At 35.9% G+C, this 60,948-nt stretch overlaps 1 protein-coding gene across 9 annotated transcripts; it reads right to left on the bottom strand.

Moving 5' to 3' along the window:
* Nucleotides 1-687: 687 nt before the first annotated feature.
* Nucleotides 688-44,758, bottom strand: LOC142339295 (uncharacterized). 9 transcript variants are annotated; one of them, XM_075389222.1, is made up of 11 exons: nt 44,556-44,758; nt 43,954-44,079; nt 38,226-38,706; nt 28,747-28,990; nt 24,931-25,005; nt 21,789-21,836; nt 20,152-21,706; nt 17,841-17,889; nt 11,379-11,560; nt 5,802-5,980; nt 688-1,186 (listed from the first exon to the last, which is right to left on the bottom strand). In XM_075389222.1, the coding sequence occupies exons 4-11, from the start codon at nt 28,933-28,935 to the stop codon at nt 968-970; spliced, it is 2,496 nt and encodes an 831-aa protein (XP_075245337.1). In that variant the 5' UTR covers nt 28,936-28,990; nt 38,226-38,706; nt 43,954-44,079; nt 44,556-44,758; the 3' UTR covers nt 688-967. The 9 variants fall into 9 exon arrangements, with proteins under 9 accessions (XP_075245337.1, XP_075245340.1, XP_075245339.1 ...); XM_075389225.1 differs by having other exon boundaries at nt 38,226-38,314; nt 44,539-44,758; XM_075389224.1 differs by having other exon boundaries at nt 38,226-38,581; nt 44,539-44,758.
* Nucleotides 44,759-60,948: the final 16,190 nt, after the last annotated feature.

The following is a 60,948-nucleotide window of genomic DNA, read 5'->3' on the forward strand; positions in this document are numbered from 1 at the left end:
TTCAAGTTTTATCACTTTCAATTGCGACATATTGTGATAAAGAGCCTATTCTCCAAATTTTTATAAGTCAAATACATTATATACCTCAGATGCAAAAAGACCCCATCATCATCGTCTTGAGCTATAAGAGAACTCACGTTGCACCAAAGATCATCATGCATAACAGAACTGAACGTTTCTTGTGAACCCAGAACGGTTTCTGCTGAGCCAGAGCATTTGAAAGACCATATATTTCAATTGAAATCCTTATAAGCTGATGCAGAAGGGAAACTGTTTTTCTCATTATTTTCAGAAGTGCATTACAGTTAGTTTTCTTTTATTGATAATAACCTAAACCGTTGTGACCTAACGTAACCGTTGTAAAGTTAGAAAATTGGAAAAAAGTGGATCAGCGGCCACTTTGATATCAAACCTACACAAAACGTTCCCTTAACTTGTTGCAACTTGATGAATTGATTGGATATACAACATTTCTGACACTTTTTCTTGTATTTCGGTTCATTTGTCGTTTTCCTGGTGAGATGAATAAAGAATCCAGCTTTTCTTGGCCTCATATTAGCCCTTTGCAATAGTTCGTGGCCATGTAGGGTGCCTTAACCTCTGTGGTGGTCCTGTATAAGGTGTTCGCTGCATACAATTTTGAAAGATAATTTTCTCAACTCGCAACTGTCAGGATGATTCGAGTAATGGAAAAAAATCAAATATAGACTCAAGAATATTGACGGAGTTACAGCATACAATGACATAAATAGATTAAATATCTCACAGTCAAAATAAATAGGTGTTTTTTATTTAAAAAATAGTCGGTTATTTTTGAGAACGCAGTTCATATTAAATTTGAATTCTACTGTAGAAACGTATCTCTCCATAGCATAGGCATTGTTGTTTTTAAAATAGCAATCAAGTTCAACATAGTATCTTGTCTCATATTATGGAAACACATTCGTAACACGCTCTTCATCAGAGATTAAACAGGTTCAGTATCGGCTGTGTTCTCTGTCACAATGCTGGCAGCGTCATTCACCAATCCCGCTCTAGCCAAAAAACTTTTTCCCAATTCTGCTATCACTCGATCTATCAGAGAACTTCTGATCTCGAACCTCATGTGGAGACTCTTTGACTCCGCACTTTTAGTGGACTTGAGGCCAATATGAAGACGCGCTTTATTCTGAAGATCTTCAAGAGCCTAAACATAATGATCGGTATAAATTTTAAAAATTAAAAAGTCTTCCGTACCGAACTCCAAGTCTTAATCAGAGCTGGAAAAGACTAAGCCAACTCTAATTTGATAAATGGGTACTAGAAAAGTCCAAAAACAAGTCAACAAGACTTGTTCAACACTTGGAAGTTGAGTCCCGAGTCAAAACAAGCTTTTCGAAAGTTTTCGAGCACAGTTTTGACCAATTTACCGGCGTATTATGAATAGACATTGAGTGCATACCAAACAGTAAATAAGCAGTCCGGGGTCTATGTGGCCAAGATTGATTGAGCCAATTTGAGGGTATACTTCTGCGCCGTTTTCAGCCATTTTGGGCCGTTTTTGCTGCATATTGTCAAATTTTATCAATTTTCACGCTCTTGAAATGTCAGTTACTACACGATGAAAAATCTTAAGAACTGGTAACACCGTTACGGTGCCCGTACTGCCCCGGGGACCAATTATTCAAAGTGCACTCAGCGATCCAATATATGTTGTCCGGTTTTTTTCTTGACGTTTTCCCAACTTTTTTGACGTTTCCTGACTACTTTTGGCATTTTAGAAACTTTCTTGACTGCCAAGACTTGGAATTAAGAATTTCCAGGTCTTGGTTGAGACTTGCACAAGACTGACAAGTCTAGAATGTGTTATGATCATAGTTCTGAACCAGTACGGATACCTAGATTTGCCATCAGACTTGCCCCGTACTGATATTGATTTGGCATTAAGCGCGGGTACGAATACATTTATTAAATTCTTTTGTGCTTGAAAATTGAGACACGATTTCTTGAGGCTCTAAAAAATTATCTTAAGGAGGTGCGAATCCAAATATGCGATGCAAAAAGGTACAACATAATAAAAAGTATTATATTTTCTTGTTAATGTCAGTGATAACATTATAAAGCGGTTGTATTCATTCAAATCGATTTTAAGTTGACCAAATTTAGCATAGTTTCTGCCCAAAATTGATTGCGAAAAAACGATCCAAACATAATTACCCCGAAAAACAAACGCATATATTACAAGTCCAATTCAACAAAAAGAAAAGAGAAATACACCTTCTGAACTAAGCCCAGTATTGTTGATACTGACCATTTGTCTTTCTTCACCTGCTAGATAAACTAAGGGTTCAACCCAAGACTACACATCCTTTTGCAAGACTGTCTTCGAGAACCTTGCAAGATCTTGTACGATAACCATTTATCTGGCAAAAATCTTAAAGTCAACCATTCATCCTGCAAGTATGAAAAAATTGGAACCTGATCAAGCAGTATCAGCATGGGACGAGAAAGCTGTTCCCGATAAGTAATTTAATTATGGCAAAAATTTAGAACCAACAAAAATTTTTTTTGTACCAACAAAACCATAAAATTTGTACTTTCTGCGCAAAATAAAAGAACGAAATAATTTAGAAGAAAGTTTAATTGTTGATTTGCGAAGCACGAATTAGGACATCTTAAAAACAAGTTAAACGAATGATAGTAACAAATAATAATAATAATAACAAATAGAACTTTTTTCATATTTGTAGAACTTAACATAACGGCGAACGCAAAGGAAGCCGAAGTGAAATTAAGCCGACAGAAAAGCAAGCCGAAAGTTATGTAATAGTTATGTAATCTATCAGAAATAAAACATTGTTAGCCGTTACAATCAATACTGCGCGTAGTATTATAGTTCATAATGTATTCGGATTTTTTCTGCTAGCGCCCCCCGCTTAGTTAGGCACCCTCCATTTATAAATGTGTAAACAATTGTTAAAGCTAAGCAATCTTATACGTGAACAAATATGAGCAATATGCATTTACTAAAAGCTAGCACAGCTATGGTTTGAAAGTATTACGTATTCAACAAAAATTTGTTGCATATAACGTATGTATCAATAAAAACTTCTGTATTAGAAGATTTTTGGTGTTATCGGCTACAATAAGGGTTGATCTTTAAAAACTTTTCAAGGAAATTCATGTAAACGTGCCTTCAATCTACCTAGACACTGATGTTTCAATTAAATGCAAATATCCTGCTTACAATTCGCGAAAACTTAGATTTTGGGATGTGCAAATTTAACGGCTATATAGGCCTGCGGGCGCTAGCAGAAAAGATCCATGTATTCCAATGCACCAAAGAAACAAAAATACGTCAATTTTTAGACATCTTGTGGGTACGGGCCTCAGCGGACCGCTGTCCATGGCCATGCCTCTCATCCGCTGTGGGATGTAATCCGTAAACCTCGGGCCGGTTATCGCGGCGAAGCCAAAATAACGGTGACAGTTTGGCGATAATAAAAGAAGCCGATATGCCGCTATAAATTAGCCGAGTGCTAATAAAGAAGACAACGAAGCAAACAAACAGGAGATACCGTTATTATAAACTGTACCTCGCGCAATAACTGAAACACACTATAAATTGAAAAAAGCAGTTAGCTGTCTGGATTGCAACGGTCAACAATTTGTTATTTCTGAACGATTACATAACTATTTACGTAACATTGAGTTTACTTGTATGTCGGCGAACGTTCATTACGACGCAGAGGTATTCCCCAAAATTTCCACCTTAGTAAAATTGGCTCGAAAACTAGATACATACAATGAACGAAATTAGGAGACATCCTTTGTATCTTACTATTCGCAAAATGGTTTCCGCCAATTCTGCGAAATAAAAGAACATTCGGAACGAAAAGTAGGTTACAATTGTTGAGGCACGTTTCCACTCAATTTAGGTATCTATTATTCGCGCGCATTTTGAGCATGCAATGAGCACTTTAATAAAGGTTTAATTGAAGCATTCAAAGCTTTAAAGTACTTTAAATACATGCAACCACAAAAACTGATTTTTTCCGGGAAATCCCTCGAACATCAAAGTCTGTGTATCTCAATGTGGGACTGGCCGATTTTAATAAGTAGTAATAAATAGTACTAATAATTAGCAATAAGTAGTAATAAAGTACTATAAGTAGTATTAAAGTAGTAATAAAGTACTACTAGTAGTAATAAGTTAGGCTTAATTAAATAAGTAGTAATTAAGTTAGGTTTAAATGCGGATTATATGCGAAATCGAGCTACATTGCGTGCGAAAAATCGATATATAAATGGAGCAGATGCGTGATACAAGCCGTGCGAAAAATAAATTATAACGTCTGTACTTGTATTTCGCGGCTAGGATTAGGACACTTTTGCGAACACGGGTTGCTAATTTCCCTTCCATTTTGCCAGTTTCTGCTAAAGTAACTATTTTCCGCAATATTGTTCCAATTTCAATGTATTAATATAGTAAAAACGAACACGAGATATACGCATCGGGCATATCAGCCCGTGACGATTTGGGTATACCTCTGCGTCGTAATGTTTACTTCGGCTTGATTTGCGTTCACCTGACAATTTATGCTTAATTAACAGAAATTAGGTTGTTCTGTAAATAAAAAATATCCAGTGGTTTTGTTTCAAAACCTTTAATAAAACGCACGCAATTTTGTCTCGGGAAAATTCTGCGAAGGAATATGCACGATAATCATTTGCCTTTTAAGATCTCTCAATATAGCCATTTGTTCTCGAATAGGACGCGGATATAGTCGAAGTGTTGCTTAGTAACAAAGATAAAGGTATCAAAAAAGTGATAGGTTTGATTTTTTAATCACTCAATGTTAGCTATAATTGCAACTGGTCACTTTAAATTAGAGTGAAAAAAGGAGTTACGTTGAAGAAATCATATTTTGATGAGGCAAAGCCATGTCCCACGACAATTTCAATATAATAAATCACTCAATCGCTTTAGAATTAAATTGATAACAAATAATGAAATATCACCTCTCAAATATTCGATTGCGTTTGGTTGAAAAATTTCCAGTCTAAATTTATATTGAAATTCAGATGAAAAAGTATTTGATTCTTATTTTTTTTTAAAATTCAGTTCTCTCAAAAGTCGACAATCTATATTAGTCAGAGCACTGCAGTGAAGCGGTGTCCACGGCCATGCTCTTAAATCTCTTTAAAAATTAATTTTGGTGCAAGCGCGAATTACAGAGCATGTACTGTTGACTGATATGTACAATGAATTCATGATCAAATGTAAAAATTAAAGTACAATTGATCTCATCCTAAAAGTACCTAAATCCTACTATTTACAGTAAATCATCAAGTTATTGTGGTAAAACCCACGAAGCACACTTGACAAACAAATTAATCTCTTAACTGCTTGATTAAATGAAAAGTCAAATCTCGCAAACTAAACAACAAAAAATATTGAACACATCACAAAAGGCACGCAAAGTTGCTTTCATTTCCCCAAAAATTGTACAAACAGAGCTTTCTCACTTTGAAGTAGGTACTGATAAAGACTCGTGCCCTAACATCATATGCTTTTTCCATTTATTTTACTGTCCAAATCAGTACTGGAAAATCAGTCCTGAACTCGAGAGCAAAATTTTAAAGATTGGACGATATTATCAACCTCGGTATGCAAAGAAAAAATGGTTGGCGAGACACAATGTGAATCCCAATTGATCAACATTGACTCTCATCCAACGATTTAAAATATTGAAAAAGTCCCAAACTTTTTTTTCAAAAAAAGCGGTGTTGAGTATGCATAATTTGTGGAAAATGCTAACTTTTTCGCTGGGATTTCGTTTGAGTTCTCTCAAACCTTCCAGAGATCTGATGAATGTCTGCATAAGGTCAAACACAAGAACATCTTCTGGTTCATCATACTTCTTGAGAGGACTATGCACTTGGTCGAATGGTGCCTTGTAGCACATCGGCAGCACCGCTAACCGACTGGGATCCGTTTCTGAAATGAACAAGCTGATTATGTAACAGAAGACTTTGATTTCCCTTTAGAACAAACCCTTGAACAAAGCTATGCTTTTAGAAATATGTATTCCGCTCTTGCCTTCCTTCGCTTTGCTTGAAACTGTACAAGTTTTTTAGGGGCTGCAAGTCATTATTTGGTACATGAATGCGGTTTTGCTCCTTCAGTTTGCGGTTTTCAACTTTCCACTAAATCGATTTCAGCTCATTTTTCCAAAACCGCCACTACTCAGGAAATTCTTCCCCTGTAAACGGGAATTTACTTTGAAAAAGTTATTGTTATTGTTCCGACCCCTTGTGAGGGGGCACTATTTACTCAACTGGGTTTTTTTTGTTCAGACAAATTTGACCGATCGATATATTCATCGTACAGAGTTGTGAGTGGTATCATTAAAAAGCCCGTCCAGCGTAGAATATATAATTAAAAAAATCTTTGTGAATTTTTGTTTCTAGAGCGAGTTGTCGTGGTTTAAATTTTTGAGAATATTAGACAGATTTGCGATATTTTTATTTGCATTTTCAGGAATTTTTGCATAAAATTTTGTCAATTTTGCTAAAAAATGTCAAAAAAATGTTAACAATAGTACTGTTCGATTTAATTTTGAAGAAAAAAACATATTTTTGACTTCTTTGATTTATTCTTTTGGCTAAAAATTTGGCCAAAAAGTTCAAAATTCAGCCTTTTTCATCAAAAATTGCCCGAAATAAGCTTCTTTAATGAACTTTGATTAAATTTACCAGAAATGCACGCCCAAAAACAACTAAAATAATCTTTGCAAACTACAAAGGGAGCTAGTCCTACCTCCACTTCCATCGAAAGTATTCTGGAATTAAAATTTTATATTTTTTACTCACTTTACTCTATGATTATGAAAAACGCAGTATTTATTTTTGATCTTTTAACTTACAAATTACCCAGAGATATAACAGTCGAAACAATTGAGTGTTCTTAATGGACAAACAGCAATGACAAAGTTGGTTTTGGTCCAATCCTGGACTGTTACAATCGAAAAAAAATCCGTTTGTGCTCAGTCGGTCTCTTCATAAACAAAAAGTCGATCTTTTTTATCTTAATTAAAGAAAGAACAATTTAGATCAAAGCTCAGTATTCATAGGTCCATTTGACTGATAAGGCATCTCCCAATTAAAGTATCTAGTTTCTTTATTCGAAAGAGTTCGTTCGTTTTGACTTTTAAAAAAGTTTGATTTTAAAAAAAAACAATGGCTTATTGAACTTTGCCACCATTTTTCTCTTAATTTGATCAACTTGTAGCTTTGTGTCAGCAAAAAAAGAACGTTTCTTCTTCCTCTTCTTTCTACTGAACTAAAATTTCATACTTTTGCCACATTAGGGGTTGGTTTTCTGTCTTTGATACTACTAGATTTCACATTTTTTTTCTATTTTTAGGCATTGGCCCATTTTTCACTATTTTTTCCTGGTTTTGTCACATTTTCAAATTATTCAAACTTCACATATTATTCAAACTTCACAAACTTCACACATCCAAACTTCACATATCACACAATGGAACAAATGAAAACCTTAAAAGGCATGGATTATGGTTTAAACGGCTTCGACACCACTTTCTCAGAGAATTTATTTGATTTTTTTTTTAAAGTTTGTCTTTAACTGTCGTTTTTACTTTGTCTTCTAATTATTATGAAATTTCCTATAGTTTGACAAGTCGCATTGATTTTTTCTGGAGGAATAAAAGAGCCTATTTTCTGATTTGATTAGATTACTGACGGCTTTCATGATTTTGAAAACAAATGTTTTCGAAAATAAAAAAGCATTTTTTAACTTTTGTTCTTTTTGTCTACTTTTTACATAGTTGCTTTTAATATCGGTCGCATATGACATTATTGTCGGCCAGAGGAGGTGCAACTGAACAAAAAAGTCTAACGTTTTTAAAGATTTCACTATGAAATTACAGGTTTCGACACAGGTTTTTTTGCAAAAAAGGTAACTAATTCTTGAATTTTGTTTAAAATTGACAATCTTTTTGTCGACGTAAGAAATAATCTGAAAAATCACAGGTCTTCAGCGCTTCCTTTGGATAAATAAACGAATATTTTCTTTTATTTCAGTTTGTAGCTAATGGCTTTCATGCATTTGAAATTAATTGTTTTCGAAAAACACGAAAGTATCAATTAATATTGCCTTTTATCTCTTTTTTTTGTCTACTTGTTACCTAATCTCATTTTGTACAGAGCACATACCACATTATTGGCGTTTCAGTAAGGCTCAACTGAACATATTTTTATAGGCAAAATAAGCCTTTACGGCTTCGACAGCGTTTTCTCGCAAGGTTCAATTGAATTTTCGTTTGTTGTCTCTATTTGTTTTTCTTTCTGTAACCGCATAAAAAACGAATGAAGAAAGTCTTATTGCCCTCATATAGGAGCGTATAGGATCATGATTATGTTGGATGTTTTCAATTGCTATCTATTGGTTTTCATTACTTTGAAACTCATTATTTTTAAAAATTTAAGCCGACTTTTTAGCTTTTCTTTTTTCTGTTCTTTTCTGTCTAATTGTTACCGAGCCTTTTTTATGGAGTGGTCCCATATCTTTTCTAGTGAAGTACAAGTTGTTTTGTTTAGTTTCAGTTTTATCTTACGTTACTTTGACCTTGCCAATAAGTTTTTTTTTTAAATGGACAAAAATTTTTGGATGTAATTATTGTTTGTTGTTATTGTTCTTTGATTTTGTTGTTCGTCTTGACTTGCTTTCTTAATAATTGCTGATTCCATCAATCTAATGCGGCATTTTTTACTTCCTGAGTTGTCTGCGTTGGAGGTGATCTTTTTGTTCATACACATTTTTTTTTGAAAAGAACTAGAATTTTTGGGGGTTTTTCTATCTGTTCCTCATTTGGTAGACGTTTATGCCAAAAATGCGGATGAGCTGGGTCAGAACTTTATGTGCAAATGCACATTACCGAGCCTCCTTGTTATTGTCATATAGTTAGTTGTAGTTACTTGTGATATCAGTTATTATAAAGTTAGGCAAGAAAAAACAGATTTTAAAATCGTTAATAATACCTCAAAAATAGTGAAACTACTTGAATTTGTCTCGGTCTCCTAGTATTTTGCGGAATATTTTAAAAAAAGATTAAACTTCCTCATTAGTTAGTTAATTATCACAAAATCTAACGCTAATTGGTTCAAGTCAAAATTATTTCAGAATCAAGGATTGAAGGCAAATCCAGTGAAACTGCTAAACTGTCGTTATCAATCATTCCATAATCTAATTGGTTCAATCTTACAATTACTCACCTGAAGCTTCAGATTTTTGAAATTACATGAAATATGAAAAGGATTTCTAAAGCGTTGCTGAAACCCAAGATTTCTTTAGTACTCTTTCTGAAGTAGTCCTTAATGAAAACTTTAAAAACGACCTATAATTGGCTTAGATAAAAAATGAATTGGGTTTGTTATAACAAAAAGCAATTATGTAAAAAACATTTTAAAAAAACAGGTTTATCTGAGAAAAGAAACCGTGTATTTTTCTTGAGAAGCATTCACTTTACAATCATTGATAGGCTCACTTCGAACTTGCTGCTCATAAATGGACTTGAATATGTTGTCATTTGTCTCAGTCAATTTCTGAGAAAACAAAAATAAGCAAATGGTTATAGCGCTGATCCATTAACCTTCAATCAGACATTGCAAACTCTAAAACATAGCCAGAAAAACAGACTCCGGAAACAAAATTAATATTCAATTTTCCTAAAAACTGAAGGAAACTTAAATAACTTTAAACATCAAACTTAAATATTCAAAACAATAATCTAACATTCCCTTAAGGACTGCAAATTTACATTATCTTTACAAAAAGACGTACAATTGAAATTTCACGGAGAAAAAGCCGACGCTTGAATTACTAATTAGCATTGCAAAATAGTGCTGATTATAGCGCTGATCCATTGACCTTCAATCATACAAACTTTGTCCTCAATTGAATATTAAGTAAAACAGTGTAAGAGTCATTTTTTGAGAGAGGTCAGTCCCAAAAATTCAATTTGGGGTCCCCTGATTTTAATTGAAACGCGCAAACAGAAAAAAGCTGAAGACCCCAAAAAAGAACCAACGAACCCTACTTTCGGAAAAAATCTCCTTGCACTTGAAAAAGCTAACTATTATTTTTGAAATTAAGAACTGATAATATCGATCACAAAAAGAATTGCAACTTTAATCAAAAAGAGGAAACAAACCATTTTAATTATAAGTTGTCATTCACTACCGTTGGCTGATTATAGGTCTAATCAATTGAGCCTCTATTATACCGCCAATACCAATTCAGCGAAGCCTGTCTTTTAAATTCCACCAACTCATATCTTACACCCCCGAAATAAAACCCCGTAAATCTAATTAATAAAATAAGTAATACTGGATCAGTACTAAAATGAGTGTACATATGAAATACGGGTAGTCAAATATTATGATGGAGTCATAATTTCAGTTTGTTTGACAATAATCTCACAACGGGGAAATTATTTTAGGCACATTTTTGAATTGAAATCTGGCAGTAGTTAGATTTTACTCAAATACAGACAAAATTTTTTTGAAAATGATTTTAGTGAAAATTTTTATTGAAATTCGGTAAAACAACGCCTAATTTTCAAAAACCTCGAGCAATCACATAACGGAAAAATGAGAAAACGCATTCTCAATTAGACTAATCAAATAAAGATAAATCGAACCCTCGTGGTGAACTCCTTAAAGCTAGATTTAGTGGTCATCGCTTTTAAACTTTTAAAAAAAATCATGTATCCTGCACTTTTAAGGCCTTATCTAATTGCTTTCGGCATTTACTGTATTCTATTTCGTTGAACCGAACAATAACAATAATAAACAATTGCATTAAAAACTTCAGGACTCAAAAAACCTGCTACAAACATTCGTTGATAGCAAAAACTTAATTTCTAAAATCTTTGTTTTCAACCAATCATGGTTGGTTTTATCACTTTTGTTCGGATCAAGAAAGAAATTTCTCTCACTGCCTTTTAGGACCAAATCTTGAGGAATTACTCCAGTCCTCGTGTCTCGCTTTTCGCCTTCAGTGGTTCATGTCCCATAGAAACAGATGAAATTATTTTGTGCTCCCCATTCATTGACATCAAGTAACTTTATTTTACCGATTGTGTGACACTTTTTAAAAAAGAAAAATTTGCCTCTAAGTGAGTGGGGAGAGATAGTTTCTAACGTTTGATAGGAAATTTTCTTTCGTGATATCAAAAACGCACAATTTTCTGTCAATCATACATACAGCGCTGATCTCTCACGAGCACTGCGATGAGACAGTTTGAAGAATGGCTTTTAATGAGTTTCTTGGTTTTATAGAAAAAGGTGATAATAGATTAACAAAAAATAACCTTTACTATATCCTCTGCATCGTCGACGACAGTAGAGACGGAAGCAAAGTGACTCGAAGAACGGATGCTCAAATATAGTTGAGGCCGTATCTGGGTCAGGAAGACACTCCTCCCACCAGAAAACCAAAGCACCAGTCTCAAATGTCTGCATGATCTTGTGAATGTTAATGTTTCTATCATTCCTAGAATATAGCAACCCCATTGGCACCGCAACTGTCTACTTTCACCAAGATATAATGATCATTATCTATAGCTGATCTTTTACATCCTTAGATCATATAATGGTCACGCCCTCGAATGTTTTGAATGATCAATGACAAAAATTACCCATTATATTTATTTGGCCAGTGAAAGCCAAAATTATGATAGATGGGGAGTGGTCGGTCGGGAAATTTAAAACACTGTAACGCCAGCATTAATAAATTAACCCTTGACGTATCCCTAATACTAGATGCTAAATTCTAACGTGCATGGCCATGTCCCAGCGGCCCGTGGGACGTGATATGAATTTATTACAATCGAGCATGAGATTAGTTTGACCAAAAAACTGTGTGTTCTTTTTCGGTATAACACGGTTGCTGAGTATATTTATGAGCGCTGGTGAAAACGGTGGGCGTGTCAAAATATAGTCTTTTCAGTTTAGTCAATCAAAGATAAGAAATCTCTAGTTCTTGTTTCTGCTTTATAAAGCGCTGAAGAAGTCACTCACCATAATTTCCACGTATTAAGATGCGATGTGTAAGTAACTCAAAATAAGCATAGAAATTGTACCAAGTAGCCCCAACCGAAACGAAATAAAAATGTATTTTTGTGCGTGCCAATCCATTGTGCGGTTGTGACAGTTTCATATTAGGTCAAACGGGCCGCTGAGGCACGGATATGGCGCAGGAGGCATGGCCAAAAGCATGAACTTTCTTTCAAAACATTCGACTACGTTAAGTGTCTCCTAAATGAGCGCATAGCATCACGGTGCTGGCAATCTCTAATCAAATCAGATTGGGTTAAAAGTCTATTTTTGACACATCTTACACGTCATCGTATTTATGTCAATGCTTACGGTGCTAAAACAATCGGTTGAAAGCGAAAAATGGGACAGTAGATCGATACTAAATTATTGAAATAACGTTTTGGCCTATCAGATTTAAGCGCTCATTTATTATATAGCGTATAACGTTTTCTGTTGTGATAATTTGCTCGGTTGCGATAGACTCATATGTCGTCTAACGGGCCGCTAAGGCATGGCCATGGCTCGCAGGGAGTGGCCAGAGGCATAAAATTGTGAACTGGAAATTTTATGCCAGTTCACAATTAACACCTAATTTTAGCTAATGAGAATAAAGATTAATTTTCAAATTATAGTCCCAATTTTTCTGTTTTCAATCTATTGTCCTTTCGATCTATTGTCCAGTCACCAAAGTTTACATCCTATTGAAAATCATGCAAAATTTGTTGAGTATATTATGTAGTAATAAGCCAAGGATAAAACAGTATTAAGACTTTCTTAATTCTGATTATCCAGCAATCAATTTTCTTTATCTTGAAACGTCTGCAACTTTTACCAGCGCTACCATGTTAATTATTCTTGCAAAATATTTTTGTAAGTGCTATATAACCTTGTTCCTAAGATTTAGTCCTAGATTTGTTCCTGAATACAGGGAAAAAATTTAAACTCCGCAATTTGTGCAAAGCTTAAATTTCTGGAAATTTCAGAGAGAGAAACAGAGTTTAAGGGAGAATTGCAATAACTTTCTGTTTGATCAGACCTTACCTCTTTAGTGTTGAACCACCAAAAAAAAACAGACAGAAATATTTTTTATCAGATTTAATTTGAGCTACCTGTCAAAAAATTAACAAATTAATCTCACGCAGCTTGACTCAATTCAAAAAATCCGGAGCAAAATAAAGGTCGAGCGAACATTAAAGACAATTTGAACACATTTGAGGACCACATTTCGGCGCAATGTCATGATTCTACAACTTCTATGTAATAAGTGCATGCACACCACAAACGTACATCTATCATATGCTTCAAAAGAGCAAAGTAGCTCCTATGGTAAAGATAAACTAATGGTTAAAAAGACGAACAATAGAAGCTCGAACAACGCAAGCTCGGTTTCCTCTTCAATTTATTCTTTTTACCAGTTGTAGAGATCTGCCTTGCCCGAAACAATTCCCAACCCAGGGAGCGAACTTCGCGAACTTTTAGATGCCTGCAAATAATTGTGTGTTACTCAGAGAGATGTCATGAGTCAGTGCTGACCCCTCCATTTCGAAATGTAGTGGACTTGGTGCGCCTCATTTGTTTGTTTGCTAGATTTACAACCTCTTCGGAAGCAAACGTTCGAAAACCACTCAACAATTGATATGATTTGGATATGCAAGTTTTTTTTGTTTGTTGATCTGTTAAGTGGCGTCGTAAAGATCACGTTCAAATGATTAAAATTTCTTGTTACCTAGGTACTACGAAGAAGGTGCATCATGCAATTGGAGAAAAATTTATTGAACATAAATTAATGGGAAGCAAAACTTTTCAAATTGAGTTGATCGATCAACGTTTTGACATAGGCGGTGCAACACGCCGTCGACAAATTGTGACGAATATTTAAAAGTTTTAATGCTGTCAATGACACTCACAAACAAGATTGACTGGCTGTTGATGTTGCTTTCTCTTTGTCCTGAATATCCGCAAAACAAGATGATGAAAAATTATGTTACTGATGAGGCAGAAAAACTCACTGAAGGGTATCCTGAAAAGCCGTTAGCATTTGATGGAAGATTTAATTTTTCAGATTAAACATGCTTAACTTCTATAGCCAACGAATTACTATGGCATGAGTCGATTTTAATGAGCATATCCAAGCTAACGCGAGATGGTGCGTAATTTGGAACTTTTGTCACAAAAGAAACTCCCTGAAACAAGATTTAAAGAACACTACGTCGTAGTATTCGCGGTTAACAGCAGAGTAGTTTCCCTGTTCCTTCTGCAAAAACTGCTAGCATAATCCATTAATTTCTCCCTGATTTTTTTGTTTTTGCCAGCACCGCTCCAATATCCGTAAGTGACGCAGCCGTGCAATGGACAGCTTTCATTCGGAAAACATTAGATGGAGTGCGCATTTCCGGTAGAAACCAACAAGCGACGTGAGGGCTGTTAACTGACGGATTGGTAGGAGGAAGGTTTTTCTCAAAGGCATCTCTCTCGGAACGGTCAGTAGCAGCAGAGCTAATGCTGGTAAAATTTATGTAGGGCTCTAGCAAAAACCACTGCCTCGTACGAATTACGTACTCTGCTTCAAAAAAGATATACACTTAATCAGATTGTAGAATAGGCTTACCAAGAGCTTCACTACCGTATGGAATAAGGAAACAATCAGCTACAGAGCAAAGCGCCATTTCGGTTGTTTTTTTAATTTTTCTGATACAAGTGGGCTAGTGGGATCAAAACTTTCAACACTGCGTTGTCCAGATCTAGAAGCCCTCCCTAAAATCAATTTCGCTTATTAGGTCAAAGCCAACAGACGAAACGCATAAATTCCGACAAATTTGGAATTTTAAATAAAATGGGCCGACTTTTAATGAACGGCATGGAAGCGAGTATATACCATTAAAATTGAGTGTCGTGGAGTTTCTGGCAGAGGCTTGGATATCAGATGCTTCCAGAGTAAACGATTGGCTCAAATTGCTGCGCGTTTCGAAAAGAATCGTAGCCCGCAAGAGGGGCAAAAAGAGCTTAAAGATTATTATTTTGCAAAGAAGCGACTGTATGCCAAATATACGTTCCGTTTGTGCCTTGGGTTACTAAAAATGGCGAACAAAAATCACTTACAGGAAGTCTGGGATTCTGAAAATTACGCCGTTGATGCTGACAAGATATAGTTCCAGCACATTTGCAAAATTTTTCAGCATGATCTCTTTTGCAACCATAGCAGATGATTGATCAAGTGAATCTGACTTTCCTATCGTTGTTTACTGACAAAAATTTCTGTCTTGTGGATTCATGAACGGTGGTCGGGCAGATAACTTTTGCCTTTCCCTAACTTTAGGAGTGGCTAGGCGGTTTGCGTCTGAGGAACGCAGACATTTTAAACAGTGAACTGGCTTTGCAGCGCGATATTTTGTTATATGAGCGAGAGTGCAACTGATTGTTCATTTTCTCCGCCATTCGTTTGTTGACAGTTCGGAAAAGAGCCTCAAAAAAATTAAAAGCAGCCAAAGGGTTAGCGGTCTCATATGTTTGAGCTTCAAGGCAGAAAAATTGCGTCGAAATGTAGAAACCAAGATCTGAAGTAATGTCGGCAGGCTTGTTTTTAGATAATTCAAGCCAAACCTGAATATTATAAACCTCAATTAGCAGTTAAAGCACGCTGTGAACTCTGATTGCTTTCGTATCTTGTGGGTAGGTAGGCATCACTTGCTAAATATTTTAACACGGCTAAAACCAGACTCTTTTTTTGGATTCACTTTGCAGTGTTTTAGAAAGCGAAGAGCCACGAAACTCAGGTGCTTCCTGATATTGATGTAAACTAATTTATAAGTCAATAAGTTTTTTCAGTAGCGTCCTCGAACGACTACCAGATTTCAATGGCACGGCCTCGAAACGCCAAGGAATTATTGTGCCCCTTTTATGAACGTTAATTTGTTGGCGGCACCAACTACTTGCGGAGTGTCATCGGTATTTTAAGCAATTTAAAGCAAATTTTGAGCTCGAGAGTTCAAATTGGGTTATCTAGGCGTGGATATAACCGGTACTTGTACCACTTAAATGCTCTGATAGAAGTTTCGTTTCAAGAGATGCGTCAGTCATCACTATTCTTCACAGCAAAAACTGCTGGTATAAAAACTTAGACTTTCAACTCAGACGGGTGAGTCAGATAGCGTTTGTCACTATGTGAGAAACCTGAAAAAAGCTGTCTGGACTCTATGGATCTCTCCAACTTTTCAAGGATTTTAGTCGGCCTGTCCTGGGCCGAATACCGTTTATACATTTAAATATGTAAACATTAGTTATCTGCCGAGCAGGCCAGAAACAGAGATTTAAATAAATTGTTGCTACATCCTTAATCAAGTTTTGAAATTTGTAGAATTTGAAAACCTTAAAAAATACAGAAAGAACCCGTTAACAACACATCGGACTATAGTGTTTTAGAAGGAGTACAATTGCCGGATTCAAAAATTGGGTTGTTTTCGGCTTCTGTTTTATAAAAACTTTCTATCGGATATGATCTTGCATCTCTGGCTTTGCTCCATTCCAGAAACAGATAAAATTACCTGAGTAACATTTAAATTAAATTAATTGTCGAAAAAACAGCAAAAAAATCAATAAAACAGCTTGACTTAATTCAGACATCGCAGAAAAAAATTATGATTGAGCAAATATTGGAAACAATTTGGCCAACGCTGCTATCAGCATCGCATCCCTGAGTTATTATGTCATGATTATACACATTCTATGTGATAAATGGATAAATGCCAAAAAGTACTCCCATCATAGGCATTAAAGTAGCAAAATAGCTATTCTGCTATTGAGATAAACTAAAAGTTAAAAGATGAATAGCCAATTATGAAACAACTATAATCAAACGTTGACCGCAAGGTCTTCTAGGGAATGGGGTGTTACATACTCAACTTTGTTTTAAACATCCATAAATATTTTGCGTTTCTAAGGAAAAAACCTCAAATATTTGTTACAAAACCTCAAAATAAGAAAAATTGATTACAAAGCTGTCAATAGAGACTTTTACAAATTTAATTGGCTCACAATTAAATCACTTGAAAATAAGTAGTGATTAGTAATGAAATTGATGAATTGGTACCTAAACGTTGTCCTACTTCACGAACGGTAATACATGGGAAGCGATTAATAACATAAGCAGGCTCAAAATCGCGTTATAATAAAAAAAAAGAGAACTTCCAAATAATGTAGTGAACCAATCCTGTTTTTTTTTCTATTGTGATAGATAGATACCAAGTCCTACGGGCTGCTGAGTATGGCCCTGCCCAACTATGCAAGGCCAAACAGTGTATACTTTCTGGTCTAAACAGGCTCTATTGACGGGGAACGAATTGAGCGCAAAAGAAGTGCTAAATTTCTCGGCCGATGAGATCTGCTGACATTTTTCGTTATGACAAAATCCGCTTGCATCTTACTGAGAGAACATTTATATTTAGGAAAATTTTACAGCAAAAAACACCTGATCATAAAAACTTTCTAAGGCTTTTGGGATTTAAATTTTTCAAAGCTGTAAATATGCTGTTTGGCCATTTTAAGTCTTGTGACCGTTTCTTTGAGAATCAATCAGCAATTTTACTGTTTAATGGATTTTATCTAATTTTTATACGCATTTTTACTGGCATATTTAAAGTCGAGCCTCAATTTTGCATGTTTCTCTGTGAGATGTTGGTTATAAAATTGGCCTCTGATTGCCGTGTTATTATTTGAGTGTTAAAAAATGGAATACTAACCACCAGTCATCAATGTCCAGAAACACTGGCTGCAGTGGTTGTCCCATGCCTGAAACAGTCCACATATACTGGAAAGAAGCACAAATGGTTTTCACTTTTTTGCACGATAGAGAAAGATGTGGTAGAAGAAATGAGAGCGCGAGGACGACTAGTGTTTTTAATTAACAACATCCTCGCAGCACCGGAAAGCAACACAAAAAAACAACTTAATCCAAATTTTAAATCAGTCATCAATTGTATTTCCCATAGCTTAGGACTCAGAATTACCCTGCTCTATGATGGCGAGAAAATTTTGGTCATTATGTTGCAGCAGTTTAGAAAACAAAACTTTTTCTACCTCTATAAAAAAATTTAATTTTCTGTTTATAAAAAATTTACTGTTAAATTAATTGAACTGAAAACAAATAAAGGCCTCGTTCAGAAATCCCACTAAATCGGACTGCTAATGTGAGCAGAGAAAACATCAAAATCTAATTTAATTCTGAAGTATGAGTGTTGAAATAAAGAAAAACATTTTTTGCTCTTTTCTCGTGACTTCCCTTTACCGTTGCAATGTTTCTGAATGTCCTTTAAACAACCAATTTGTCATGACACTAAAAACAAAATAATGGAGGGCTTCACTGAGGAAGTTTCACCATGTAGAGCACCAATTTGCGCAAGTGTACATGAAAAATGTTTTTTTTTCTTTTCCGAAAATCTTTCCGGATTGGAAATTATTCTTTATACCAAGTGAAAACTGTACAGGTGATCTCTTCATGCTTTCTCACAACTTTTGATGACTGAAATGGGTGGTCTGCTGGTGGTCTGACGTATTGTTAAAATTCTAAATTCAGCTGAAGCATCAGGATCAATGAACAAATTAGAGAATTGGAAAAAAAAAGTTTTGTTCTTTCTCGCCACCTGGTTTTCTGTTGTTCCCATTTCAAACATCCCATTTTTGGCCAAATCTGGGACATTTCAATCCAATAATCTTTCAAACGATACATAGAATGTGGATCTTAGGTTGAGCGTACGTGGTCAGAAAACTAAAATGAAATTCAGTTAATCTTTAAAAAATATAAACTTTTCATTTTTCTCTTTGTTAACTTAAACAATAATCGTCCCATAGCTTTGCGTTGAATCGAACAGTCTCTGTTAAAAAAGGCCCTAATTTCCAGGCAAACTGGTTTCTTTGAGAGGCCGGAGATACCACCAAAGAGATAAACATTCTTTTTCAAGTTTTTTTCCTTCCTCTCCAGATAATTCGTTTTCTGTATGCTTCTTGTACATCAGGAGTATCACAGTTGTTCGTTTAGGTACGGCTTCTGCAAATGAAATCAGAGAAATTAAGTAAAAGGCAAAAAATACATTTAACAATTCATTTATGGTTTCAAAGATGTTTCTTTTTCTTTGTATAAAATTTATGGTCTGTTTAACTTTTCGATTCCCAAGTCCTATAAAATTTTTCTGTTTTGTTTAATAAAAAAACAATTAAAATACAGAAGAGTAAAAGCCTATAATGGGTACTAGGAAGGAGAAAGAACTCGCGAAAAGTAAAAAATAACTTGTTTTTTTTCAGTATTAGCACAGTGAGAGCACGTAAATACATGACTAGCACGTAAACCTGGTCCCTAGCACTATATCTATTGATTATGCCTTCCATGTATGAACAAGTGTAAGCACTGTAAGCACATAAGTACAGAAAATCAAAACTGTGAACACGGAAGCCCTCTTTGATCCATAACATCGACTTGAGTTTTACACATTAATTGCATCAAAATGTAAAAGAATTGCAAGAAGGCAAAATCAGAAAAACTATTTTAAATTTTAATATTATCAAGGAAAGAACATTTTCAAGGAAAGGAATCTCAAATAGCGTATTTGAAAATCTGTGAAACGCACAGCACTTGATGTATTTCACGCCATGATTTATGCCTTTCCACCAATTTCGGAGCAACATATTCTTTTGAACTTTTCAGTTTAACAGTTTAATCGGCTACGCTCAAATCGGGCAGAGAAAAAATCAAATTAAAAAGACCAACACAAAACTAACAGAAAACTCCTATTTGAAAGCAATTGGTCAATGAGATAAACTTCATTTACTTTTTAAAAAAATAACAAGAACTGCAATGGGCATTGTTTGGGGATTGATAATGGGTCCCAAAACCCCCATTCTCTGGTTGAGATGATTTTCCATTATCAAGTTTTGTCTTAACCGTATTAGGAAAATTTCATTCTTTGTAACAGATAATTTACAGTTATAACCAAACACAGTTATACCTGCAACAGCTATCTTCTGTAAAATTAAAATTGAAATTTTTCTCGCACTAACATGAAACGGGTCCAAATTTAAATACATCTGCTGTGACTACTCTTCTTCCCTTTTTGTCCTTCCATGGGAGGACCTTGAACCCCTGAACAATCCCTTTGTGCATTACTTGTGTTTGCTCTTCTCTGTTCTGTTTAGCATACACCTTGAAAACCAACTTCCGAATAAGGAAATTTTCGTCAGCAGTTGCGGCATACTCCTTTAAATAACTTCCATATTGCGTTCTGAAGTTGTCGAGTAAATTTCGTTGGTCAGGAGTCAACACGGGGAATATCACGACCTGCCGATTCGGGCTAGGGTAATCTTGGGAATAATTTGCTCCTGGTTCTTCTTGTACTCCCTCTTCATCCACTAACACTTCCATATCAGCAAGCAGATTATTGATCAATTCTTCATCTGTCATCTCATTGGAAGGCTGCGAGTTTTGTTGGGTTGGAGTTGTATGATTAGAGGAGCTCGTCATTGTATTCTGCGAGGCTGGGTTTTCATTAGGTGATTGATAAATTCCGGGAAAATTCATGCCATTATTGACGTATCTGTTAGGGGCCACAGAGTGCGAGTCGACAGCAGCATTTGGTAGTGGAGGTGATGGTGGTTGTTGTTGTGGCTGCTGATGTTGGTGAAGGTTATGATGAAAGCTCTGGTGTCCATGTACACCTTCGGCAAATGGAGTAGTTCCAGACTGTACATACCCACTAAGTCCGTTCACACTTGGATCAACGTAGGTTTCTGGATTGAGTTGAGATTGGATAGGTTCCAAATGCCTCGGATCAGTGAAAACCTGCTGACCACTCAATTGACCAGAGAAAGTTTCTATATTAAGATTTCTGCTCACATCATATTGAGGATTCATCATAGCGTTGAAACTTTCCTGTGAAGCAGAACTATATCCATGTTGCTGCTGCGGGTACTGTTGTTGTTGTTGCGGGTACTGTTGTTGTTGTTGCGGGTACTGTTGTTGTTGTTGCGGGTACTGTTGTTGTTGTTGCGAGTACTGTTGTTGTTGTTGCGGGTACTGTTGTTGTTGCTGTTGTTGTGGGTACTGTTGTTGTTGCTGTTGTTGTGGGTACTGTTGTTGTTGCTGTTGTTGTGGGTACTGTTGTTGTTGATGATGCTGCGGGTAGTGTTGTTGTTGTTGGACGCTGTTGTCAATTACTTGACTTTGATGAGGTGCAGTTGGGTACATAGTGGGGACAGCTTGAACTTGAGTTTGAGACACACCAAAATATGCTTCAGCCAAGAGACCACTGGGTTGCGAAGATGGCCCATAAATGACTTCAATATTTCCATTACTATGATCAACTCCGCGATTTTGATAACTGGAATTTTGAAGCGTCGTGACATCTCCTTGAGCTATAACTTCAGCTGAACTTTGTAAAGATTCCACCCTTGCTTCCTCATCAATTGCATTGCGTTCCCTGACATTTCTGACTCTACCAGTTACATTTGGCATACTCTTGAACTTATATCTCTTCACTTGACTCTGCAACTCAACAGGAATCGTGTCACACAAGTCGTCTAGTTTGTCTGAGGTACGAACTGCGGCTTTAAAATTCGCCTGCAAAAATACAGGTTCAACACCAATGTTAAAAGAACCATCATGTACTTTTGACAAAAGTGGCAAAAATTTCAGCACTCACTTTTGGACTATTTGAGTTGGGTCTCACAGCAACCTCCCTTTTGTATGCCTAAAACACCGTCAATTAACATTAAGCGAGCCAGTAATGAAAGCTAATTAAAGTGGTTAAGCTAATCAGTAACAAAAAAGAAGCTGAAATTGCCACCTCATTAACTTAATATTAACCTCAATATTACACTCTAACAAAAGTCTGCCTAACTTTATCAGCAAGGTTCACAGGGAAGAACTATCGCAAGTAACGATACCTGCAATTTTACCTGCTAAAATTGAATACAAGCAGTTTACCTAGAAAATAAAGCCTAGAATTTACAACCTGCAAAAAATTAATATACAATTTTGGATGGTAAAAGGCTTCAATGACTGCTGTATCGTGGGAAACAAAGGTCAATTTTAAAATTAACTAGACTCATATATCATCACAAGCAAATTCTTCTTGAGAAATGATATTACCAGGAAACTTCGCGGGAAAGCTTACGAGGGACCGAAAATTTTGTTTAAGGTTTCGCGTGAAATTCTTTATGTCGTCGCGTATATAATTGCAATGTTTATAGTGTACTAATATTTTTGAAAACAATTTATTATCATTTCAATTATTATTGGCCGTGGCAACAGCTGCAGGGAAACGGAATGGCGGGCTTGTAACACAACCTCCAAATGAACCAGAACAATTTTCTGCGACTAAGAGTAGCCACCGATTATTTAAGACGGCTCGTGCGAGACTGTGCTTAGCACAGAATGTACCAACATACGTCTTACTGTTATGAAGAAATTAATTTATCTTTCTCCTGAGAGAAAACTCCTTTGACAACAAGTTTTGTAAAACTCAAGTAAAGCAATTGTTTGAAGCAACCATGATTACAAATTTCTTCAACATCAAAACTTATTAACAACCCTCATTTTGATATGATTTAAACAGATATGTGATTACATGCAATGTCAATTATTTTGCAACATAAGGCAAATGCTCAGAAAATTGAACAAGAGCAATCAGACAAAACAAATGCTCTTGAACAAACGACTGACTTTTTTCTCATCTATTTTCTATCTCAAGGAAAATTTTCCTCACAGATGAAACATCTACAATATAATTAGACAAAATGCAATTGAAGTCTTATTTTCTCTGAAAAAAGGTCACCGAATATCAAGAAATCGTCACAAAATAGAGTTTATTATTTTTTTGGTAAGAACTTTGGTTAAAAGTTATTCTTGAATCATATTTCTGAAATTTTGACGAATTCTAATTTTGCACGAGTTAAATCAAACCAAAATAAATCTTTCAAGGTTTAGGTGACAAATCAAAGAATTAGTATGAAAGAAAAGTTTTCTTACAATTTTTGTACTGAATTATTAATTTTTTGTATGTTAATGACTCACATATGTGGACTTTTATGTTGAATTAACTTTGAGTCAACTGCAGAAACAAAGTTTCAAGGTCAACCAGGAAAGATTTGAGAGAACGGTTGCGAGGTTTGCAAAGACAATATTGTAATATTGTGTTTTTTTTTCCTAAAATGACTACTTTTTCTGTTCCTATTATTACACTTTCTCCATATAAGACCACTTGGTCTAAATCATAGAAGAATAAAACCCTTAATTAAATGATGAATAAGATTTTGACCAGTATAGTGCAGCAATTTAGAAAAAACTTTGTTTCAATATTTGAAACGAAAACAAAAAGGTCTCCTTAATAAATCCCATTCAAACGTAACGCTAATTAAAATAAAATTATTATAGCAGCGCAGTCATGCAAGTCATTTTCATTCAGAATTAAGGAGGTTGAAAAAAGAAAAACTTTCCTTCGTTCCATCCACAATTCTTGCCGTTTCTATTGTTATATTTTTGAACGTCCCTCAAAGAAAAAATTCTGTTTTATGGCATATTATTAGATAAACAATGATCTCCTTCAATGTGAAAGGTTTTACAATGCAATTAATTAATTTGAGAAAAATCTTACATAACAAAACTCTGTTTTCATTTTTGCGAAATTTTCTTTATTTGATTTTCTTACTTTCTAATTAAAGTGAATGTGAAGTGGTAATCTCTTCTTATTATAACAGATTCGGTTGACTAAAATGGGTCGTCAGCTCGAGGCCAACAGATTGCTGAAACTCTAAAGTCATCTGAAGCATCAGGATCAACCAAAAGAATAAAGAAATGGAAATACAAAATTTTTTTCTTTCTCAACACATTTTTCTGTTGTTCCCGTCTCAAAAACCTCATTTTCGGTCAACTATAAGTCATTTCAACCAACTCAATTTCAAGAAAATGAGATGTGGCGTTTAGGCGTAGCGTAAGTGCACACAGAAATTATAAAAATGAGATAATTTCTTTAAAAAATGTAAACTTTCGACCTTTCGTTCTTAACTCGAGAAAAATATTAAAAAGTTCCCATATCATTGCCATTGAATCAAATAGTCTATGTTATTGAGACCTTAATTTTCGCATAAACATTTTTCACGTAACTTTTCTTTTTTTCAGGAAAATTTCTTTTCTGTAGTTTTCTTCTGCATTCGAGCAATTATGTTAGTAGAATTTAATAATTCATTTTTTTTGTTCAACGCCCACACCGAAAAAAAATTTTTTCTTTTCGTGCTTTCATTTAAGTTTTTAAACACCTATCCTTTTCCAACCTGCAACAAAACTCCTAGTTTTCTTGCAAAAACCAAAATTAGCCTCTAAGGGCTACAAAATTGTTTTCTCTTATTCTCTCCACAATACTTAAGCAAGCCCTAAAAATTTGACTGAAGTCAAAAACCGGCCTTGCATATATATATATATATATATATATATATTCCACCATTTTGAAAAAAAAATATTGGAACAACAATCTTGAGTAGACTTGGATTTAGACTCGCAAGTCTACGCCACGGCGTTCACAAGGCTAACAAGTATAAAAAACGCAAAATAATGGCTCTGAATGAGAACTGCAATTAGACTTGCCCAGTACTGAAACTCACTTGGCGTCAAGTACGGGTTCCATATTCAAATATTGCAAATAGTTCACAGAAAATTTTCCGGTTTGATTGGAGGCTAATCGTACAGACTTCAAACAATTCTGCATACAACGTTAATATGTTGTCGGCACTAGAGCATATTAGCATTGCGTTGAAACCTGATAACTGATTAATGAAATCTTAACTGACCTCAAAGAGGTAATCGTTTTCTGTGTCATTGGATGATGACCTGCCGTCAGCACATTTGAACTCGAACACCAGCCGCTGAAACCTCAATGAAGATTATTTAACCACAATACTTATGATTGAAAAGGCCTACTCGAGTTGTGCTTGGCACAGAATGTTCTAACATCCATATACAACATATCAAATTAAAAGGTTTCTACAGAAACTTTTGCATGGGAAGCCTATTAAGACCGCTAATAAAAATATTGAGATTTGAGTACTTTTTGAACTGTACATGGATCGAAAAATAAAATTCTCAATTTAAAAAAAATAAAAATGTCAATTTTCAAGGTTTTTTTGCTAGGGACACTAAAATTAACCTTGTTTGCTATTTAGAGGTTTGTATGCGTTTCGCGAAAGATGATTGAAAGAATTTAACATTTTCGTTTTTTGTCTTTCTTATTATCACAAATGTCGGCTTTCCGGAAGAGATTAAACAAAATTTTTTGGACAAACGTCCTCGAACAAGAAAACTTAATAAAGGCCGTCGTTGAGTTGCAACTCTTTAGCAGCAAACTGGCAAACCAGAAATCAGAAAGCTCATAAAAACTTGATGGCAACGCATAGTTTTCGATTAAAATAATTCAATAACTTGGCACCTGTGATCTCAGTGAACTCCTTTCGCATTTTCGTTTACAATTTGAAAATTTCAACGAAAATTTCAAAGCTCGTCTTGTTGAAATGTCTGACCGATATGCAAAAAAAAGCGAAGAGATAAGTATTTGTGTGCATTCTATTTATTACAAATCTAAGAAGTTTAGTGAACATTAAATTGGTGAGCAGTTCAAGAAATTGTATTTCTCAAAAAGATGAGTAACAATCTTTGGGTAATTCGGGAACAAAATGAGGTTGAGATTTTTTGTCTGCAACAGAGCTAGTGGTTCAAGGCCGGTAATTTTAACACAAATTTGAACACAACATGTTGGCTTAATTTAATTTTGACGAATAAAACTACAGTAAAACAATTTTTTGAATATAGTTCTTTAATTTTGACATTACTCCAAATTGAATTGATAACCTTTTTTACATCATCAATGAGCCCCGTACATTTCACTTTCTTGAAAACCTAAACGCACTCCAAGATGGTTGCAACTATCTTATCCAGGTATATTAAGAAAATAAAATCATTCTACTACAAACAAAATTTATGAACATTGGAGGCACTGTTACCTATTTTAAAACTCATTTGACAAGTTATTTTAGGATTAAGAGACAAACTTTTGGCGTCGCAGCATATGTCCCTACATTAACTAAATCTTTCTGTTTTGACTCGAAGTCATATATGACTGCCGAAAAAATGGCATCATCTGTAAAAAAGAAAGGTTCTACAGACCTGGCACAAGTCTGCAGGCCATTTTATGTACATCAAGCCTTATGGAACACAACAACCTAGCTTCAAAAAAATAGGAGTTGCAACTATTGATTGAAACACATCGCTTTCATATAAATAATCACTAATCCAGAAAAATTACATGCAAGAGCCTCATACTATAATTTAAGAAAAATTTTCTGCGTTGACGGTTGCAACTCCCGGGTGGACCAAATGTTGTTATCTTGAATTCGTTCCTCTTATGAATTCCTAATGTCAAAGATGAAAAATATTTAAACTAAACTAGTAGGCTTTTGACTGCGACTTTTTCATATATGAAAAATCTAAGTTACTTCAGAAACAACTGGAAAAAACACAAAATGTAAATTTGGCATACGCCTTTATCGATAAAAAAGTTGATCTTCCAAGATGTTGCAAGACATTGCCAGAATCTTCCAAGATTATCATTCTAAATGACAGTTAAATATCAAGATCTTGAGAGATAAACTATTTCTCTTGCCGGACTACTCTTTCGAAGTATAAACACTATGATTAAAAATTGAACGAGTTTCAAAAAACGATCGGCATATGATGTATACAATGGCAAAAAAAAATTTTGAATGAAAAATTATCTTATACTAAAAACTGGACGCTAAATGTACAAAATAATACTATGAAATTAAAGAGCAATAACACAAAAATAAATAAAATTTATAACATGAAAATAGAAATTAATTTTAAGTAAAAAAAACTTCGAAGTTGAAATTATTTTTCAAAAAAGTACAGCAAAACACAATTTTAATCGAACTCACAAAGTTTGCGTTAGGGCATAAGATTGTGCCATGAATATAATGGAACAAATAACGGTAAATGGAGTAGAATTCTTGGATTTTCTAATCAATTTGCAGTTTGTTGAATCGAAGCAATTTTTGTAATTTCGTTAATTTATAAATTTAGATGTCAATGTGTTATTCAATTTGCGTAACTCGCTCTTGAACGGTTTCTGCAAAAAATGATGGAACAAATACCTATCACAGCTATGTAAAGCAATCACAACACAGCTCGATCAGAACAAACTGGGACCAATCTTGCAAGACAACCTCCAGTCTTGCAAGATATTGCAAGACAACCTTCCGTCTTGCATGAACTTGCCAGATAACCGTCTTGCAAGATCTTGCAAGATAATCTTTCATCTTGCGAAATACTGTATCTTACAAGATAGGTTTTTTTTCTTGAAAAATAGTACGAGAAAACCTTTTTATACAAGAAACTTCTGAAGAGATTTTACAAGATAACATTCTGGTCTCGACAAAGGTGTTCAAAAAAACGAGAGAAACAAAAAGCACAACATGACATTCTTTTCTTCGAATCCTACTTTTCTGCTTTGGTGGAACTGCTTATCGATCCTAGCAAGTATTTTTATAAGCATACAGTCGGAACAGAAATTGTTGCTTGGCTAAAAACTAACACGATAAGATTTTCCTGATTTAATTAATATCTAAAAATTAAAAATGTAAGAATTTAACATAATCTCTGACATTATCGCTATTTGAATTATGAATAAATTTTTTTCTTCTTTGCCTGCAGGGATAAATTATAAATTCCTTGGTTTATGCCGGGATCACATTTATTTCTTTGGTTCCATAGACGTAATAGGAAATACGATGATAACAGAGAAACGACTACCCGGTGATATACAAAATGCCTGGCAGAAACCACTCGATCAGCACTACTAGCTAACCGTCAACAAAACCAAGCAATAAATTTGAGAAACATGTCGTTTTCATACTTACTTTTATAAAGTCTGAACTGGCGTCCCCGTAAAAAGTGAAAAACTGATTTTAACTTCATCGATTTTGAATTTTTGAATTACAAACTTTATTAACTCGGATCTAGTATTTATCCGCTTCAGCCTTTAACAATTGGAGCGAAAAATGGACACGATTCTAGCTTTTGAAAAATTAGAGATAGAAGTGAAAGAGTGCAAACAGCAGAATTAGAGTTAAATTACACCCTTATTCCACTCCAATTGTAAATGGGACAGCACTTTATTCGGAATATTTCACGAGTGACATTAGAGGAAGTATAATTAATCCATAAACTGGGTTCGAAGCACCCTACGATAATTTTCTTTCACATCGGGATACCCTATAATCTCACGTTTATTTCCAACTTAATTTTGTGGAAATTCACTGTTACTTCACCGCTTTAATCCAAAAAATTGGTGACCTAGCGATCGAAATAAATTTTTCCACGGTTTTTGCCAAATTTCAACGATATCTTCACCAAGAATTGTTTTTCATTTCTCAAAAGTCTTTGCACTGCAACTCTGTCATAATATTTTTTATTTTAGCATAATTCCCGACCCTCTTACATCCAAACGGGAGGATGCTAAGGAGAACATTTTCCCGGCTGGCAAAATTCTCGTTTAAAAAGTTCTCTATCTAAGAAAAGCAGGAGAATTCACTAACGTCTCGGTCGACCCACTTGATGAGACCATCCGCACAGATTGGACAAGAGCAAGTGACGTCACCAATAAAGTGACGTCCACCGTGATCTTGGCTCAGGGGGAGTATAACATTACTGTAATGATGTTCACACTTCTCGTAGAGGAAATTAGCAAGAGTAATCACCTGGCGTGTGTTAATTTGATCTGCCATGAGCTTCCAAATTGTCAGATGTTATTACGTCACATTTCTTGGCCTGTGCTCAATACTAAAAAATTCAGTGATTAAATTCAATATTTATAATGTAACTTTAAAATAAAACTGCCGTCTCAAATTTAATGAAAATGGAGTTTCATAAAAGTCGATCTTGGAAAAGAAGTCAGTGAACAAAAACATCCTTCTGATTTATTTTTTCTACCATTTTTATCACTTTTATTGAGCCGAAAATGTTGGTTACCCGGAAAAGAACAGCATATCACAAAAAAGGTTGAACGGCATGTTTAAGTTCGAACTATGATGGATGTCGAAAAATTAACAAAAAAAAATAACCCTTCGTGGACAAATTCTATTACAAATATAAGGCATATTTATAGGCTTCCACATTAGGCCTTGGGTTGCTAAAAATTTTTTTTTGGCTGCGTGAAATTGAGCCAAAATATTACTTTTCAAAAACTATTGCGGAGAATTAATACCAGCAGTAAGACAAATGTCAGGCTCTAGCTTTAAAATGGAGATAGAGAGCGACGTCTCCATGCTTCTTTTTGAAAAAAAAACTATTACGGCGACAAAAATTATCAAACTTATTGAAGAACTCAATTTGTGAAAAGCTAACGATTGGTGGGGGACAGAAACTTCTAAAACACTGTTTTTTGTAGGCAAAAACTTGTTATTTTTTAGCTTTTGCAGTACAAAAAATTTGAAATGTTTCTCGCAATTTTAGAGGGAGACGGTAAAATTTATGTTGCTTCGACCGAAGGAAAAAAAAGACAATTGAAATTGTCAATTTCGCGAAATCAATGAAAACTTGTTTTTTACAACTCCTGCTAGCTGAAATATTGTTAACATATTTTATCAATTTTACTCCTTCAAAGAAGTTTTTGTCTTTAAAAAACCAAAGGTGGTTAGATAAACATTCATTTTTTTTATAATTTCGAGAGAATGAATAACTGTTTGATTCGGCGAGGTTAACAAGACAATGTTCAGTGTTTAAACAATTAGTGCAGAACTGTTGGAGTTTGTGGTACAGTAGTACATTTCATTCTGGGGCTAATGATTTGGTATAGCAAATCAAGTTACGTTAGTTAAATTTAATCTAGTTCATTTTCCTTCGCCATTTAATTTGATCATAATTTGAGTTCTTGTTTGAAGATCAAATCTTGAGTTTTCACGTTTTAACAATTTGTTTATATCCTGTGCCTGATAACTTTGTCTGTTCATATTGTTCATGTCGTCTCGCGATCTTGAGTTGCCGCAATTGGAATGCAATTGTAGTGATCAAATTGTTGATCAATTTTAGTTATTTAAATTTTATTTCATTCTGCTCATTTTCTTAATTCAAATTAGTTGTCTCTCTCTTAAACTAGATTTTGCTCCGCCAAATCATTAAAGTGTACCAAACAAATTTTAGTCCTATTTCGCTAAGCAAAATACCAGTTTAATAATAGAACTAAATTCCGCTCCGCCAAATCGAAGCAAATTCTGTATTCAGAATATTGAATCGTTCAGCTACAAAATTAATAGTGAATTCGGCCCCCGAATTCACCAAATAATTTGGAATAGTAAATTGAATAATTCGGCACCGCGAATCAACCTAGATTAAAGATTGCGAATCTGTATGACATGGCGCAGTCAGCTCGTGAATCTCGAAAGACACCATTGTCGATAGAGCCATTTTGGGAACGCCCAACGTCGGACCCACCAATCAGATGGGAGAAATGGCGGATTAAAGTAAAGCTTACAATTCTCGCGCACGAGAATATCACACTGGACACGCTACTGCAACCGAAACCAACGATGGTACGATTGCCAGCTGAACCAAAGTATGAGATGCCAATTGAAGATGCAACACATGAAACGGAGAGAGACCGTCAGATAGGAAACAGCCAATTGAAGTTGCAATGGGACTTAAAATGTCAAAAGATAACAGAAGCGGGAGTACTATGCGGGAACGACCATGGCATCTTTGTGATCAAAAATGTGTGTCTCTTTTGTACCTTAGCATCGGTACAGAGGGAAGACGCTTACTAACACAAAAATTCCCTCATGACAATATTTATGACCTGAATACACTCAAACTTTGGGAGATGATGGAGATAGCTTTTATCCGCCCAAGAAATATCACATTTGATCGGTATGTATTCTTCTCACGGAAGCAGAAAAAGGGTGAAATGGTAGAACAATTCGACAGCATTTTGAAAGAATTGGCGGAAAATTGCGATTTTGAAAATCGTGAGGAGGTGATCATCAGGGACATTTTCATCACAAACATGTTGGATGATGATTATTCAACGCGAACTTCTCCGCGACACAGTTGACCCCGAATGAGCACTTAGTATTCCAGTCAATATGGAAATGTGCCATCAGAATCAGCAAAGAATATCATCAAATAAAGGCGCAACTGGCAATACGGTGATTGCAATACAATCATTCAATCGATTTCGCGGCGCGGCTGCACGTGGAAATCAGTCAAGCAGAGTAGTAGCTAACCGTGCAGCACTTGGTCAATGTAGAGGTTGTGGTCAAGATTGGACAACAACACACCGCCAGGTTTGCCCTGCTATGGGTAAGAAATGCAATCATTGTGGTTTGCTCAACCATTTCGCCAAGGTATGTCGGAAAAAACTTAATAATGCACGAAATTCACGTCAAAATAATCGTATTAACAATGTAGAAACTGCAGAAACTACAGATCAAAATACAAGTCAGGAAAATCAAAACGTAAATTATATTAATTATAATGAACAATTTATTTCTGACTATGATTCCTCGGACGACAATTACGTTGCGACAGTAGAAAACGTTAGATCACCGCCAATAGCGTTGCAAAATATGACGATAAAGATCGGCAACACAGATTATCACTTGCTCCTCGATTCCGGTAGCTGTTGTACGATCATCAATATGTCGCTCGCCAGAGAAATAATGTATAACTGTGCGCAATCACAATGGTCGGAAAAAAACCACTAGAATTAAAGTCTTTTTCTAATGATATTGTCGAAACTCTAGGCACATTAAAAACGCCAGTTCGGCGTAATGATTGGAAAATTCAGAAAGCAAAAATCACGGTCGTAGCTGATGGTTTTCGACCAATTCTCGGACGAGATCTCTTCGATAAATTAGGCATAACAATATCACAAAAACCTTGCCCGAATACGAAGTCAATAATATAGATTCACCTTGTGCAATTAAAAAATCGTTTGCAAAGGAATTTCCAGAATTAATCTCCCGAATAGGAAAATCAAAACATCACACGGTCAACTCAAAATTCCACAAAAATTATCGAGTTACACATTAAAAAGGAAGCAAAGTGCCAATTCATCTCCAACCAAAAGTGAAAATCGAACCTGAAAAATTGCTAAACGAAGGACATAATGAAAAACTAACTAATTGCTCTGATCAATTTTTTGTTTCTCCAATAGCCAATACGGTCAAAAAGGGTCTATCAATCAAAATAGCATTAGATTCCAAAATCCTGAATAAAGCTATTCACAAAAACAAGTATGAAATGCCAAATATAGACTCGCTAATTCAAACGAGTTCACAAACACTGTCAACCGCGCCGCAAGAGACGGCTTATTTTACGACTCTTGATTTGCAGTACGCATATAGCCAACTCAATTTACAATGATACGGCCCGCCATTGCAACTTCAACCTCGTAAGCTGAGATATGAGCGGCACATATCGTTTTAAAACTGTATTTTACGGCCTTACGGATATGCCGGCTGAATTTCAAAAAGCGATCGATTGTACTCTTGCAGGTCTGGATAACACTTTCTGTTTTTTGGACGATATATTAATAGTGAGCAGAGGAGGCATAGAAAACATCTCGATTTAGTACGAAAATGTCTGATAAAGCTAGATCAAGAAAATCTCCAAATAAATCTTGCAAAATGTCATTTCGTAAAAGATAAAATCGAATGCTTCGGACATAATATTACACAAACAGGTATAACACCATTGTCAAATAAAACAGATGCAATCGGAAAATTATCAGCACCTTCCAATCTCAAAAAACTCAGATCCTTTATGGGCTCAGTTCATCACTTAGAAAAATTCATTCCAAACTTGTCACAATTATGTTACCCACTTCGACCTATGCTTAAGGAAAATACAAAATTTATTGGGACGGATGAACATGAAAAACAGTTCACATTAATTAAAGAGAAGATTTCAGAAACAACCGAAAATAAGCATTTCAACCCGGACTTAGAAACACGTATAAAATGCGACGCTTCACGTAAAGGTTTGGGGTGTGCATTAGAACAACGAACCCCAAATGGTTGGCATACTGTGGCATTCGCATCGCGATTTTTGAATTCTGTGGAGGACAGATATAGCATTAATGAACTCGAACTGTTGGGTGTTGTCTGGTCCGTTGAACATTTTAAATATTATTTATACGGCAACCCATTTACCGTAATAACTGACCATAGGGCTCTTCTTTCAATCATGAGAGAAAATAGAGCTAATAAATCCTATAATAGTCGATTGACACGTTGGGTAGATCGACTACTGCCATTTAATTTTATAATTGACCATCTCCCTGGCTCAAAAATGGGATTAGTAGATTATATCTCTCGCGACCCTCAACAAAAAGCTGTTAATATATCTGCATACGACGAGCAATTTATAGTAGTAAAATTGGATTTGATTAAACTCAGTGCGAAACGCTTCTTATTAAATTCCGGAAAATTACGTCGATTTCGCAGCACGAAATCCGCTCACAAAACAAGCCTCAAATACTCCAAATTCCACTAACAAATTATGCAGTGAATTTGCACCGCGAAATCCAGAACATTCTTCAATTACGGAAAGTGATAACTCAATTAACAAATTAACACCAAATAACTCAAATTCTAATATCCAAATCGAGACAGCTAACATTCCTCATTCACGTTTGCCTTAACTCGCCCTACCGATCAGTCGCTATCCCAATTGAACAATTTTCAACGAACTGCCAATAAAATTAAAACAGGCTACATGATGTCACACTCAAACTCAGATGAAGAAACTTTGCTGCAAATCAAGCAATCGACGCCCTCCAAAGTGAGATTTGCGGACGAGGCAGGACAATCGACAGCCCCAGCGGTACCAGCAACGCCAGTCACTCCTAATACAGACACAACTGTAACGTCACCCTCAGTAGACGACCTCTACTTGGATACATTTAACTTCGCCCTTTCGAAGATCTTTTCTAGCACCCTAATGGCCAGTCTCACCACCAAAGATGCGATATTAAAGGAGATAGGAGACTGCATCTTAACTGAAAATGAAGATCGCTGCAAACAGATATCGCCGTACAAACACTCATTCTGGAAAGACCTTCATGTCAAGAATGTAGATGCCTACGTCGAAGCCATACATGCTACTCACCCTGGAATATGGGGGATGACAGATATGGCAAACCACGCATGGTGGCCGTACATGCACAGGGACATAGTCACAAAGACGGCAAAGTGCAATCCCTGTGTAAAAATTGTTAAAAATTTAAAGTCTAGTATTCCTGCTAATAAATGGTCACCATTAAAGTTATGCAAAGTTCCCAATGAAGAAATTCAAACTGATTTTGGAGGACCAATTTATAATGAAAAAAATCAAGAGATTTACTTTCTGGCATGTATAGATCGATTTTCAAAATTTCTAACAGCAGAAGTATTTGATAGAGCTAATGCAGATAATATTTTGAAATTCCTTCAAGAGTATGTTTTACTACACGGAATACTCCGTTCAATGAGACTAGATCAAGCTCGATGCAAAACGGGACAACAAATTAAAGCATTTTGTAATCAAAATAACATACAGTTAACTGAAGCGCCAATACACGATCACAGAGCAATTGGTTTAGTTGAGAGGCTAATACAAACAATCAAGAATCGCCTAGCTTTTACTAAACGGCGGCGCGAAATCAATTTAATGTGAAAGCATCAATAAATACAATTATTTACCAGCTACGAATATGCCGTCAAAAGACTATTAATATATCACCATTTGAAGCACATTTCGGTAGAAAGGCTAATACTCCATGAAGTAACATATCGACGAAACCTGACCCAAGTAGTCTGACATATAAAAATATTTTAAATCAATATTTAGATTTGGAGACAGTCAGATGGGAGGAACTAATTTCCGAAACAGAACTCGAATTAAACAGAGATAGATTGAGCAAAGACGCAGGAAAACGGAAAATTGAGGACCCAAACAAAGAATCCAGAGAGATACCTCATCCAGAAGTCGGACTTTCGGTGCAACGAACTGAAGCCTCCCTAGAATTTAAACTCGCCAAAAAGAGACCAAGAACGAAACGGTCCAAGAAAAGCCTGGGCGGGCTATATGATGTGTTAGCACCCGGTTCTTCGGTGTTGAAGACAGATAAATTTACATCAGTGATAAAGGAGCCTGGAAAAAGAGATGTGACCATTCGTAATTCAGATTTGGCTAAATTTGGCACAAAGGCCGAACGCCAAACGGAATTACAAGTGTATGTGAATCGACGACCAAAAACACTAACGGGAAATATTACTGAAGATCTTATTAGTCATCATGCAAAAGAGCCCAGAAAGAAATTAGAAGGAGGCAAACAAATGAAAAACCGGAAAATAGCAGACGATACCAGTGCGGTCTCCTCGATACATTCAAATTAACTCAAGCTCTTCGAGTACGAATGCCCACAAAACCAAAACAAACAGTTATAACAGCGCCACCAAAGCCACCAGCAGAAGTATCAAGTGATTTCGCGGTGCCAATGGGGATGCCGTCGTCATCCATTGAAATCGCGGAGCCCCCTAGTAGACCAAAACGGAAAGCTGCTACCAAGGCTTCAGCGGCACTGAAACCGTCAAAAAAAACAACGTTCAACGCCTTCAGTAACTGCGTCAGACGAATCAATTGCGTCTGTGCAAAATTGTCCATCCACAGCTTCAAGTTCCAGTGCACCCTCGCGAAACAAAAGGAGACAAATTATTAAGCAAACACAGATCCAAAACAGGTCCATCATTTCAGCTATAAAGACGGCCGCGCAGCTCAAAGTCAGCACAACGAATCAGATTTTACAGTCGGTCCATGCTCCCCAACACAGTCTTACCCCACACAGTACTATATTTCGCCTAACTACAAGGGACCAGAGGCATCAATGACGGTCGGCGAGACGGAAAGATTTTATGAGAGTGACAGTGATTAAAACTTGCCGAACGTTAAACTGCTTTGACTAAAACTTTCTGAAATGAAAACATTATAGTAGTAATTATAGTAACTAGTACATATATTATTAATTTTATGATAAATAACTTCGTCATTTATTTTGTCAAGGGGGAAATGTGGTACTGTAGTACATTTCATTCTGGGGCTAATGATTTGGTATAGCAAATCAAGTTACGTTAGTTAAATTTAATCTAGTTCATTTTCCTTCGCCATTTAATTTGATCATAATTTGAGTTCTTGTTTGACGATCAAATCTTGAGTTTTCACGTTTTAACAACTTGTTTATATCCTGTGCCTGATAACTTTGTCTGTTCATATTGTTCATGTCGTCTCGTGATCTTGAGTTGCCGCAATTGGAATGCAATTGTCGTGATCAAATTGTTGATCAATTTTAGTTATTTTAATTATATTTCATTCTGCTCATTTTTTTAATTCAAATTAGTTGTCTCTCTCTTAAACTAGATTTAGCTCCGCCAAATCATTAAAGTGTATCAAACAATTTTGAGTCCTATTTCGCTAAGCGAAATACCAACTTAATAATAGAACTAAATTCCGCTCCGCCAAATCTACGCATATTCTGTATTCAGAATATTGAATCGTTCAGCTACAAAATTAATAGTGAACTCGCCCCGCGAATTAACCAATTAATTTGGAATAGTAAATTGAATAATTCGGCACCGCGAATCAACCCAGATTACAGATTGCGAATCTGTATGACAGAGTTCAAAAATTGTCGGTACAGCTTAGTTTACGTCTGATCTGTTGATATACGGTTCGGTTTGAACAGGAAGTTTGATTCGACTGGAGATTTTTGATTCCTCGACGCTCAATCAAACTATTAAATAATTTATCTGGTCCCTTTACATTAGTGTCCTTGAGCATTATTGATTCAGCGTATAATGCAGAGATTGATACATTTTCACACTGAAATCGACACGTGGTTACAGTTGTAGTAATGGTTACGTGACTCTGCTTGAAGTCAATGGGAACTTCTGGCGTTTATCGAGAACCGCGAAGTGGTTCGAGATATTAAGTCAGAATTTCGAAGTGACTTCTGCAGAGTCACGTAACCATGCTCAAAACACGAAACGCGCACGTTTTAAAAGGACGAAGGTCAACTGAAGTCAACTTCTGGCTAAGTAGCAACTTCTGGCATTTTAACTTCTGGCACTGCAGACTTTCGGCATTTTAAAATCTGCACGTGAGTGTTTAATCATATTTACTATCAAAAAAGATTGTTTAATGCTCATTGGTAGAGTACGTTCTGAAAATTTCAAGGAGTCTTGGAATCAAATTTCAAGCTAAAAAGAGGCGCTTTCACCGACAGGTGCTGATCCTCTTCGTCTTCAGGTATCTTGTCTGTTGATTGCCGCTTTGGAGAGTTCCCTCAATGCATTCCGGTTTTTGCTATTAAAAGAATGTCCATGAGCGAAGCACGAAACTGTTATAGAAACGTCACTCCTTGACATCATCAAAGATCGAAAGATATTCTCAAGTTTTCTATAACGAATTACGTGTCTTGGAAACTTCAATTGTCTTGTCCTTAAGCTCGATAATAGGTCACATATAATTCCTACTTGAGAATGGACTTCCGTATTTCGCTTCCTTACTTTACTGATGCAGTGCACGCGAGGAAAACATATTTCGAAGGCGTTTATTGGCTTTTCGACATAAGCATTGATCCTCCAGATTTCTGAGCAAAAAGTTTTTGTTCATCGGGTTGTAATTCAATTTCGTAAAGAATCTTCGGTTGGAACTTTTCGAACGTGCATTTCTTTTTCTCGATAGATGAGAAAAAGCATCCTAATTATCAAAAACTGCTGACAAGCTTTAGCAATGTTCCATCATTTACATAATTGTTCATTGCAGGTCGATTCCTTCGAAGCAACCATTATCTCGGTTTCTTTGAGGTTTATTTCCGTGCTATAATTTTTGCAATTTTTAGGTCAAAAGATTGCTCAACGTCCGCAACTCGTCTTAACAACTCGCGATTGGATATTTATTGTTATTTTTATTGTCGGACAAGTGGCAGATTGTCAAAATTTTTAAAAACCATTTTAATTGATATAATGAAGAATTTCGTTACCTTTAAAACTGTTGAGCATCCATTTAGTTGTTTTCTTCCATGTTGATAACAATGTGGTATAGTTTTCAATAAGAATGGACGAAGTTGAGCTAAAAACCCAAAAGAAGCCAAAAAACTGAAATCTTTCTCAAATTGAACCGTAAATGCAATAAAGGGATCCATATATTGAACTGCGATGATACAGCAAATCGTTAAATTGCCCTATGTGAGGATTCGACTGGAACAATCTATTTTTGAAATATGTGGGAATGAAGAGCAGTTTTTATTTAATGGAGTGATAAATAACATTTGGAACAACAAATACTGACAACTATCTGGGTCGAAGCACATTTTTCAGCGCATGTCTCGCAAGAATTCTACAGTTCGGTAAAAAAAAATAATAACTTTTCTTTCGAAACATTTTTCATAAATACTGCACATTTTCCGTGAAAACTCTAGCATCGTCTCAGCGCAATCCTGTTATATTCCACAATTAGAGTAACTATCAAAACTCGGTGGTTCCAGAATTTTGCTGCATAAATTCATTTCCAAGCATTACTATATTTCACGAGAAAAGTTGGAAATTGTACCATATGTGCTTAAAAGCGTTGAAATTTATTAACAAAAGGGGCGAAAAATTGCAATTGTACAAGAATTTACAAGCTATGCGGAAAAAAGGCAAAGAAGTCTGATGAAACAAATTTTTGGGTAAAAGCGCTGAAAATTAATTACAGAGTCAAGTATGCTTTCTTAGTAAAAAAAAAACATTCTGAATTCTGCGTAATCTGTGTACAACTCGGCAATGAATGAAGAGGTATCGAAATTTTTAATTAATTTTTAATTAATTATCAGCTATAAATGTTCACAAGTAAAGAACATAGCCGGCAGATTGCCGGAAAATAGCCGCGATAGAAGCTTTTGGCCTTCGATGAATTTAAACAACTAAAGAAATAAGACAGACAGATCGACCACCAGTCCTTTAATAGACAACTAGACTTTTTGAATTAGAATCGGACAGTCAATTTTATGACACATACGGTCTATAAGGAAAAAACCATGAAGAGCTTTTTCAAAATTCATATTCGAAATCAAAAACTCAAGACTAAAACTCAAGAATTAGGGCATATAAGTTTGGCACTATTAAGATGCGCACTGTTGATCTTTAACTAGTAAATGTCCAATAAAATTCAAAGTTCATTAAGCGGCTTCAGAAGTCCTTTTTTTTATTGAGGTGAGACACGCAATTGACCTAAAAGCAGATAAAATGACTTCACGCACACAAAGTTTAACTGCAAAGCAGTAGAAGTCACTGAAGTCATTGAAAAAGTTAATTCCAAGTCAGGTTGTAAGAATCATTGATGGCGCTGAATTAAAAAAAAATAGCAGGACAAGTCCTGAAGTACAATTCAAAGAATTGAATCGCAAACTTGAAAGTACTCTACCTGACTAGCAGATCAATTGAACAATGCCAGCCAAAAAACAAACCAAATGATCTCAAAAAATTGAGAAAATAAAACAATCAAACAAACTAAACAAAAATATACTCATTGCTAAAACACTCGAAGCTTTTGGCCCTAGGGCAAAATTTGATACCTTTGAAAATAACTGTTTCAAAAAATGTTCAAAAATGTTTGTTGTTTCTGTAATCCGGAAAGTATTATTTCCGCAAGACAACTAACAAAAATTGTCAAAAACTTTAAGAAACTTTAATAAAAAATAGCAGATTTTATCAAAAAACGCTAAAATATGAGACATTAAGATGTTGAAAACCAATTCATTGTTACTAGAAAATATGCAGTGCCATACTATCAGAACCTAAAGGAGAAGATGGAAGATCCTGGTCCCTGAAGATGGAAAAACCCAAAAAATGACAAAAATTTTCGAAAAACTTGAAAACAGTTGCAAAAATTAGAATCATTTTGCTTATTTGTGTTTGTATTACCAAAAACTTTGGCTCATATAATGGTCATAACCAGTAATTTTGTCTGGAAAAATACCTTCATACACTTTTAAAAACTTTTACCGAAGACTAACCAGACAAAAACCTGAAAAAAATTACAAAAAACTAAAAAAACTGCACCATTTTGAGCCCAAAAACTCCTAATGATGACCGTTTAACCTTAAGTTAGGGCCATCCCAGCAGCTTAACCACTCTAATTACTTGAGGAACTGATAAAGCCCACTTTGGGCCTCTAATGCAACTTAATGCCCGCTAGGCTTTACCTGTTTATCCCGTTTTGAAAGATCAAAGTCATCGAAAAATGTGTGAACACATCTTAAAAAAAACACAGCGCCCCAATAAAATTCAAATTCTTTGAAATGTAAAAAACCTTGATGTCGCCAATAATAGCCGCTATCGCTTCCAGTTATTAAAAATCTGCAAGAAATGTGTTCGAAATTCAGCTCATTTAGCGCATAATTACTGAGGATTTTTCTTCAGCGGCTGCCAGTACATTTCTTCCATATACATTGGAAAAACCTTGACTAGGGCACTGCAACTTTTTTGCCGAGTTAGATTATCATGCAATGCAAGGACAATAGATTATCTAATCACTTTACGGGCAGTTAAAATACTCCCCTAACGAAATTGCGAATTAAACACCCTAGCAAGTTGGAAGAGAACTGGCCGACAGGGCGTTTAGCCGACGCGAAAATGAGAAATTTAGCCGATAATCGGATAAAAATTGGAATCGGATAAAAGTTATCAAATATTTATTACCAAAATTGAGAGGGCAGCGTACTTGTAGACTAAATGTCTGCTGGCATGGATTCAAAAATCTTTTTTAAATGTTACCCAATCAATAGGGAAAACAAATTTTAACGCCAATCATTAGCGCTCTGATGTTTTGTCACCCGAAGAGTGGGATATCAAACTAAAATCACATTGACGGCGGTGCTTGCGCGATGAACTTAAAATGGGTTCAATTTGAAAAGGTCATCAACCGAAAAGCAACAGCATGTATCCAGAAGAAAGACCTCTAGCTATGTTAATTCCTCCAATAAAAAGTTTTCCTTCGCACCTGACCTAAGTGGGGAGAACAAAAGCATATTGTAATAGAGGCCTGCTTCTTCTTGTGAAAAAAAAACGGACTGCCGATATTAGATTAATTAAACTGCTAATCTGTTGTGTTGATGACAAATCATGAAATCCAATTTAATTGTCAATTGAATTATTTTCCGTTTTTCGGAGGTTGCGACCACGGATAGACCTTCGTTACGCTAGTTGACGGTATACTTGCGCGCTTACGAAATAGTATTTTAAATTGACCAATCACATCTTCAAAATAAATTTTATCGCTAATTTTACTGAAATTGTCGGCTAAATTTTTCATTTTTTGGTTGTCGGCGAAACGCCCTGTCGGCCAATACGGCGGCCACCCCTAGAAAAGATGCTAGGATTGGCTGACAGTGCGTTTAGCCGGCAAGAAAATGAGAACTGTAGCTGAGTATTATTCTAATTGATCAACGGATCTCATTGGTGGATCATATTGAGGTGCCAGACGGAATTGACCTCTGATCAGACCCAAGTCGACCGCACATGATGTTTCCGGACCAAAATTACACGGCCTGGAATCAGTTGGTTCGAGCGCACAAAAGTCTGGACAATGGTCTGATTTTGGTCTGATCAATGGTCACTTCCGTCCGGGATGGTCTGATCAGCGACAATTTCGACCACAGCTCGAGCAGACACGAGGTTTAGAGCGCACATCAGTCTGATCACATATTACTTTGATCAGGAACGGTATGATCATTAGAACGGTAGAATCATTTTGCTTATTTGTGTTTGTATTACCAAAGAATTTGGCTCATATAATGGTCATAACCAGTAATTTCGTCTGGAAAAATACCTTCATCCACTTTTAAAAACTTTTACCTAAGACTAACCAGACAAAAACCTGAAAAAAATTACAAAAAACTGAAAAACTGCACCATTTTGAACCCAAAAACTCCTAATGATGACCGTTTAACCTTAAGTTAGGGCCATCCCAGCAGCTTAACCACTCTAAGCACTTGAGGAACTACTAAAGCCCACTTTGGGCCTCTAATGCAACTTAATGCCCGCTAGGCTTTACCTGTTTATCCCGTTTTGAAAGATCAAAGTCATCGAAAAATGTGTGAACACATCTTAAAAAAAAACACAGCGCCCCAATAAAATTCAAATTCTTTGAAATGTAAAAAACCTTGATGTCGCCAATAATAGCCGCTATCGCTTCCAGTTATTAAAAATATGCAAGAAATGTGTTCGAAATTCATCTCATTTAGCGCATAATTATTGAGGATTCTTCTTCAGCGGCTGCCAGTACATTTCTTCCACATAAATTGGAAAAACCTTGACTAGGGCACTGCAACTTTTTTGCCGAGTTAGATTATCATGCAATGCAAGGACAATAGATTATCTAATCACTTTACGGGCAGTTAAAATACTCCCCTAACGAAATTGCGAATTAAACACCCTAGCAAGTTGGAAGAGAACTGGCCAACAGGGCGTTTAGCCGACAAGAAAATGAGAAATTTAGCCGATAATCGGATAAAAGTTGTAATCGGATAAAAGTTATCAAATATTTATTACCAAAATTGAGAGGGCAGCGTACTTGTAGACTAAATGTCTGCTGGCATGGATTCAAAAATCTTTTTTAAATGTTACCCAATCAATAGGGAAAACAAATTTTAACGCCAGTCATTAGCGCTCTGATGTTTTGTCACCGAAGAGAGGGACATCAAACTAAAATCACATTGACGGCGGTGCTTGCGCGAGGAACTTAAAATGGGTTCAATTTGAAAAGGTCATCAACCGAAAAGCAACAGCATGTATCCAGAAGAAAGACCTCTAGCTATGTTGATGCCTCCAATAAAAAGTTTTCCTTCGTACCTGACCTAAGTGGGGAGAACAAAAGCATATTGTAATAGAGGCCTGCTTCTTCTTGTGAAAAAAAAAACGGATATTAGATTAATTAAACTGCTAATCTGTTGTGTTGATGACAAATCATGAAATCCAATTTAATTGTCAATTGAATTATTTTTCGTTTTTCGGAGGTTGCGACCACGGATAGACCTTCGTTACGCTAGTTGACGGTATACTTGCGCGCTTACGAAATAGTATTTTAAATTGACCAATCACATCTTCAAAATAAATTTTATCGCTAATTTTACTGAAATTGTCGGCTAAATTTTTCATTTTTTGGTTGTCGGCGAAACGCCCTGGCCGCCAATACGGCGGCCACCCCTAGAAAAGATGCTAGGATTGCCTGACAGTGCGTTTAGCCGGCAAGAAAATGAGAACTGTAGCTGAGTATTATTCTAATTGATCAACGGATCTCATTGGTGGATCATATTGAGGTGCCAGACGGAATTGACCTCTGATCAGACCCAAGTCGACCGCACATGATGTTTCCGGACCAAAATTACACGGCCTGGAATCAGTTGGTTCGAGCGCACAAAAGTCTGGACAATGGTGATTTTGGTCTGATCAATGGTCACTTCCGTCCGGGGTCTGATCAGCGACAATTTCGACCACAGCTCGAGCAGACACGAGGTTTAGAGCGCACATCAGTCTGATCACATATTACTTTGATCTGGAACGGTATGATCAGAGGTCACTTCCGGATGGCACCTCAATCTGGGTCATTTTACGTAAACTGCCAGCTACAGCTTTCATTTTTGGATGTCATAAACGCCCTTTAGGCCAATATCTTGTCCACCATTAGCATTATGTATAGTTGTAGCGAAAACATAAAAGAAAGCAGCAAACTAGGATCTGGCCCAAAAAGTCGATCCGTTAATAAGGAGACACTCTCAGCTAATTTTCACGTCGTAATTGCACACAGAATAAAATGGGTAAAGTTAACTCGTAGGAGCCTGGATACTTCTGTTTTGGCTGTTAAAATATGATTACGTACAACTATGCCGACGTAATACTATGCCGATTATAAGAGTGCCGAAAATTTATACTATTTTTCACCCGATAAATTTCGAAACTGCTATTACCAATTAATTATCAATTAAATGCTAACCGACTGTTGTTTTCAAAGCAACCAGGGCACGCTGGTCAGTAGTCGGTTGTGATAGATTCATATCAAGTCCCAGGGGCCGCTGAGGCATGGCCGTGGCCCGCAATTATCATTGTTTGTTTTAAATATTTCTTCCTCCAATTATATTGTCCTGATAAATAATAAAATCCAAAATCTCACAACTTCATTGTGATTGGTTCAGAAATTATGCGCTCATTTCAGTTAAAGTGATTTGATTGGTTTAGAAATTTATCGGGAGAAAAATGAATAAATTTTCGGCACTCTTATAATCGGCATAGTATTACGTCGGCATAGTTGAACGTCACCTAAAATATATACCAACAGGAAAGGAAAAAGAACAATTCAAAATTGTTCGTGTTAAATTTATTTGTAGTAAAAGAGTATATACGTAACATATTGATGGCTTCAAATGCTTATGACAAATGTACGAGAAGATAAAGAAAATGACTTAAAATACGATAATTGAACGCTTCTCGATGGTTGTCTATATCTCGTCTTGCTATTAATTACATAGTAATAAGTTCACATTAAATGATTACTTCTGAAAACACAATCACACGTCCGGGTATTTACATGAACAAATGAAGGCGTTCTAACTGGTTTGAAGACGATAAGGAAGGATTGAAGGGGGCTGGGGGTATTAGCCGACACACAAATTAGAAGACACGCCAAGTGGCCGACAGATTTCATCAGAACAATGTGAAAATGACAGAAATTTCTCATTTTCCGTTGTCGGCTAAATGCCCTGACGGCCAATTTTACTAGCATCATTAACCAATCCGACTTGAGAACACGCAACCGTTATTTTGAGAATAACATGTTTGATCGTAATATTTTGTTCGGTTAGATTCATAGCAAGTCCCATCAACCGATCAGGCATGGCCATTGCCCGCGATTTTGACTTTTTCGGCTAATTTTTACACCGGCTAATATTCGTTACACAGCGCTACACATCCGAATTAAACTGCACGCGTTTGTATAAAAAAATGCTTTCAAGATAACTGAAGGCCGATTGTAGTGATTGCTACTTTCAAATGAATGTGCATTTAGCCTACCGAGAATGAAACAAGTTTCTAAAATTAGTCTTTGTTCTACCGTGAGAAATTCGGGAATTACGGGCACGAAAGACGAGAATGACGTCAATGTGATGAAAGAAACATATACACCGAAAGAAAAAGGGTCGGACAGTAATTCGAAAGAACAGTAGATCGAAAGCGTAAGGTTCTCCAAACGGGGCAATGGATAGAAACTGATCAGAACCCCCACCCGTCCTAAAAAACCAGTCTGTTTGTACCCCCGAAAATGTACTTTTTGGTCCTTAGAGATCCCTTATTTTAGTCATAGCAAATTGCCGACACCGGTTCAAGATTGGATGGATTTTTGTCACCGGTTGTCAAAAACAAATTACTGCCATAAAGCCAATCCTACGAAAGATAGTGAAAACACGTTTATTATGTCTGCTTACATTATATCCAAATTTGAATTACTGTAAATGTGTTAATTCCAAAAGTTCGCAGCATCATTAAATTGTAAATGACGTTTGTGTATAATTATAAACTATCGTAGATCGGCATGATTTAGTTTCGGCTTAACGATCAGAGCGAAAAGCAAAAGGAATAGAAAGAATATAAATAATACTTCTATATAATAGAAGTATTTATTCTACAGAAATTTAAGCGACGTGCTTCAATCTGCGTAAAGCAAATTCAACTATGCGTATAAATAAAGAGTATTTCTGAGAAATAGAAATAGTGGTGTCGGCAATATTAGCCGACAGAGCATTACAGAACAGGCTGAAATTTAAGCGACGTGCTGCAATCTGATTGGCCATTCATCGGAGTGGGAGCGTGATGTAATTTAAGCGTATACACACCCCGGGCCGAGGTGTCAACGCTAAAAAAACGCAAAATTATGTAAGATTGGCGTTGAATGCGTTGAATTTATGTATGATCTACGCCTGAGCGTAGATCTTACATAAATTCAACGCATTCAACGCTAATCTTACCTAATTTTGCGTTGAATTTTGGGGATCTTTTCAACAATTGCCCCTCCCCTTTTGCAAAAAGAGGGGGGGCTATTCTTGAATAGATTTTAAGCGAGCGACTTGTTAACCAATCAGAGACGACTGATAACTTTCCACGCATGCGTATGCTAAGTTATACTAAATAGAATAACATACGCCATGCTATTTCAATTAGCCGAATTCGAATACAAAGCGAAAAGAATTTCTGACTGGCGGGTCGGTGGGCGCGCTTCGCGCGCGTTGCGGCTTCGCCGCGATAACCGACCCGCAATTTCCGGATTACATCCCACAGCGCGTGAGAGGCATGGCCATGAACAGCGGTCCGCAATTGCGCTTAACCTAATATTCGGCTAAATTGTAGGCCAAAAGATATTGTGGTAAAGTATAGCTCAAAAGGGGTAGCGATTCTCTACGAGGTACAAAAGGGGGGGCAATAGTTGAAAAGATCCAATTTTGGCGTAGATGTTACATATTTAGCGTTGAATTTTAGCGTAGATCTTACATATTTAGCGTTGAATTTTAGCGTAGATCTTACATAATTAGCGTTGAATTTAGCGTTGATCTTACATAAATTCAACGCATTCAACGCTAATCTTACATAGTTTTGCGTTGAATTTTGGCATAGATCTTACATAAATTCAATGCATTTAACGCTATTCTTACATAATTTTGCGTTGAATTTCGGCGTAGATCTTACATATTTAGCGTTGAATTTTAGCGTAGATCTTACATAATTAGCGTTGAATTTAGCGTTGATCTTACATAAATTCAACGCATTCAACGCTAATCTTACATAGTTTTGCGTTGAACTTTGGCATATATCTTACATAAATTCAATGCATTCAACGCTATTCTTACATAATTTTGCGTTGAATTTTGGCGTAGATCTTACATATTTAGCGTTGAATTTTAGCGTACATCTTACATGTTTAGCGTCGAATTTAGCGTTGATCTTACATAAATTCAACGCATTCAACGCTAATCTTACATAATTTTGCGTTGAATTTTAGCGTAGATCTTAGAAATTTAGCGTTGAATTTAGCGTTGATCTTAAATAAATTCAGCGCGTTCAACGGTAATCTTATAATTTTGCGTTGAATTTTGGCGTAGATCTTACATAAATTCAATGCATTCAACGCTATTCTTACATAATTTTGCGTTGAATTTTGGCGTAGATCTTACATATTTAGCGTTGAATTTTAGCGTACATCTTACATAATTAGCGTTGAATTTAGCGTTGATCTTACATAAATTCAACGCATTCAACGCTAATCTTACATAGTTTTGCGTTGAATTTTGGCATAGATCATACATAAATTCAATGCATTCAACGCTATTCTTACATAATTTTGCGTTGAATTTTGGCGTAGATCTTACATATTTAGCGTTGAATTTTAGCGTACATCTTACATGTTTAGCGTCGAATTTAGCGTTGATCTTACATAAATTCAACGCATTCAACGCTAATCTTACATAATTTTGCGCTGAATTTTAGCGTAGATCTTAGAAATTTAGCGTTGAATTTAGCGTTGATCTTAAATAAATTCAGCGCGTTCAACGGTAATCTTATAATTTTGCGTTGAATTTTGGCGTAGATCTTACATAAATTCAATGCATTCAACGCTATTCTTACATAATTTTGCGTTGAATTTTGGCGTAGATCTTACATATTTAGCGTTGAATTTTAGCGTACATCTTACATGTTTAGCGTCGAGCGTAGATAAAAGTTATCAAATATTTATTACCAAAATTGAGAGGGCAGCGTACTTGTAGACTAAATGTCTGCTGGCATGGATTCAAAAATCTTTTTTAAATGTTACCCAATCAATAGGGAAAACAAATTTTAACGCCAGTCATTAGCGCTCTGATGTTTTGTCACCGAAGAGAGGGACATCAAACTAAAATCACATTGACGGCGGTGCTTGCGCGAGGAACTTAAAATGGGTTCAATTTGAAAAGGTCATCAACCGAAAAGCAACAGCATGTATCCAGAAGAAAGACCTCTAGCTATGTTGATGCCTCCAATAAAAAGTTTTCCTTCGTACCTGACCTAAGTGGGGAGAACAAAAGCATATTGTAATAGAGGCCTGCTTCTTCTTGTGAAAAAAAAAACGGATATTAGATTAATTAAACTGCTAATCTGTTGTGTTGATGACAAATCATGAAATCCAATTTAATTGTCAATTGAATTATTTTTCGTTTTTCGGAGGTTGCGACCACGGATAGACCTTCGTTACGCTAGTTGACGGTATACTTGCGCGCTTACGAAATAGTATTTTAAATTGACCAATCACATCTTCAAAATAAATTTTATCGCTAATTTTACTGAAATTGTCGGCTAAATTTTTCATTTTTTGGTTGTCGGCGAAACGCCCTGGCCGCCAATACGGCGGCCACCCCTAGAAAAGATGCTAGGATTGCCTGACAGTGCGTTTAGCCGGCAAGAAAATGAGAACTGTAGCTGAGTATTATTCTAATTGATCAACGGATCTCATTGGTGGATCATATTGAGGTGCCAGACGGAATTGACCTCTGATCAGACCCAAGTCGACCGCACATGATGTTTCCGGACCAAAATTACACGGCCTGGAATCAGTTGGTTCGAGCGCACAAAAGTCTGGACAATGGTGATTTTGGTCTGATCAATGGTCACTTCCGTCCGGGGTCTGATCAGCGACAATTTCGACCACAGCTCGAGCAGACACGAGGTTTAGAGCGCACATCAGTCTGATCACATATTACTTTGATCTGGAACGGTATGATCAGAGGTCACTTCCGGATGGCACCTCAATCTGGGTCATTTTACGTAAACTGCCAGCTACAGCTTTCATTTTTGGATGTCATAAACGCCCTTTAGGCCAATATCTTGTCCACCATTAGCATTATGTATAGTTGTAGCGAAAACATAAAAGAAAGCAGCAAACTAGGATCTGGCCCAAAAAGTCGATCCGTTAATAAGGAGACACTCTCAGCTAATTTTCACGTCGTAATTGCACACAGAATAAAATGGGTAAAGTTAACTCGTAGGAGCCTGGATACTTCTGTTTTGGCTGTTAAAATATGATTACGTACAACTATGCCGACGTAATACTATGCCGATTATAAGAGTGCCGAAAATTTATACTATTTTTCACCCGATAAATTTCGAAACTGCTATTACCAATTAATTATCAATTAAATGCTAACCGACTGTTGTTTTCAAAGCAACCAGGGCACGCTGGTCAGTAGTCGGTTGTGATAGATTCATATCAAGTCCCAGGGGCCGCTGAGGCATGGCCGTGGCCCGCAATTATCATTGTTTGTTTTAAATATTTCTTCCTCCAATTATATTGTCCTGATAAATAATAAAATCCAAAATCTCACAACTTCATTGTGATTGGTTCAGAAATTATGCGCTCATTTCAGTTAAAGTGATTTGATTGGTTTAGAAATTTATCGGGAGAAAAATGAATAAATTTTCGGCACTCTTATAATCGGCATAGTATTACGTCGGCATAGTTGAACGTCACCTAAAATATATACCAACAGGAAAGGAAAAAGAACAATTCAAAATTGTTCGTGTTAAATTTATTTGTAGTAAAAGAGTATATACGTAACATATTGATGGCTTCAAATGCTTATGACAAATGTACGAGAAGATAAAGAAAATGACTTAAAATACGATAATTGAACGCTTCTCGATGGTTGTCTATATCTCGTCTTGCTATTAATTACATAGTAATAAGTTCACATTAAATGATTACTTCTGAAAACACAATCACACGTCCGGGTATTTACATGAACAAATGAAGGCGTTCTAACTGGTTTGAAGACGATAAGGAAGGATTGAAGGGGGCTGGGGGTATTAGCCGACACACAAATTAGAAGACACGCCAAGTGGCCGACAGATTTCATCAGAACAATGTGAAAATGACAGAAATTTCTCATTTTCCGTTGTCGGCTAAATGCCCTGACGGCCAATTTTACTAGCATCATTAACCAATCCGACTTGAGAACACGCAACCGTTATTTTGAGAATAACATGTTTGATCGTAATATTTTGTTCGGTTAGATTCATAGCAAGTCCCATCAACCGATCAGGCATGGCCATTGCCCGCGATTTTGACTTTTTCGGCTAATTTTTACACCGGCTAATATTCGTTACACAGCGCTACACATCCGAATTAAACTGCACGCGTTTGTATAAAAAAATGCTTTCAAGATAACTGAAGGCCGATTGTAGTGATTGCTACTTTCAAATGAATGTGCATTTAGCCTACCGAGAATGAAACAAGTTTCTAAAATTAGTCTTTGTTCTACCGTGAGAAATTCGGGAATTACGGGCACGAAAGACGAGAATGACGTCAATGTGATGAAAGAAACATATACACCGAAAGAAAAAGGGTCGGACAGTAATTCGAAAGAACAGTAGATCGAAAGCGTAAGGTTCTCCAAACGGGGCAATGGATAGAAACTGATCAGAACCCCCACCCGTCCTAAAAAACCAGTCTGTTTGTACCCCCGAAAATGTACTTTTTGGTCCTTAGAGATCCCTTATTTTAGTCATAGCAAATTGCCGACACCGGTTCAAGATTGGATGGATTTTTGTCACCGGTTGTCAAAAACAAATTACTGCCATAAAGCCAATCCTACGAAAGATAGTGAAAACACGTTTATTATGTCTGCTTACATTATATCCAAATTTGAATTACTGTAAATGTGTTAATTCCAAAAGTTCGCAGCATCATTAAATTGTAAATGACGTTTGTGTATAATTATAAACTATCGTAGATCGGCATGATTTAGTTTCGGCTTAACGATCAGAGCGAAAAGCAAAAGGAATAGAAAGAATATAAATAATACTTCTATATAATAGAAGTATTTATTCTACAGAAATTTAAGCGACGTGCTTCAATCTGCGTAAAGCAAATTCAACTATGCGTATAAATAAAGAGTATTTCTGAGAAATAGAAATAGTGGTGTCGGCAATATTAGCCGACAGAGCATTACAGAACAGGCTGAAATTTAAGCGACGTGCTGCAATCTGATTGGCCATTCATCGGAGTGGGAGCGTGATGTAATTTAAGCGTATACACACCCCGGGCCGAGGTGTCAACGCTAAAAAAACGCAAAATTATGTAAGATTGGCGTTGAATGCGTTGAATTTATGTATGATCTACGCCTGAGCGTAGATCTTACATAAATTCAACGCATTCAACGCTAATCTTACCTAATTTTGCGTTGAATTTTGGGGATCTTTTCAACAATTGCCCCTCCCCTTTTGCAAAAAGAGGGGGGGCTATTCTTGAATAGATTTTAAGCGAGCGACTTGTTAACCAATCAGAGACGACTGATAACTTTCCACGCATGCGTATGCTAAGTTATACTAAATAGAATAACATACGCCATGCTATTTCAATTAGCCGAATTCGAATACAAAGCGAAAAGAATTTCTGACTGGCGGGTCGGTGGGCGCGCTTCGCGCGCGTTGCGGCTTCGCCGCGATAACCGACCCGCAATTTCCGGATTACATCCCACAGCGCGTGAGAGGCATGGCCATGAACAGCGGTCCGCAATTGCGCTTAACCTAATATTCGGCTAAATTGTAGGCCAAAAGATATTGTGGTAAAGTATAGCTCAAAAGGGGTAGCGATTCTCTACGAGGTACAAAAGGGGGGGCAATAGTTGAAAAGATCCAATTTTGGCGTAGATGTTACATATTTAGCGTTGAATTTTAGCGTAGATCTTACATATTTAGCGTTGAATTTTAGCGTAGATCTTACATAATTAGCGTTGAATTTAGCGTTGATCTTACATAAATTCAACGCATTCAACGCTAATCTTACATAGTTTTGCGTTGAATTTTGGCATAGATCTTACATAAATTCAATGCATTTAACGCTATTCTTACATAATTTTGCGTTGAATTTCGGCGTAGATCTTACATATTTAGCGTTGAATTTTAGCGTAGATCTTACATAATTAGCGTTGAATTTAGCGTTGATCTTACATAAATTCAACGCATTCAACGCTAATCTTACATAGTTTTGCGTTGAACTTTGGCATATATCTTACATAAATTCAATGCATTCAACGCTATTCTTACATAATTTTGCGTTGAATTTTGGCGTAGATCTTACATATTTAGCGTTGAATTTTAGCGTACATCTTACATGTTTAGCGTCGAATTTAGCGTTGATCTTACATAAATTCAACGCATTCAACGCTAATCTTACATAATTTTGCGTTGAATTTTAGCGTAGATCTTAGAAATTTAGCGTTGAATTTAGCGTTGATCTTAAATAAATTCAGCGCGTTCAACGGTAATCTTATAATTTTGCGTTGAATTTTGGCGTAGATCTTACATAAATTCAATGCATTCAACGCTATTCTTACATAATTTTGCGTTGAATTTTGGCGTAGATCTTACATATTTAGCGTTGAATTTTAGCGTACATCTTACATAATTAGCGTTGAATTTAGCGTTGATCTTACATAAATTCAACGCATTCAACGCTAATCTTACATAGTTTTGCGTTGAATTTTGGCATAGATCATACATAAATTCAATGCATTCAACGCTATTCTTACATAATTTTGCGTTGAATTTTGGCGTAGATCTTACATATTTAGCGTTGAATTTTAGCGTACATCTTACATGTTTAGCGTCGAATTTAGCGTTGATCTTACATAAATTCAACGCATTCAACGCTAATCTTACATAATTTTGCGCTGAATTTTAGCGTAGATCTTAGAAATTTAGCGTTGAATTTAGCGTTGATCTTAAATAAATTCAGCGCGTTCAACGGTAATCTTATAATTTTGCGTTGAATTTTGGCGTAGATCTTACATAAATTCAATGCATTCAACGCTATTCTTACATAATTTTGCGTTGAATTTTGGCGTAGATCTTACATATTTAGCGTTGAATTTTAGCGTACATCTTACATGTTTAGCGTCGAATTTAGCGTTGATCTTACATAAATTCAACGCATTCAACGCTAATCTTACATAATTTTGCGTTGAATTTTAGCGTAGATCTTAGAAATTTAGCGTTGAATTTAGCGTTGATCTTAAATAAATTCAGCGCGTTCAACGGTAATCTTATAATTTTGCGTTGAATTTTGGCGTAGATCTTACATAAATTCAATGCATTCAACGCTATTCTTACATAATTTTGCGTTGAATTTTGGCGTAGATCTTACATATTTAGCATTGAGTTTTAGCGTACATCTTACATGTTTAGCGTTGAATTTACCGTTGATCTTACATAAATTCAACGCATTCAACGCTAATCTTACATAATTTTGCGTTGAATTTTGGCGTAGATCTTACATATTTAGCGTTGAAATTAGCATTGATATTACAAAAATTCAACGCATTCAACGCTAATCTTTCCATTCCATTCCAGACCACTTTACGATTTCAAAAGTTTTTCAATTTTTTTTTCAAAAAGTCTTTTTTGTCACTGTTTCGACCCTATACGCTAATTCAGACCATTTTACAATTTCAAATTTTCAAGTTTTTTCGAAGCATTATTTTTTACTGTTTCGACCCACTATACTGCACAAAATTTTTCACTGTTTCGAACCCTATGATGCGAAGGTGAGAAACATGCGGTCAGAAAAAAATCATTTTTAGTGCTCTTTTCTATTGCAAAATCCAATTCAGACCATGTTACGATTTCAAATTTTTCAATTTTCTTTTTCGAAATATTAATATTTTTACTGTTTCAACCCCTATACTGCACAAGTGAGAAAAATGAAGTCAGCAAAAAATAATCTTCGAGTGCTCTCTTACCGTGCAAAAACCATTTCAGACCATTTTAGGAATTCAAATATTCAAAACTTTTTAAAAAATTTAAATTTTTCCCAGTACGCCTCACATGTTAAACGCGTTGAATATGCTAAGTTAAATACTACGCCAAGTCAACGCAAAATATGTGAGATCTGCGCTAAATTAAACGCAAAATATGCAAGATCTACGCTTTATAAGAATTGCGGCTCTAAAGAAAAACAAAGTACTGTGGCACAATGGTAGAAAAGGCGACGAGCATACAAGAGGTCAGCAGTTCGAGTCCCATACGCAACTGGAGGTTAATAGTTCAAGTGGATGCTTTGATTTTTTGTAAGATCAACGCTAAATTCAACGCAAAAATATGTAAGATCTACGCTAAATTAAACGCTAATTACGTAAGATCTACGCTAAATTCAACGCTAAGTAGGTAAGATCAGCGGCAACTATCGTTGACAAGTCGGAAAATTCACCACAATTAACTTACGTACTTTTGCGTTGATTGCGTTGAAATTTGTCTTCAAATTTAACACATTCAACGCAAAATTATGTAAGAAAATTGCGGTGAATTTTCCGACTTGTCAACGCTAGTTGCCGCTGATCTTACATAATTTTGGCCAAATTCCTCGGCCCGGGACGGATATATGAAAAATTGCAGATAATAAGGCAATTTTAAGGATCTTTTCAACATTTGCCCCCCTTTGTTACCTAGTAGAGAATCCCCCTTCTGTGCTATGCTTTACAAAAATATTGGCCTATAGGATAGAGAGCCGAATATTAGTTTAAGCTCACATGCGGACCTCTATTGGCTGCCATGCCTCTCATGCGCTGGGGATGTAATCCAGAAATCGAGGGTTGGCTATCGCGGCAAAGCCGCAACGCGCACGAAGCGCGCCCATCGACGCGCCAGTCAGAAATTCTTTTCGCTTTGTATTCGAATTCGGCTAACTGAAATAGCATGGCGTATGTTATTCTATTTAGTATAACTTAGCATACGCATGCGTGGAAAGTTATCAGTCGTCTCTGATTGGTAAGTAAATCACTCGCTTAAATTTGCTCAAGAATATCCCCTCTTTTTGCAAAGGAGGGGGGGCAATTGTTGAAAAGATCCCCAAAATTCAACGCAAAATTAGGTAAGATTAGCGTTGAATGCGTTGAATTTATGTAAGATCTACGCTCAAAGGGGGGGACTGCTAAAAAGACCCTGGTGATTTTAACTAGTTGATGTAAACCGGATCTTTTCTACTAGCGCCCCCCCCCCTCATTATATAGCCGTTATTTTAACACCCCGGGTTGCTCATCATACACAATTCTTAGCAGTCACACTAGCTCATATATGATTCCTAGTATTCGTACAAAGTCATATATGATTTGTATGATTTTTTATTAGTCATACAAGTATCATATATGATTTCCTAGAAATCAAACATGGATCATACAAAAAAAATTCAAAGCCTGAGAACTGTCTATTTTTCATTTTCTTTTGATGTTGAAAAAGTTTCGTGGAAATCATATATGACACATAAACATTGACTGGTTCCGTTTAACTTCCGTATAATGTAGTCAGAGGACATGATAAATTACTATATCGCATTTTCATTCCACATTTAATTCTTTGAGTGGGCTAAAAGTATAAGTACTAACTTAAATATATTCAGAAAACGAATTTGAGGTTATCTGCAAAAAATTTTTCAATTATTTTTTTACAAATGAGCATTTATAGGTATAATCTGGCTTCAGAGAAAATCAGAAATTAATTTATCTTTTTGGACTTACTCTTTAATTGAGTGCCCAATTCTGCAAATGATTTTGTTTGTTTGGGTCTTTTGGCGGATTACAAAGTGATGCCGGGGAATCACATTAGTGAGTTCTTGCCAAACGAAACTTTTAAAAGACAAATGCTTAAAATTTTATGAAACATAGATGTATGATTCTTGGTATTAATACTAGGATAATATTTGATTTCTTTGTAGTCATACAAGGTTCATATATGATTTCCTAGTAGTCATATATGATTTCTTAGTAGTCACACAAGAATCGTACTAGGAAATACGTTATGATTTGTATGATATCATATATGATCCTTGTATGACTCCTAAGAGGTGACCCGGGACCCCCCCCCCCCCCAATCTAAGTCTTCGAGAATTATGAGAGCTATATTTGCATTCCATTGAAACATTGGAGTGTCCAGGTAAATTTAAGGCACTTTTAGAATACACACTGAATAATATATAGGTTTCCTATGTGTAACTATCGTTTCCTAAAAAAATTGAAAAATCGAGCCCTTATTGTAGCCGATAACACCAAAAATGATAAATTACAAAATTTTTAACATTATGTGTATCAAATTTCCGTTGAAATACGCAAAAACTTTCAAACCATAGCTGTGCTAGCTTTTGATAAATGCATTTTGTTCATGTATAAACGTACTTAATTTTAACAGCATCTTTAAACATTTATCAATGGGGGCGAAAAACCACGCAGGGGGCGCTAGTAGAAAAAATCCCCGGGCTATGGCACCAATTACTCAGGTTCAGGTGCCATCCGGAAGTGACCTCTGATCAGACCGTGCCAGACGAAATTAACCACTGATCAGACCATCCCAGAACAAAGCGCTTTCTGATCGGACTGAAGTGCGCTCGAAACACCGTATGCGCTCCGAGGGCGCTCGATGTTGTCTCTAATCGGACCTTGACATACAGAAATAACCTCTAATCAGACCGAATTCAGGCCATTGTCCACTTTTTTGAAAATTAAATCTTTTGAAAACAATTTCAAAATTTTAGTTTTTAAACCGTGGATCTAAATTCAGGCAATGGCTCTTGCGCTGTGATTAATCAAACTGACTTCATAATTACTGCAAAGGTGTTAATTTCAAAATTCGCAGCATCATTAAATTGTAAATGACGTCTCTGCATAACATAGACTTTGTAGACGGCATGATTTAGCTTAGGCTTAATAAACAGAGTAAAAACTAAAACGAACAGATGGAAGAAAAAAAATACTCTACAGGATATAAGTATTTATTCTAAAGAAATTTAAATGGCCTGCTTCAATCTGCGTACTGCAAATTCACTATGAACATAATGCAAATTCACTATGAGTATGAAGGTACTTAATTTTAAAAGTATCTTCAAACATGAATAAATGGGAAGTTACGTGGGGACCCTAGCAGAAAAAATCCCCAGGTTAAGGCAAAAAAACAGGTTCAGGTGCCATCCGGAAGTGACCTCTGATTAAGCTGTGCCATACTGAAGTAACCTAGACTACCCAGAACAAAGTATATTCTGATAGGAATAATGTGCGCTCGAAGCACCGTATGCAAACCGATTGCGCTCGCTGTTGTCTCTGATCTGACTTTCACAGACGGAAATGTCCTCTAATCAGACCGAACTCAGGCCATTGTCCAGTTTTTTGAAAATTAAATCTGTTAAAATTAATTTCAAAGCTTTAATTTTCAAACTTTACAAGGATCTAAATTTAGGCAATTAGCTCCTGCACTGTGATAATTAAAACTGACATCAGAATTGCTGTAATTGTGTTAATTTCAGAAATTCGCTGCTTCATTAAACTATAATTGACCTTTGTGCAAAATATGAAATTTGTAGATCGGCATGATTTAGTTTAGGCTTTACGACCAGAGCCAAAATTAAACGGAATAGAGAGAATATAAAAAACATTTTACAGAATAGAAGTATTCTTTACAGAAATTTAAACGGCCTGCTTCAATCTGCCTAACGCATATTCACTATGAGTATAATGCAAATTCACTATGAGTATAAACGTACATATCTTTGACAGTATCTTCAAACATGTGTAAGTAGGGGGTGCAGACCATCCCAGACCAAAGTTTTTTCTGATCGGACCAAAGTGCGCTCGAAACACCGTATGCGCTCCAAGTGCGCTCGATGTTGTCTCTGATCAAACCCTGACAGAAAGAAATGACCTCTAATCAGAACGAATTCAAGCCGTTGTCCAGACTTTTGAAAATTAAGTCATTATAAATTAATTTAAAAATTTCAATTTTCAAACTTCTTATCGATCCAAACTCAGGCAATTAGCTGTTGCGCTATGATTAATCAAACTGACATCAGCGGAATTCAAATCAATGAAGCGTATACTTTAAATACGCTTCAAATATCTATTCTCCTCAAAAAAGGGCTCAGAAAATCAAAATCTTTTTAGCCGCAGATTTCTGCTTTTTTTGAATTTACAACGAAAATATAGCGGAAATGGAGCAAATTCCACCGTCCTCATCGGCATCACCAATAACAGAGTTTAAAAAATATCAGCATCTCGAGAACCAATTGTATTTCTCAAACCAAACAACACTTTTGAAAAGGTGCATGTGAATTTACCTTAAATTGCATGTAAATATACCTGCATTGTACAGGTATTTCGGCGTTCCTGCACACTACCTGCACAATACCTGAACATAACTGCAATTGCAGGTAATTTTACCAGAAAATTTATCTGAATTAAGTCTGCAGAATAATTTTCAGTGTTATTAATTTCCGAATCTTTTATTTGCCTAAGCAAAATTTTCATTAGAGCAGTGGAAGCTTGGCATTCGTAGATTTTGCGGTTCATGATTTCGGTGTTTATGCTGAGTGCAAGAAGAGAATTTTTCGGTGCGCTTGATGTTGTCTCTGATCAGACCTTGACAGACGGACATGGCCCCTATTCGGTCCGAATTCAGGCCATTGTCCAGACTTTTGAAAATTAAATCTTTCGAAATTAACTTCAAAAGATTCAATTTTCAAACTGCTCGTGGATCTAATCTCAGGCAATGAGCTCTTGCGCTGTGATTAATTAAACTGAAATCAACTGAATTCAAGTCAATGAAGCCTCAAATTAAATTTAATCAAGCTTTAAAAAATTATTTTGCTCAAAAAATCAAAACCTCTTCAACCGCGAATTTCTGCTTCTGTTGAAATTACAACTCAAATATAGTGGAAAAGGAGCAAATTTTATCGTCCTCATCGGCTTCACTAGTAACGGAATTAAACAAAAATTAACACCTCGAGCCCCAAATGTAGTTCTCAAACAAAACAACATTTTCTCTTTTTTGCGGCTGACGTTGAGTAGTCCTCTTGTTTTGATACGAACACGTCATATCATCAACAACAGGAAACGCAGAAGCAACAAGCGGCAGATATTTTAAAATTTTAACTCAAAAATGCAATTCGTTTATTTTTCGGTAAATTCCTCGGCCCGGGAAGCAAAAATTTGTTAGTTAAAACTATTCAACAAGCCACAACGCAACAACCCGAGCATTTAAATAGACATTCCAGAACTGTAACCGTACAAGCTTTGCCAATGGATACCTGAAACTTCTTCGAAAGTATTCACTGGATTTCACAATTTAGGGTACCGCAGTCAAAGTGGAAAAAAGCTAGGATCGTGATCATGTCATCGTCCGGGTCGAGACCGAATGGTGAACTTGTAAGAACTTGCAAGAAACTTGCAAGTTCCCACAAGTTAACCATTCGAATTCGATCCGGGTGTGACCACAAATACAAATAGGACGAATTCTAGGCAAGCGTTGTCATCCTGGTTCAAAACCTTCAAAAAACAAACAAAAATTTTTCTAGTTATAAAAGAAGCTTTAGGAATCGATTCAGTGTATTTCTGGATCGATGTAGCTACTGAGAGTCGAATCGGAATTACTAGTACTATAATTGCATTCTTATAATTTTTTCAACAGCAATTAACTTTTTGACTCTTCGGTAATTAGAGGAAACAGTTTTTGATTTTTTTTTTGTGCAAAACAGATACTAGTAAATCAACATAAGGGGCTTACAAGTCAAAGCAGTGGGTTGATGACTTAAAATTGTGCAGCAAAACATGGTCAATGCCAAAAAAGTAAACCTCTGGGCCTATACGCAGCTCATAGTAGATCAACGTCAATGCATTTTCCCAATCAGAAAAATCAACGAGTTGGTCAGGAAAGAACCAATTTGGTAAAAACAAACTTGATTGTCAATTGAAAGTCTGTACATTTTTCAAACGAATTGCAACCCCTATGGTTCTCCAAACACAAAGCCGCATGAATATCCAGCCGTGCTAACCACTATTTAAATACAATTTTAATTACAATTGGCATTCTCAGATAAGATTTTTTAAGCATGCTGTAAAATTTGGGCGATTAGCTGAAAATAAACGGCAGTAAATGACAATAAGAACACAAATTCAAAAACATATTTTGATAGTTCAGCAAAAAAATTGCACCTTGATATCTTAACGAGTGATTTAATAGTCGTAACTTGAATTGAGTGGAACCAGCGATAGCAGAAAAAACAAACAGAATTCCTGAATTAAATTTCAAAGAAAAAGATGAGAAAATCCAACAATTTTCAACAATATTTCATTTACGTCAGCCTTTGACTGAGATCTTGTCTGTCGTTGAGGAAATGGGGCACAAATTAACTGCCAAAAGAAACAGTACAAATATGAACAAAAAACTCCAGCTAACTCCAAAAAAATTGATGAAGAATCATAAAGAGAAAATGACTCTTTGCGAAACGCAGATATTTCTTAGACCTTTGGAGTGATAGTTGAATTTGCCTAAAATTTTTTTGAAAAACCACTGCAGTTTCAAATCAATAAAATTTCCATAGTTAACAGTCATTGCAGCTGAAAAACGTTTTTTCCACTTTGAAGTTTGCCAAAAAAAATACAAAAAACAAAAAGGAAAGTAAAAACTGAGAACACCATCACACTAAGAAAGTCTTGTTTTTACTAAACTAATATACATTTCGCCAATAGAGAGCTGATCGGAGCTCTCCTTAATGAGTCTAATACACAAATCTTAAAGAAAAACAACCAGGAATGAAAAATCAGATATGAAGAACATGATTGAAGAAAAAGTCCAGACATTGTAGAAGATCGTTTTTTGCTTCCTAGAAAAAGCAACGGT

Source organism: Convolutriloba macropyga, chromosome 5 (assembly GCF_964194025.1).
Source record: "Convolutriloba macropyga chromosome 5, txConMacr16.3, whole genome shotgun sequence".
Lineage (NCBI taxonomy): Eukaryota > Metazoa > Xenacoelomorpha > Acoela > Convolutidae > Convolutriloba > Convolutriloba macropyga.

Excerpts from the sequence above, each read along its gene's own strand:
- LOC142339295 (XM_075389222.1), bottom strand. The coding sequence starts at position 28,935 with ATGGCAGATCAAATTAACACACGCCAGGTGATTACTCTTGCTAATTTC. Across the intron at positions 21,837-24,930 it reads AAAACGATTACCTCTTTGAG|GCATACAAAAGGGAGGTTGC; the intron begins GTCAGTTAAGAT and ends ACGGTGTTTTAG. Across the intron at positions 11,561-17,840 it reads CTGGACATTGATGACTGGTG|GAATGATAGAAACATTAACA; the intron begins GTTAGTATTCCA and ends GCTATATTCTAG.